This window comes from Trichoplax adhaerens, genomic scaffold (genome assembly GCF_000150275.1).
Source record: "Trichoplax adhaerens TRIADscaffold_1 genomic scaffold, whole genome shotgun sequence".
NCBI classification, from domain to species: domain Eukaryota; kingdom Metazoa; phylum Placozoa; class Uniplacotomia; order Trichoplacea; family Trichoplacidae; genus Trichoplax; species Trichoplax adhaerens.
In genome coordinates, this window is record NW_002060943.1 from 6,387,010 (window position 1) to 6,459,098 (window position 72,089).

General features: G+C 31.7%; 9 protein-coding genes across 9 annotated transcripts in view; 6 read left to right on the forward strand and 3 right to left on the reverse strand.

The window, feature by feature from the left end:
- The window catches only part of TRIADDRAFT_20045 (uncharacterized protein), a gene marked incomplete at both ends in the record, with an annotated part of 3,847 nt that extends 3,695 nt beyond the window's left edge, over positions 1 to 152 (forward strand). Inside the window, one exon of the mRNA XM_002107931.1 lies at positions 1 to 152. This exon is cut by the window's left edge and continues 747 nt beyond it. Within this exon, the coding sequence (XP_002107967.1) occupies positions 1 to 152 (152 nt within the window).
- A 6-nt stretch (positions 153 to 158) lies between these two features.
- On the forward strand, positions 159 to 872 carry TRIADDRAFT_19428 (uncharacterized protein; the record flags this gene model as incomplete). Its single annotated transcript, XM_002107932.1, has 1 exon — positions 159 to 872. A coding segment is annotated over one exon (714 nt), but the record flags the coding sequence as incomplete, so codon positions are not given.
- Positions 873 to 1,388: 516 nt separating this feature from the next.
- TRIADDRAFT_3589 (uncharacterized protein) lies at positions 1,389 to 3,544 on the forward strand (the record flags this gene model as incomplete). The annotated part of the gene is made up of 3 exons (XM_002107933.1): positions 1,389 to 1,578; positions 1,959 to 2,168; positions 3,243 to 3,544. Coding segments are annotated over 3 exons (702 nt in total), but the record flags the coding sequence as incomplete, so codon positions are not given.
- Positions 3,545 to 20,377: 16,833 nt separating this feature from the next.
- Positions 20,378 to 26,957, forward strand: TRIADDRAFT_51991 (uncharacterized protein; the record flags this gene model as incomplete). Its single annotated transcript, XM_002107934.1, has 14 exons — positions 20,378 to 20,760; positions 21,841 to 21,990; positions 22,772 to 22,862; positions 23,094 to 23,189; positions 23,464 to 23,579; positions 23,706 to 23,774; positions 23,940 to 23,994; positions 24,441 to 24,505; positions 24,892 to 25,129; positions 25,227 to 25,353; positions 25,588 to 25,784; positions 26,090 to 26,209; positions 26,569 to 26,645; positions 26,849 to 26,957. 14 exons carry the CDS (start codon positions 20,378 to 20,380, stop codon positions 26,955 to 26,957), a joined length of 1,893 nt encoding a protein of 630 aa, XP_002107970.1.
- Positions 26,958 to 34,853: 7,896 nt separating this feature from the next.
- Positions 34,854 to 39,165, forward strand: TRIADDRAFT_51992 (uncharacterized protein; the record flags this gene model as incomplete). Its single annotated transcript, XM_002107935.1, has 12 exons — positions 34,854 to 34,930; positions 35,045 to 35,168; positions 35,596 to 35,657; positions 35,871 to 35,948; positions 36,356 to 36,386; positions 36,869 to 36,964; positions 37,067 to 37,144; positions 37,344 to 37,457; positions 37,733 to 37,782; positions 37,935 to 38,035; positions 38,171 to 38,229; positions 39,019 to 39,165. 12 exons carry the CDS (start codon positions 34,854 to 34,856, stop codon positions 39,163 to 39,165), a joined length of 1,017 nt encoding a protein of 338 aa, XP_002107971.1.
- A 2,809-nt stretch (positions 39,166 to 41,974) lies between these two features.
- On the reverse strand, positions 41,975 to 42,520 carry TRIADDRAFT_19790 (uncharacterized protein; the record flags this gene model as incomplete). The annotated part of the gene is made up of 1 exon (XM_002108700.1): positions 41,975 to 42,520. A coding segment is annotated over one exon (546 nt), but the record flags the coding sequence as incomplete, so codon positions are not given.
- Positions 42,521 to 46,642: 4,122 nt separating this feature from the next.
- Positions 46,643 to 48,328, reverse strand: TRIADDRAFT_51994 (uncharacterized protein; the record flags this gene model as incomplete). The annotated part of the gene is made up of 2 exons (XM_002108701.1): positions 46,643 to 47,110; positions 48,014 to 48,328. The coding sequence occupies 2 exons, from the start codon at positions 48,326 to 48,328 to the stop codon at positions 46,643 to 46,645; spliced, it is 783 nt and encodes a 260-aa protein (XP_002108737.1).
- A 2,513-nt stretch (positions 48,329 to 50,841) lies between these two features.
- On the forward strand, positions 50,842 to 52,612 carry TRIADDRAFT_19365 (uncharacterized protein; the record flags this gene model as incomplete). Its single annotated transcript, XM_002107936.1, has 5 exons — positions 50,842 to 51,021; positions 51,180 to 51,350; positions 51,468 to 51,654; positions 51,980 to 52,336; positions 52,443 to 52,612. 5 exons carry the CDS (start codon positions 50,842 to 50,844, stop codon positions 52,610 to 52,612), a joined length of 1,065 nt encoding a protein of 354 aa, XP_002107972.1.
- Positions 52,613 to 55,883: 3,271 nt separating this feature from the next.
- On the reverse strand, positions 55,884 to 60,329 carry TRIADDRAFT_18842 (uncharacterized protein; the record flags this gene model as incomplete). The annotated part of the gene is made up of 2 exons (XM_002108702.1): positions 55,884 to 55,997; positions 60,090 to 60,329. 2 exons carry the CDS (start codon positions 60,327 to 60,329, stop codon positions 55,884 to 55,886), a joined length of 354 nt encoding a protein of 117 aa, XP_002108738.1.
- Positions 60,330 to 72,089: the final 11,760 nt, after the last annotated feature.

The following is a 72,089-nucleotide window of genomic DNA, read 5'->3' on the forward strand; positions in this document are numbered from 1 at the left end:
GATACTCTCAATTAGTTGCTTATTTCGCCATGCAGATACAGAATATCCCAGCTAACAAACCACTCGTAATCATATTGGATTCTTTGGATCAATTATTGCCTGTTGATGGAGCTCATCGTATGCAATGGATACCGAATCGATTACCATCTCATGTTGCTATGGTATTATCGACTTTACCTTATGAATACGATTGCTTGGCTGCATTAAAACAGGTATTACCTGAAGCAAGTTATATTGAAGTTAATCCTCTCCCGGTGGATGTGGGAATGCAAATTATTGATGACTGGTTATCATCTGCATCACGTACAGTTAGTCAACAACAGCGAGAAATTATGACTGTCGCAGCTAAACAATGTAGTTTACCGTTATACCTCAAACTAGTATTTGATCAAGCTCGGCGTTGGTATTCCTATCACACTATAACATCAGCAGATCTACCTGTTACTATACCAACAGTTATATCGCTATTATTTGATAAGTTAGAAAGACAGCATGGTAAAATGTTAGTTTCGCGTGCACTATCTTATATTACTGCATCGCCATCAGGTGTAGCTGAATCAGAGTTGGAAGATTTACTGTCATGCGATGATGTTGTCCTCCAAGACGTTTATCAATACTGGCTACCACCTGTTCGTCGTATACCTCCATTACTTTGGACAAGGATTCGAAGTGAAATTGATGAATATCTTGTTGAACGTGAAACTGATAATAATCGCGTTATATACTGGTATCATCGGCAGTTTATTGAAGTTGCTCGTGCACGTTACCTCCATAATGAAGGTGTGGTGCGAGAAATTCATAGCTTATGTGCTGATTACTATCTTGGAACATGGGCTAATCAAGAGAAACCTTTTAAATATACTGATAAACAAGTTAAAATGTTTAAATTAGATAGTGAAAATGGAAAAGCAGACAGGAAGGTACCTAGTCAACCGTTGATATTTGAATTGGATGGAGATATGGCCGGCCAAGGTGGCCGAGTTAGGTATAATTTGCGAAAAATGAATGAACTTCCGTATCATTTAATTAAAGCTGGGCGATTGGAAGAAAGTAAAGAATTTGTTTATTGTTCATTTAACTGGTTACTAACGAAATTAAATGCAACATCAATTCAAGAATTGTTAAATGATTTTACTATGGCACTGGATGCATTACCTGAAGAAGATAAAGAAATCAAATTAGTTTACCAAGCTATTCGTTTGTCAGCTTCAACTGTGATCACGGATCCACGCACCTTAGCCGCTGAATTAGTAGGCCAACTATCCGATCGAAGCTCGGGGGATGATTGCCAATACCTTGCTAAACTTGTTCAACAAGCAGCAGAATATGGCCAATATAATTACCCTCTCATGCCAATTCGATCATGTTTAAATATTTCGGGAGAGATTTTACAAGCTACCCTTGAAGGCCATACCGAAAAAGTCTGCTCCCTTGCTATTTCGCATAACGGATTATTTCTGGCGTCGGGCTCTGAAGATAATACAGTTAAAGTATGGAATATTGCATCTGGGAATCTAATGCATACTTTAACCGGTCATCATGAATATGTGTATGGATTAGCTATTACTGCAGACAATCGTATGATTGTTTCCTATACATATATTTGGGAATATGGAAAGAAAAGTCCTATTATCGTTTGGAGTTTAGAGTCTGGTGATCGACTAATGACTCTACGAGGGCATACCAAAGGTAAATGTCGGCTAGTGTTGACCAACAATTGCAAGTATGCTGTATCAGGTTGCAGAATCATGGGCAGATTACGAAAAGTTTTACCTCCTCGAAAGAAAGTAAAGTCCGATAGCGAAGAAGAAGATGAAGATGAAGATGATGAGATGATGATGATGATGATGATACCGAAGGAAACAAGAAAAGTAAAAACAATAAAGATGAAGACAGACCTACTCATGACTATGTTATACAAGACATAGATGACGGTGACGATTCTGCTGATGATGGAGAAGAAGTCGATAGCGATGACGAAGATGAAAATAGTAATTGGTATGCAGTACTTGTATGGAGCTTAGAAAGTGGAAAATTAATTAGATATATGGATGGCCATACCAAAGAAATCACTGCAGTAGCTGTGGATTCTTCTAGTACATTTGCTATATCAAGTTCCAGAGATAAAACAGCTCGTATTTGGGATTTAAATCATTACTATTGTCTGCGTGTATTAAAAGAAACTAATGGAGGCTGTCCTTTAGCTGAACTAGCTATATCTCCTGATAACTCCTTAGTTTTCATAGAAGGATTATGGCTTGGTCTCTACGATATCGCATCAGGGAAACATTTGCATAAAATGGAGGACCCAGAGTATTCCTCTTCAGTTTATATGGCTGAAATTAGTCCTGATGGCAAGTTAGTTGGGACTGCAACTTCTGGCAATGATGTTAAGTTCTTCAATGTGGCTAGTGGCGAATTCGTTTTCCGAATCAACGGCGATGATCGACAATATCGTCAAGGAATGGCATATTTTACAGCAGACAGCCAATACGTTATAGCCTCACTTGGCAATGATAAATTATCAGTTATTGATATTGCAAAAAGAGAAGTTCTTGCTGAATTTAAAGGGCATACTCGAGAAATTAACGATTTAAAAATTTTCCGCGGTCGCGGGCAGCCATTTGCTGTCACTGCTTCAACTGATGAAACGATAAAAGTTTGGAATTTATCCGACCTGAGTTCTCTCTCTAATAAAAGCAGCGGAGATGCTGAACAAGTTGAGTACCATACTGATTATATTACATCAGTCCAAGTTACGCATGATAATCGCTATTACATTACAAGTAGCAAGGATAATACTACTAAGAAGTGGGATATGGAAACTGGAAAATTAGTTAAATCACTATCGGTAAAGCATGGACCACTAGGCTATATTCATGAGACAAAGGCTAGCCAATATAGGCAAGGAATTGCATTTCCATCTCGGAAAACATTGCGTTATACCGTTGATATTGAAAAACTTGAGGTAATTGATGAAACTAGGATGCCATTTCGAGCGGTGGATTGTGCTGCTATATCGGATGATGGCCAATATATCATTACATTATTAAGTGACAGGACTTTAATAATTTACACATCTGATTTCAGTACAATTGCTCAACATAAGCATTGTTATGCTACTGATATTATCCTTTTAAAATCGAACTACTTCCTAACTATATTTCGAACCCAAATGTACGATCGATCCGGTTCTAATAAAGAAATTAAGGTGTGGAATGCTTGTAATGGTCAATGTATAGCAAAATTAAGTGGCCATGAACGTAATATTTGGTGTCTAGCAGTAACTGAGGATGAGAAATATGCTGTTTCTGGTGCTTGGGATAAAACTTTAATTGTGTGGGAATTAGCGACTTTCGAGATCTATGGTAAAATGGTTGGGCATACTGACATCGTAAAATCGCTACAGTTGTCGAAGAATAAATATTTGGCTGCTAGCGGCGCTAGTGATAATACTGTTCGATTATGGGATTTTTCTACACCACAATGTCAACTGATTTATACTTTGGAAGGCCATACAGCAACCATTGATCGCCTAGCCTTTCTGATGGAAGATCACTATTTGATGTCAATATCATCGGAAGAAAATCTTGTTAAAATTTGGAATCCTAAGCAAGGCCAACTTGTCGCCAATTTTTATTCACATGCCAAGATTGTTAATTTTGCTATAGCAGAAAAGAAAAATATGCTTATTGCAGCTACAGCAGATGGAAGAGTTATGCCATTGAAGATTAATAAGCTACTGCAACCCCAGTCTACTGAGAGTGTTACTCCACAAACACAAAATGTAAGCAAGAGAAAAAATTTCTTATAGTGTCCTTATTGTCGGTTTATTACGCTTTTTCTTAATTAGTAATTAATACAGAAAAAGTGTTTAGCATCTAAAAGTTATGTTATTTATTCCGAAATACGATGAATTGAGAGCTTTCGATCATCCGTTACCAATATAAAGTAGCTTACGATAAAGTACTAATTCCCCGATGTAACTTTAATAAATCCTTTGATAACATTATTATAACTCTGTTCAATTCAGTCCTTATTGAACATCAGAAAAAAGTCTAAGTTGAAAAGCATTTCTATCTGAGCAAATACTTCTGAAAAGGATTATTTGGTAGACTTTGTAACTATTATAAATATTTATCTGCAATTAATAGAGTAGTCTTTTGCCGTAAAATGCGCATAAAATTGAAATACGGATTTACTCGCTTCTTCGAGTAAAATCCACTATATAAATTATTAGCGATTACAGCTAACCAACTTATTGCTGTCATTAAAATTTCAGATCAAAGAGGAAAATTCTCCGCAGTATGAGCAACAAGCTGTGAATCAAAGTCAGCAAGAATCGCCTCAGCAGTCATATGAGCAAAATCCTCAGCAATATTCGAGTGTCGCAAGATTTGAAGGACGAAATGTTAATGCTGGTTCCACATGCTGCGTAGTAATGTAACAAATATCGAAACTAAAAATATTCAAATTGTGCAGAATCATTTATTGCGACGGGAAATGCTTATTGAAATTTAGAGTCACATTTGAACAATTGTCGATTCTTAAAAAATTAAGCTGCATAACACTACCGTTCAAGTTGAACTTCTTCTTGCTACCATAAGGGTATCTGTAATGAAGGAGATATTATTCCGTTTAGTAAAAGGATACTGATATCATGACAATAGTATGCTATCAGTTATGGTAATAAAGGCTATTATTTGCATTCGAAAGCGGATGGACCTATATACGTAGTACAATACGTTCTATTTAGTTAAAATCAAAAGTTATTACATAGTAAAATTTATCTTAATTACAATTTTGAAATTTAGTTCGCGAAAGAAATACCTTCATTGCTCTTTAATCGCTTTTAATCATTGACATAATCTATCCAACGGCTTGTTCCAAATATTGAGGAATGAAGAAATAGAAATACAAAATCTTTTATTCTTAATTCATCTAGCTAGAGAAATTAGCAACTTGCAATAAAGTCATATTTGCTAATAAAATAGATGTATTACCGGTTTTAAAATTTTTATCTAATCTTGCAAATAAAGCACTATTGGTAGTTACGAAATAGAAAGATTATCTCAGACCACTTTCTTCACAGATACCCCGTAAATCTAATCTCTCTCTATTTGAATGTAGACTAATTCTCACCATAATAGCTAGCCATATATTATTCGCTACTACTATAATACTGTTACGGAGCCATGCTCCGAAATATTAATTGCTATGTTAATTAAAATATCTCATTTAAATTATTGTTTGCTCCAGTAGCTTATTAGATATTAATGTTTATTAATAAGTTTTTGTTCAATATTGTTGACGTGTCGGAGCTAGCACGCTTAGTCTGTAAACCTTAATTAATAACACCTTAAGTGTAAGATCAATTACTTTGCAGAGCCTTGAGGCTCTAGTTGCTATACTAGGATATGTGTACTGAACACTGTACAGTGTACGCCGCTATTTCAAGAATATTCACAAGTGTACCATCGGCGAGACTATAAAAAGCGGAGCACTGGCTTAGCTTCTCAGTTCCAGTTAGTCATTTGCAGGATCTTTTGACTATTATTGCTAAGAATATTCTTACGTTTTTCTTTAGTACATTTTACGACTAAGGTTAACGAAAATAAAGTATAGTATTTAAACCTATTACTAAATAGTAGCTTTTTGTGTAGCTGAGAGTTAGTTCACCTACGATAGGTCCCTAAGTTAGTTGGGAACACAAGTACTAGTGAAGATAGTGTTTAAGACCCGGTTTCTTGTTACAAAGGAAAATTGTAACAAATACCTAAGAATTATAATACGCTGATAATTTCTAAGAACGCAGCAACATAGCTAAGGATCAAGTAGAAAGGCTAGTATGTTAGTAATGCTATTTGCTTAAAAATCGTGAGAGAAAACCCTATCATAAGTCAATTACAGCTTCATTTCTAACGGATAGCCTTGCAGTTTGTCTGATGCCTTGATTAATTGCCTAAGCTACATTAATAGTATAACCATTCATTAATATCGTACTCTTTATTCAAAAATCTTGAAATCGTTATTATTAAACACTCCAACAATAATTACGCGTATAGCTTTATCACCAGCTGATAGTCCACCAAATAATCATATACAGTCGATCATCAATGCTTCTATATTATTCCCTAGATAATTTCACGCTCGTTGTTCAAAAATATCACCATTTAAATGACTTTTAGATCAGAATTGGTCCTCGATATACGTTAGAAATGGTCATTATCAATCATCTAACGTAGTTAGCCACATAGTACAGTAATTTAGGCATTTATTTACTTAGGATATTCAAGAAATGGAAAAATTTACTGCTGGACATGTAATGTACAGTATTAAGATTGTAGTATGCTTGTGGCATCTACTTAATATAGACATTTTAATTCGTCCTTAAACAGAGATGCCTTTACAGTCTTATCGCACTGTAGACAAATTTTATTTGTCATGCTTCGTTATTTATAGCACTTACAGTCCTCGCCGTTTTCTATAATTATTTGCTATAGCATAGGCTATTATGGATATGTTGTATCCAATTCTATAATCTCGTTCTCTGCAAGCATCCTACCTCTAAAGCTATAAATGCTAGCAATTTCTGCCTCTGATTCAGTTAGTTGCAATATAGTCACATTGTAGACTATTCTCGCTAAACTGCACGTTAGCTTGCTTATAGGCTGCTCTACGACAAATGCCACACATTTGGAGTTTGTAATAATGAAGCTATTTTTACACATGGCGCATTTGTATAAATCTTCAAACGGCTACTAAATCTACTTACGCTGAATTATCGAACCACTTAGGAATACATTGCTACATTAAAATTTAAAGTAAAATCTAGACTCTACAGCTATCCAATAGATGTGTAGGTGGATTATAAGTTAAAGGTTGAGTACATACAATTGAGAGGTGTTCGGTAAATAATCAACAATTTCTTGAACTTTTTCAATAGTTTTCATTTTTCAGCATCATATTAGATCATCATTGCTCATCTATGGTTTATAACTTGCTTTCCCAGATGACAATATATGCAATAAGCTGTGCTTGTATATGGTCTTATCTATCTGTATTATTTGGCTACAAGTAGATAATTCATAAAACAACTCAATAAAGTTTGCTTTAGTTCAATAGTTCTTGCAACTAAGCTAACAGCTTGAACCCTAAAATTTCTAAGTTCTTTACCCTCTTTATTATATAATAACTATAATGTAACGGAATAACACTTTCTTAAATCCTATATAGGAAACTTCTCTAAATGGAATAATTTGCTTCTCAGCTTTGTAATGTTACTCTAGATTGTGTTGCTGAAGTAGATCGGCTCTCGAGGCAAAATCCGGGCAAAAATAAGTTCATGCAAATTTTATACTGAAGGAAGTCAAACTCCAAGATTTTTCAATAATGTACGGATTGATATCGCATTAATGTAACTAGCTTGCGACCTGAAGTATTCAATACGATTCTTACAAACTTTGGATATTTAATTAAAGCCTGTGATTGCTTCAATAGCTGACATTATATAACCGTATTTCATTCTAGTTCGATATTTTACCTACAAATGCATACGATAATTACCGAATTTTCGTATGAAAGTCCTTTTATTAGTATTACACTATAAAATATTGGAAATATAAGTTTAGATTATTATACGTATACTCCTCCGTTTACGGAGATAAAGTGTGAATTTAGTTAATCTTATAAATACATGTGAGCCAAGTTTCTGGAATTGGATCAATTTTAGTTATCGATCAACATCATCTACACTTTTACCGTGTTGGTCCTTATACAACTATATTGGAATAGTATCAGAACGCACAGTATGTAATCATTGCATTGTGATTATATAGTGACTATATAAGATTCAAGGATTGGCATTTCTTATGGATATTCATTATTTACTTTAGCGACTTCTACGTTCTCGTTGTTGTAATCTTGTGCGTTGCTGAAGGTAAACATTGACCATTACTTCAATATATATCGGCACATGTTGTTTTATAGCAACGGTACTTACTAATGAATTGTAAATAAATATGTCTTGCAATGCAAGTCTATACAGTATTATTATCAGTCTTACGATTCCATCGAATAGTTTTCATGCTATAGTTCAAGTTAGGGTACTGCTGATGAGTATGATAATCCCAACAGTGGTACTGTAAATATTTTTACGCTGGTTTATGTTTGATCTACTCGATATTTTGTTAGTAGACTGCTAATATTTTTATTGCCATCGATGCACTGAAGATAAAGTTAAAGAAAGACTTTGCTTGATTTATTGTGATTTTCTACTCGAGAATCCTGATCGTCGCGTTTCGACAGCTTTTCACATCGCTATTTTTACTGTTATATTAATACATGTAAAACAACCCAACCTTTAAAAAATTAGTAGATATGATGGACAATCTTTTACAATTTAAATTAGCTCCGATTATAATGCTACTACCCTTAGCGGGAGGGGAAATTAGCCAACGAGTCTGGAAAATTTTCTTAAATTTTATACTGAGTATATAGTGCCATTAGAAATTGACGGTAAATTTTAAGGATACTATCATATAAATTGCTCGCTAATCTATTAAATTAGCTAGCAATTTGTGCGTCTTAATACGTCAATAAAGCAAAATAATTCTCTTTACGATCTTAAATTTATCCTTTGGACGCTTGAGTTAACTATAGAAATTATAGATTTAAGTTCGGTTAGATGAAAATACTGTAAAATACCTATGTGATGGATCAAACGGTCGGAATATTCATAGATAATACATACATTAAGTACGATACTATATCATCGTATGCATCAAAATTGGGGTGACAAAACACAAGTCATCACTGGTTTTCTTTTTTTGTAAAAATAGAAACATATTAAATTGATTCATGATGATGCTAGATGGAAATTCAAGTGTACAGTATACTTACAGTATATGGGTAAAAATCAATTACATTGGGCAATAATATTGGTCAGAGCTGATTTCATACGACTAGATGGAAAAATTGAAATGATGAAATTTAGGTACAGGGGAAAATTCATCGGAGATCAGCTAAACTATGCGAAAGATATCCAGTTATGCTATATTATTATTTCTGTGAAGTAACCCAGCTCAGAGAGGAGGTAAGGGTGTTGAAAATTTGGATTATTTAAGTATGAAGGTCGTTTCACATCTGGTAAATAGACATAATGCGTCATACGACTTGAAGTTGGTAGATTTACCTTAGTCTGGATAATGATGATCCATTCGCATAATAGTCATGATTAAGTTAGTCAATTGCAAACATATGGTCCGAGGTGATTCATATGTTAAAAAAATTACACTGAGTCATGCACTAGGCTTTTTTCTAACGTCAGTTATTGTGGCAGACAATGCGACAAGACTGTCTAGTGCTAGTTTAATCAGTAATGTATGAAATTGGGAAGTATTCCTAAATGACGATGAATCAAATTTAGCTGCAGGAAAACGGTTACATCAACTCAATAAATTCTATTCTGGTTTATTAACTTACCATTGACGTCGATTTAAGTTATCTGGAGAACGCAAACTGTTAATCTTATGTTAATGAAATAGACAAAGTGGTTTATAACAAATTAAAAAAAGCAGACCGGTACTGTTATTATCAGAACATTTTGAAAATTGGCTTAGTGAATATCCATTCGAAGGGTGGAGTGGTGCTATTATAAGTAAGGAGAAATTACTTTCAAGAAGGCTATACCCAAGTCAGTGCGATATTTACGGTAAGTAAAATACTCTAAGTAGATCTTATTTTGTTGAAGGCATGGAAAGAAGATTTATTTAAATTGAAAGAGATAAACGACAAAATCAATAACCCCACAGTTATGCTTGTTGTAAATGTAATACATAAGAGTGAACGCATTTGGTTAACTAAATTCTCCTAACTACACTAGATCATCATTAATTTCTGACCATCGTAAAATACTGTTTAAGATATGATTTGTACTTTTAGTATCGAGCAATATCTGCTGCAACAAAGTTTAAAAATCATTCTTAATAAAATAGAATAAACTTGGCAGATTATGATTATCAAGGCCAATACTCTATTTGATATTGCAGTTACGTAAATAAGTACGTATTAGTGCGTGTTAAATTGAATGTAAATTAATAAGCTTTCTATGATCTAGTTTAAAAACCAGTGCTGAATCTAGTGTACTAAATCAAAGGCATGCAAGAATAAAAGTTAAATTAGAGTACGCTATCAGATTTTTGCATTTATCATTGAATTAAGAATAGCACTTTGTTAGAGGTTCGGATATATCAATTATCGGCTAGTAGACTATTTCTGAAATCAGTTTATCCATATCTAGTTCTTAAAAATTTACTCGATATTCAATTAAAAACATATACGCGTGAGTGATTCACTATTGAATGTTATAAAATTTATTCAACTCTTTCTTACCTTAAATATCGTACTTTACACTTTATGACTACCTTATTATGCGGACCTCTATACAAGTATTACTATAATGAATAAATCATTTAATTCTGTTGAAATAGATCGAATATTTATACCACTAGTATATTTAGTAATTTCAATTGGTGCACAGTATTGATAAAAGGATGTTCTATGTAATTATGATAACGTGAATTAAGCTTTTAGTCTTTCACTGTACTACAGATAGTGGCCAAATGTAAAATACGTATGAAAACACCAAAATCTAAACGCATAAGCGGATTTAAAGATTACTAAACTGGTCTGATTAATAGATTTTCTACAAACGAGTATCTTTCTACCACAAGCAATGAGGCGTTTTCTTAGTAAATATTAGCCGACGACATATTTGAAAATATTGTTCGAAACAGCCTTGTAAAATTGGCTGTTCTGAAAATGTTTACGTTGTTAAAAGACGCGTTAGGAGTAGAAAGAGAATTAAAAGCTGAAATAGTAGGTAGATTATTAATAGAAATACCTGCTCGTATAATTTTTAGTCGAGAAAAATAAGATTAACTAGAATAGAAGGCGAAATGTCGTACGTTTAAAATAAGTTAAGGTGTAGGCAATTATCCATTTGGCGATACAGATACTTCATCGTTAAGCCTAGTTTAAGTTTAGACTAGCTCAATATTGATCCAACTATTCGTACATAAAAAGGCTAACATATAACTCCGCATTCATTTCTAAAATTCTCTTAAACAGTTTTCCAATACGGAATAACTGATGTTGCATGACCGATTTGCAATGAACTTAGGTTACTTTTAATATCAGTAAACTCAAACGTTAGATGAAATCTACTATTAAAAAGAAAGTAATTAAATATAGCTAGTGAAATATCTGATAGTCAACATTTAATATATTTCTTTGATCATCCCTTTAAAATCGAATGACTACTGTTAAGCGCTAGATATTGAAATACATTTCATCGACTGTTCCTTCTTCACACCCTTTAAACCGTAATGATCAAATTAATCTATAGACTGCGATAATTTTGAATTTAATGGGTCTTTTATATTAGAATTGACTCTTTGAAAATTAGAAAATTTATATTAGTACATGAATTATGGGCATTTGCCATTTTTTATGATATCTTTCAAAGGTTTAGGACAAGTTTGAAGAACCTAAAGTAGGTTTACTTTTTTGCTAAGGACGCCCAATTTCAGGGAATGTACTATTAAAATTGAATAATTAAAAATTTGTAGTATTCGATAGTATAGACTACTGATATTTCCCTCTATCGTTTATTAATCTCGATGAGGAGCTCAGCTTTGCCTGAAATGACTTTCTGAGGTTAATAATTCTAATCATATGCGCATCTCATATTTGGAATACACTTCTGAAAATCGGACAAATGAAGGATTGGATAATAAAGATGTCGACTTATGTCATTCACCATTTTCTTTATGATATTCCCTTAAACGTTGTAATCTGTAGCTTTTGATCGAGATCACCTAATTTTACTAAGAATGATAAAAATCCCGAAGGTAGCTCCTGTTTAAATTAAATAACTGAACATTATATAATGAAATGCGTAACATTCAGTATTTCTTTCTATCGTTCACTAAAATTTTATGACTAATTTATAAAGTCTAACGGTCGCCTAATTTGCTGCTAAAGTTTCAATTCTTATGGGTACTTTGCGTTAAAATAACTTCGGTTCAGTTAGAATAACCAAATCCTCCTGACGTTTACAGAATATCTCCAATTGTTTTTAATAATTTCCGATCACCTTTTTGCTATCAGAAATCAAGACGATTAAACTTAGATACTACGTCCTTGACCTTAGTAATTCTGTCAATTCATTCATTTCCTATAAGAATAGAAGACGATACTTTATAATCAGCTCTGAAAGAAATGCAGCAATACTTATACGGTAACAGTAAACATTGATACTATGTCGCTAAGAAATGATTCAATCCCTGTTAAGGTCTTAGCGATGATATTATGTAAAAATTGACGATATTTGATTTCTGGTAAGACAAAGTGAAAAGTAGTGCCATTAGAAGGATACTTCCTTACAAAAATAAAATAAAACTATCGAAGATTAAATCTTCTGGTTCTTGATTGTGGCATTGTTGTATGAGACGAGAACATCTATAAATTTTACTATTTTCTGTTTGAAATAAATTAGCTTTACCATGAATTTTACCACTTCGTTGGTTTTATCAGAGTTGATTAGTAAATTTATCAGAGTAGAATTAGATTTTATTTTTCCATGTGCTTTAAATCAGAAATATATCGAAAACAATTACTCTATTTTATTTCTATTACTATCAAAACACTGATGAATTGACGATGATTGCAGACTTGCTAATTAGTCAAGGAGTCAACTCGTGTAGCAGAAATAATCAGTCATCGCTATAAGCACGAAAAATGAGCTGACATTTGTTGTATATTCTAAGCTTATTCTCACGTGTAGAACATTAGTTACTGGTCAGAAGGAGAACATGCTACTGATTCGGTCAAATAGAATATACTATGGAATATTAATTGCCTTTGCTTCTATTTCGGTCGTGATATTACTCAATGGTTAAACTTAATTCAATTAATTAATCTCTGAAGGAAAATAACTTGTATTTTATGCGCTCTTTATCGCGTTAAAATTAGAGTGGTACTAATAAGATTCATTGACATCTGTTCGTACGATGATTTTATTTGTCTTTAATATCTCTAGCTGAAAGATTTTCCAATGCAAAGGAAAGTCATTCCTTCAATACTGTAACGATAGGATGATTAATTGTAGCCATTTTAGATTTATTACCATGATGAATTCGGAATAATGACGTATTCTTTTATTAATTTTCAAAATTAAAGCCATGGTGAAATTTGATGATGGCTAATTGTCAGAGGCATAGTTTCGATAATTTAATTAACGGTAGCCAATCCATTCTAATGAACGAGTAAAAGAAGAGCATAATTCTATTTTGGCTTAATAGGAATACAAATTTAGAATTGGGCGTCCTTACATTCGTAATTTTATCGCTTAATTTCAGTCAGCAAGTTAATTTTAGCATTAGCTTTCATCGTTTATGAATATAAGTACCACGGAAATGCAGCTAGCATGGGAGGAAAATTAACCATCAATTTATTACAGCAGCAAATAATAGCCTAAAATTGGTAGTTTTGACAATGCCGATAAGTCGAAATATCAGTAGTAATTTCAGTTCTACCAAACCTTAATCGCATCTATTCATAGTTAAGCGACTTGTAATTGTACTGTGCTCTTTAATTCTAACAGACCAAAAAAGAAGGTATTTCCACTTTATCACATCTAATTTAGATAACGTCTATTTTATCTAAATAGATATCATTTATCTTCAATTCTCATAATAACTGTACGTCTTATTAATACTGTAGTATGAGACAGATACGCTGTAGTAGTGTTAACAATTTTAAGATAAGTGCAGCTTTAAGTAATCATTTGATTTTCTTCCTATCGCGTAATAAATTTCATGCTAAGTGTTATAGTTTTATAAATTTAACTTTACGTCTGATATAGTATTAACTCATCTACAGTATAGCGTTAGAAAAGTTGATGTTTGATTTGCTGCTATCAGTCCATCTTATTGATAGAAAGTTGCCTTTATTATCTATAAAATATTACCCTTTTAACTCTATATTTAATCAGTATTATTGTGAACGCAGTTTAAAGCTCTTATTGATATTGTTGCTATTTACGTCATTCTTAGCTTGAATAATCCACTATAAATATTGGTATTAACGTTTGCCAGTTCAATTCAATAAAAGTTCTATACTCTATAAGTGATGCTTGAACTCGTTCTTGTAAGATAGGTCTATACATACATTCTAGATACTACTACGATCGGATACGATAAATACTAGAATTAATGCTACCATTTAAGTTAGTAGCTCTGTGTACCTTATACGAGATGACTACAAAAGAATACGTTAAGTATGGATATGTGCAGCCTTTAAGCATTGCTATAACAGGAATAATCATACGCTACTATCTTATTTTATTATAAACTGTTATTTTACAGGGCAATATCGTAATCTAATTCCCTTAATCAATAAGCATGGCTGAGAGTGAAGAAGAAACCTTACAGCGATTTTTGGCAAGCCTTAGTAAAGAAGGGTAAGTCATTTCCTTCTTACTAACTTAATATATGAAAGTAATTTGCAGTATGGGAATCAAGTTACTAGAATAATCAAAAACAAAACTGAATAAAATTTTTGCGTTCGATCGCCAACTGTGTAGATAGAATTTTCGGTTAAAATGCTATTAGTTTTCGCTTTAATGCTCGGCATCACTTCCATATTTTAATCTTTGCTGATGTGCATATAAGAGGGAAACCGGCATTTCATAAGTATTTGTTAAAATACTCAAGTCTGCTATGCCAATCGTTAAGAATTGAGGTTAACCAATTTTCGATAGATTATTCTTATGATAGTAAAAATATCGAATTAAAATAGCCTAAACTGGAGTAATAATTCTATCAAAACGATCTTGCAATGAAATTTCAACTTTGTTATCGAAATTATAATTTCGCAATCGGTAGGTCCCCATTCACGAGATGCATTTAACATGAGCAAAGCTATTTTAGTACTAATGTCGTGATGGTTGTAGTAGCACATTAATATTGTTTGAATGATCCCAACAATTTCCATATCCATCGGATCTCAATACTATGAATTGCACTCTTGATCTAAATAATTTCAGGGTTGATATCTTGAAAATTAAAGTACTAATAGCGGGTTAAGTTCATAAATTTTTAAAGGATATTTTTTGCAAGTATTACAAGTGATTTATATGTATATCCTATCATCAATGTTAATTACATTAGGCTATGGGGTTTATTAAAGGTTGAAATTGAAATTTAGATTCTTAAGATGCTAGATTAACATTTACCTTACCAGATATTTATTTTTATTAAGAAAATAATTTGTCGCTTCTTTAAGTTATGGAAATATTCGTATGGATTATATAACATGGTATTTAAATGTTAACACCAATTTTTTGGAAATATGCTCATAAGTTTTTAAAAATAGTAACAATGTGAAGAACTATCCAAGCGGTATACTAATCTGTAGCAAGAATATCAAATTGGTACTACTGTACCATGCTATGGCACTCCTAAAAATAGCTTATATCTTAGGAATGCATTAGCACTGCTATGGACTACTAATAGCTCATAGTCTCGTTAAAAACAAATCGTGGACAGTATTGCATAGTAACCTAGAGTAGAACTAAACTTGCTATATTCGTATGCGTTTAGCACTTTATCACCGGGGAATTACTTAAATTGGCACTGATGAATCTAATTTCTTGGCATGAGTTAAGTAAAATCTGAATCGATACTATAGGCTTGATTTCATATCCTCATTTAGGACATCGTAACATACGCACAGCTTTGGTAATTTCAGCTTTGTAATAATCCATGTGTGACCATTATTTTAATCTGTACGAAATTGTAGTATCAAGAAATATCCATGAAAGGGGCCACAATTGCGAATGATAAACCCATAATTTATGATTACATATGTCACGATCATATTACTACTGCTTAATGATAAGATTAATCATGCTTTATCGCTTAGCCCTATAATAGCAAGCTCTACTGACGTACTCTGTATTATCACTCTTCACGAATTGAACAGCTGGTATAAATTGTGCTTCAACAGCGTTAACATAAAACTAATATCATGCCGAATTTTTAATTGAACTTCTTAATTCTCAACGGATTCAAGGGAACAATAATTGATCCTCTATTCAAATTCAAAGACATTCTATTATAAATGGACAGACATCATGCAAAGCTAGAGGAAAACAACTTTTGACAACTTGATACTGTATAGATTCTTTAGTGAGGCTTATAAAGTTACAACGTTACTGTTGAGGAAATACGCATTTATGCATTCATTTCCTTTCCATTGATTCAATCTAGCTCATTGCCTATTAAGTACTGTACAATATGATGTTTACTATATTGATTTTACAGAGTTACTGGGTACCATATGTAGCAATCATGTAAAGAACTAATAGACAAAGAGGAAATTGAATCTAAACGCCAGACATTTGATGGGTAATGACTTCAGAATAGCCTTATATCACTTTAGCATATTATTCCCTTGAATTAATATCATGTGTCTACTACTGTATATATAGGCTTTACTAATAGAAGTTAAAAATTAAGATAACTTTAATAGCAGTAGAACAAGACACAAGGGATAATTAATATAGCTTATACCCGTAGTATATAAAATTACATTAGATTTACACAATTTCTATGTAAATAAATTTCCGTTGCTTTTAGGGAGCAATATTTAATTTCAATTATATACGACTTTCGTTATAAAATAAATGCGGTAAGGCTGGGGATAGGTTATAATTGATTTCAAAATTATGCAATTCAGTAGCAAAACTTGAGTTATAGTACAGTATAAGCTATTCAGAGGTTAGAATATTGCAATGATGCTTCGTTGTAGATGAAAAAGTGTGCAAAATTGTCTGAAATCGATAAGAATCGCATACTTTTCGATGCTTATAGTTTGGGACCAGGGTCTATAATTCATTCACTTGCATACGTCAATGAATATTTAAAACCAAAATTTTTCGATGAAGCGTTGAATCTTCACGAATACAGCTGTTATTCCAACTATAATTTTGTATCGTCGTATCTTTCAGAAAACTTAAAATGGTCCAATTGTTGCTGTTAGATACGTTAATACAAAAATATCCTGTTCCGCTATGCCTTAACTTCAACGTTTATATTTACAAGATAAATAACTGATGAAGATCTAAGGAGTATTTTATTATCTAATGAAGTATAATGAACCGATATCCTTAGACTACTTGGAATTTAACGTAAATCTAGTAGCATAATACGTGTATCCTTAATGATGGTTACCTTTAAATGCGTCAAAGTATTGTGTATTCCGATACTTTTAGTTCTAATTTCACTATCTTTGTTGATGGTTACCATTTGACGCCGCAAAATTATTTAATATTTCGATAATTTTAGTTTTAATTTCCTTATCTACGTCCAAGGCAAAGTAAAGAAATGTAGGGCTTGATATTCATTTGGCTAAATCTGTTGTCGTGTTTAGCATTAAATTATTCTGTACCCAGCATTAGGGCACTACAATATCTACACCAGTATCTGCGGAAGCTTTCACATAGTTCAATGTTGATTGATTAGATAGTGATATCTCGAACTAAAGGTATCTAGGCATCATCCACGCAAAACAGAAAGGGTAAAAATAACCTATCCGTGTTTACAAATCAATACGAAAGTGGCAATAGGATAAAATATTTGATTTGCATTCGTTGTATTGATATTATAAATCCCATCAGTGAGAAAAAACAACCACTAACCCGTTCGATAAAAAATTGACTGTAAACTAATGAACTATTAAAATTGTCATATTAACAAAGCCACAGAAGTATCAGATGAAGATGATGATTAGAAAATAGTTTATTGATCGAATGACTAACTGCATATCAACGGTTATTAAAAATTCTTTTGTCATTGAGGATATTTGTTTAAAATTGTTATTACAATCTAAAGATGGAACAAGACCATCAGTTATTGTTCATCAAAGATGCTACTGATGGCTTTGTTATCAAGTTATTCTACTCATTTATGCAACAATGGATAAGGGAACGATAGTATTTTGTTTTGTTTTGTTATCTTATGAGACAAAAGATAATACCGTTAATGTTAGATTAGCAAGTCCTGCGTAATTGTAATATTGTTTCTTAGTTTCTATTGAAATAGCTAGTAGAAACACCGAGAAGGTTTAAATTAAAATGATCCATCATTACAACGCTAGTTAAAATACATTTATACCATTCGTTTCCTGACCTGCTGTATTTCAAATTGTTGGTCTTTATGATAAAAAAGAGTACTAGATCGATCAGTATCAGTTAGATTGATCGCCATTCCTTGTAGGGCATTGGTTTTATACGGAATTACCATACTTTTGCTTGCATTCAAGGGTATTATAGTTAGATCGAATTAATTGGATAGGGATAAAATAGAAAGACTAATATCAATCAACAGCTCTTAACCTAATATCCACCAAGACAATCTGAAATTTATATCATTGCCCTTATCAGTAACACATCTGGAATCATTTTAGAATCATGACCTTGGGCTATTAATCATTCTTAACGAATAGGCATTGGAAAAGTATTCCATCGTATTGCTATTGCCAATCGAATATTGTAGTTCTTAGTAATACGAGTCTCGCTGCTTGGCTTACAAATTGGGACTGGTGGATTGGTTTAAAACAGCCATTGAACAAGCCATACTGGAATTGACTAAACAAGAACACATTACTTATAAATTACATCAATTCCTTCTTTCAAGTATCTATCCAACGTTAACAGAAACAACGGATTATCATTTGCTATCATCTAAATTCTTTTAAATTCTATTAATAATTCTGGACAATTTGAGAAATATTCCTTCTTATAGGACAGCATCATCCAGCAATACAAGGCTGAACCTATTCTTTCGTTGTATTCCTTCCTTGTCCTAGCGTTTGCTTTATAACAGAGAAATTTCCAGGCCAATATTACAGCACTGGTTACTATAGACAATTAATTGATTCAAATTACAGGATTACTAGCGGTTAAGTTAAACGATTGTTGTCGCACTTTCAACTTTATTGATTAGTCAAAGGTTATGAAAGTTATCATTTCGATAGTATCAAGTAAGAGTGAAGAAGCAACTTTATAGCGATCAGCTCTTGCTTTCATTTCATCTTCCAGCATTAAACTGCTTTAATTTTAAGTTGAAGTTTCGCCTAATACCGCATCAATTATACTTAATCCAGAAAATAAGTTTATTATTGATAAGATCATGAAGACACTATTATGATCCAAGTTTTTGTCTATCATTTCGGCTGATGGCAATCAATTTCTATGCGACCATTGGCTTACGCAACTGAAAGTTATTCCTTCACCATTTCATACCACGGATTTCTTTCCCTCTCTCCACATTTAAAAAAGTTTCGTAATAGCGTCTTTGCAATTCATTACATGCTGAAATATCATTGAACTATCACATACAAGGCAATAAAATAAGATTCTAATTTACTTTATGTAACAATATCAAAATTAATTGATATCCACACAATCAATCAATTAATTAGTACACACTAGCGATAGACGTGGAACAGTTGTACTAGTAGTAATTCATACAACATCAACTATAATATTATCGTCATTTTGTTGTTTTATGTATAGAGATACTATTAGCAATATTGCTATCAGAAATTTCTTTATAATACGAGTAATTCTCTACTAAATGCCGTTGCATTTAAAAGCGCACTTTTAGAGCATAACCTTTTCAGCATTCAGTTTCAATTTATTGCTTACTCATGGTGAAAGTAGACTGAATAGGAAGGAAAATTTAGACCTTCACTTGGCTTCTTTCGCTGGCATTACCGAAACTAACCAATAAAATAGCGGAAGAAATCTTGAGTTAGCTGGTTAGGAATCTCAAAACGCTATTTCATTGAACTTTGTTTTAAATCTTACAATACTTTCATCCGAGTTACCTAGTAAATAAAGCAATTAATTACCTTCATGATCAAGATTCTTATTGATGTAATATCAATTGCAATATAGTAAGTTAGTGAATTAAAACTACTGGAGAGTGGTTAGAATCGAGACAATTGAGGAATTTAATCCAGCCTTATTTGTCAAAACTTGAATTCATGATCGCAGAGACAGTAAGCATTGACTGAAGCAACCTAAAATTGAAGACTTTTCAGCAGTTATTACCATAAATGGAACTACTTAAACTGTCTATGATTTATTATTAATAATTATTTATAACAGAAGCTAACTATCCTGCATCAATTACTGAATTATTTTGGGGGAAGAGTGTTACCGTCGAAAAAAATTAAAGTAATTTGTTCATCCATCATCTTATCCTTATCCTTGATTACTAGAATTTTGTAATTAATTGAGGTCAAAATGGAAGCTTATAGGAACTCAACGGATAAAGATCATTCTACCCAATTAGCTAGAAGTTTATTTGATGTTTGCGATGTTGCCCAGCAAGGTTATATTCAACGTTGCGATTTAGAAATTTTATGCCAAAAAAAGGTAATACCCATTTCAGTTGACGAAGCTCATCAATTATTTTATTTACTGGACGAAAATGGCGATGGGATTGTTACGATCGAAGAATTTATGAGTTGTTTTGAAGATGCTATTGGTATAGCAATGCCTAAAAACCGTAATCAAGAGACTTTAACCCCTCCATTATCATCCCCGGAATCGACGACCCATTATGAACATGAGAACACTTATACTAATGATTACCTGGAATTTTTTCATAATCAATTCTTTGAAGGGTGAGAATTGAAAAACAGAGTAACTATATTGCAATGGTACATGTTTACAGTGACCAATACAATTGATTTTTGACTTTTCCTTGAACAATCTACCTCGTTAGTTTTGATTACAACTCGAGATTGGATCATTTTTTGTACTTTTAGCCTGTCTATATCGTCAAGATCTTGATGATAGCTATCTAATGCTTATTTATTTCACAGTAGATGGATAGCTAGGTTAAAAGCCATATATAATTATAATTTTTCAACTATTTATTCGATTATCTTATGCAATGGAGTGATCCTTCTATACCCATTTCCACATTATCATGGGATTGACTTGGGATTGGCATGGGTTTAACGTTGACAAATTTCATAACTTTTTTTCATATCTGATCTTCTCGATATCGTTCATTTGCCTCAATAATCACCAGATTTGTTGATTTCACGATGACTTTCTCGATAATCGAGAATTACAGTGCATTAGCAATGATTCTGCTATAGCAATGTAACTGATTGAATTTCGTGATTTGGTAGCCATGTAGACTGCTAGCATCAGCAAAGGCAATTAAACCTTCTTTTAAAAAAATAGCAATCTTTTGGTCAATGTATTTCTACTTCGGAATGCACTATAAATTACCCTCAAAATCACTTAGTGCAGGAAGGAGGATATTGTAGAAAATACAAGCATTTTTAATCGGTCAGATGTCATAAATCAAAATTTAAGTTGATAAAATGGATGGAGCGCTAAGCGTATTCCATTTCTTCTTGATCTATTTATTATAAATGCAATTTAGTTTACAAAGCATAACTTTACGGTAGGAATTTTAAGTAGACAGTTTATTATGCTTCATTTTAGATCATACACTACGTAACATAGAAAAGATTAAAAAAAGTTATTTGAATAATTTGACAAATAACTAATTCTAGTTCATAATTAGTCTCTTTTTATAAATAATTCAGCAGATCATACTTGGAGTTTTATTAAACTGGTAGTAGTATAAAATTTTTAATCGATGAGAATGTTCCCATAATATTACTGCACAGATTTCAAGTTCTAGACTGATGCATTAACATTTATTTAATAATATTAATGTACAGGCAAGACCAACTTTGCGAACTATTTCAACAACTGAACGAGTCAGACTCACCACAACTACTCGTCAACCTGGAAAGTTTCCTACTATGCGTGGTTAAAGATATTAAGAGAAGACAGGAGAATACAGAGCAACTGGAACTCGCTTTAAAAAGGTACGGTAAAATTTGATTTAGAAATGAAAATTCATACCGAAAGTAGGTTAAAAATTCAGGCACAGCTGTCATAACTTGTCTGTAAGCTACAATATTGATTTATGTTGCAACAAATAAACCGAAAATTCCCTCCTATTAACAAAAACTTTTCTTTCAGTTACATGATATGCCTCATCAAATAGTAATGCGCTTAGTAATATGAAAGAACGGTGCAATTTTGACTAGGAATGATCATGCATTATAGAGAGAAAACATTTTGAACTATCCAACTATCCTACAGTGCTCTTCTAAAATTAATTCGAATTTTTATGATTTAAATTGACGATGAACATTTTCGTAGATCTCTTAAAAATCAGGTTTAAATATTATTTTTAAGACCAATATAAACGCGCTACATCATCAAAATTAGGTGCATAGCCATTATTCTTTAGTTGACTGAAAGAATTTTCGATTAATCTCCATCGTAAAATTGCCATCCGTTAAACTTATTCTTGAATGTATTAAATAATTCTTCAAACTGTATTGCATTAGCAAGAAAGCCAGTTTACGCTCTCCCTTTATCAAACTCCATTACTATACTACAGTCTATTTGGCCGAGAGACTATTACTAATCCTTCTCTATAGTAATTGTAGCCCCTTCTGTAATAAGATACGCGTATGCTAGACCATACGCTTAATTCAATTTTGAAATTGCATAACCATCTGAGACAACTATTTCCAGAAGAATTGAAAATTTTCATTGCAATCATAATTCTTACATTGAAGCTATTTTCGTCACCAGATCTACTGAGAAACAAGCTGAACATATCCATCAATTAGAAGAAGAATTTGATCTTCAATTAAGTAAAGCAGAAGCAAAAATTCGTGCTGAGGTACTCATTACAGTCTTCATAGGAATGGCTGCAGATAATATGAATCATTCGGAAATTTTTTCCTTTTACAACTCTAGATAGATTAATTTAGTGAAAGCTGTAGTGGAAAACATATTAATTAATTAATAACTAAACATAGCTAAAATAATGACAATCACGATCTGAAATTGTCAATTGCATACTTGTGAAATAAAAACGTCATTTGTTACCTGTAATTTTTGTGTCTTATAGGAAAGAAATAAAACAGAGAGAGTTATAAGTGGATTAAGATGTGATCTAGAGGGCAAGCAATCTGAATTGCAAGAAATCACTGTAAAAATTCAAGCGGTAACTAAGCTATTTTATTCGCAGCGTAAATAATTACGATTTGAAAGAATAAGATCAGAAATTAACTGTAATAAACTATGTTATAGCTTGAGTCAAAATTAAGAGATGAACATCCACTCTCTATGGACGAGTACCATGCTATTACTAAAGAAATGGATAACCTATTAGATGTAATGAAATTGAATTCTCATAAGCCGATCAAAAGTTATCATGATTTAGTTACTGATACTTCCTTTATAATTCTGTTTGAAATGTAACCAAATTCAATATTTAGGAAAATCGTGCTTTGAAAAGCCAGATTACTAGCGCACAAACTGAATTATCCATCGTTAGGAGCGATATGTCACAATTAAATAATGATTACGAAGAGCAGTCTTTAGCATTACAAAAGTGAGCCACTATTTTAAGTTCAACATTCTTAAAATTAATAGTCAAATGGTACTATTTTAAGAACTTAGTGACGATTTTACATGATAGAAATTTTACATTATATTCACGATTGATTTGGATTTACAGTGAATCGGAAACGGTTTTAGTTCATGTTCGTGAGCAAGAAAACTTAACGAGACAATTACAAACCCTTCGGTGAGTAAATAATTTATAAGGCTAACTTCTACATGACTTATTGGTGCCCCAGCTTTCTACAAAGTACTTTATAGGGATACTAGATGACTTGGTAATTTCAGAGAGTTATCGTTTTTTTAATTCTTGTATCGTTATTTTGGTAAAAAATCTTTGCATTTATATTAGAGAGGCAAATAGAAAGCTGCAAATGGTAAACATTGACTTGAAAGAAAGATTAGAAGTAAGTTTTATAGCGATCATAAAATTCAGTTTAAACTAAGATGAAGTCATCGAAGTACATTGTTAATAGAGCTTAGATTTCGTTTTATGTCACATTCTAAACAGCGTTAATAACATGACCATTTATCCTAGTTATTATTTTCAACAAATTACCATCATTAAATACCGTGATTGTTATAAAGGCGATAGGAACCCTGAAATAAGGATCGTAAAACTACAAATTTTTACTTTATGTAAATGGCATATTACATCAATAAAGTGCTTAGGGACTTTTATTAATATTCACGAGCGAATTATGATATAGTTCAATATACATAGAGTCCATCACCTGCTAGCTATATAACCTGACAGCAAACTAATTTCTACTTAATTTAATTTCTAATGCTATGGTTACATGTAAACATTCATTGAAGATATAACCCAAGCTGCGCGTATTTCATATCCTAGGTAGCAAAGGGATCCTCCAAGCCCAACGGAGCAATCAACGATGGGAAATTGCCAAATGGATCTAGGTAAAATAAAATAGAATGAATTTATAAAGTAACTAGTTTGATCACTTAATTACCCTGAATTATCCATTAAATTTAAATATTTTTAATCCATCGTGATTACCTCTTCTAGCTGTGTAAATAGGATAACTGCAATTTTTTTAGAAAATATTTTCTATATCGTAGTCGTTATAATAATGTTCTGGCTTTAAATAGACCAGTTTATCGCCTTCCCCATGTTGTTATTAATATCATAACCTACCTAAAAGGATCATACCTACATGAAGTCTCTCAACTTTAATATTTAATATTTTCGCCTAAAATGGATGAAAGTATTGTATTAACGATATTGCTTTAGTTATATTCTTACATTAATTTCATTTCTCTTTCTAAAATAATGCATTTTGTAGTAAAGAAACCATGTCATTTAAGGATGAATGTGCCAGCCAGGGAATTGATTCTGACTCTTACAGAAAGAATGCAACCCTATCGCAAATTAGCGTAGACTTGGACGATAGACCACTTACCGGTAATGGAGGCATTCGATCGAATACTGCGGATAGCAGTGATATTTTTCAAGCCAACGGAGACGCTAAGCCGGAGAAAAAACTTTTCAGAACCGATTCTCATTATAATATAGGCAAAATGGTAAATGTATTTGGGTCTACAATATCTACTGCAGAATAAAAAGTAATTTATAGTATAAATCTTCTATCATTTAATTTATATTTTTCTTGATGAACAGGAGGTGAATAAAACCGATACTAAAATGTTCAAATTGGTATTAGCCGGCGATGCTGCTGTCGGCAAATCAAGTTTTATTTTAAGATTATGCCAAAATCGATTCCACAATGCGTTGCATTCTACTTTAGGTTGGTACACTATTATGATGTTTTTACAGTAGAAGCTGAAATAGGGCGATATGGTTGTAAACAAGTTGTATATCTCAATATTTCGTATACGGTTACTTATTTGAAATATTGATTATTCTGATATTTCGGTATTTTCTGTTCGGTAGTATACAATATCAAAAAACTACAATTATAATTTTTATTGGAAAGTAATATAACCAAATTTAAAAAAATTTATAATATGGCCATAAATAGGTGTTGACTTTCAAATGAAAACATTAGAAGTAGACGGAATCATCGTTACATTACAATTATGGGATACTGCTGGGCAAGAACGATATCGCAGTATTGCAAAGTCCTACTTTCGTAAAGTTGATGGTGTCCTGCTGCTGTATGATGTAACTTCTGAAAGTTCATTTTTAAACGTCCGAGACTGGATGGATGCAATTGAAGTAATTATGTTATCAGTAAAGATATCATCTAATTTTTTATTTTTCTAACCGCATAGCTCTAAAGGTATTGCATGCTCAGATTACTTCTAAAAGAAGTAAACAATTTCTTCGTTAAATTTACTGTTGTGTAATTTGCACTAAGGAATAGGTTAAACAAATAAGATGTTGGTGATATGCTGTAGAATAAGCGAAGGAATTTATTTTTAGTTAAAACTAACCTTATTACAGTAACTTTACTAGTATATTTACTTCTTCGCTGTTGAAAATCGAATCATCATAAAAATTGATTACATTTTTATGTTTAGAATAGCACAAGTAAGCCGGTACCCATTATGCTACTAGGAAATAAAGTGGATTTGAGGGACACCGAAGAAGCTAAAGGAGAGGCAGTAATCAGTACTGAGAATGGGCAAAGATTGGCAAAAGTAAGTCAACGTATGGTTTGGTCATTATAATAATTGATCCTCAATTAAATGTATTAGGACTTCGAGTTTAAGAATATAACTCAAGTAATGCTATTTATTCACTTGTACGTGTTATAATCTTTTACTTAAAAGTATAGTATAGCAATAAAGCTAAAGTTTGCAGGAAATAACGGCATTTTCTAACGCTAATTGCTTAGAATACTGGTAGTTATCAGTAATACTCTATTTTTGGAAGTAAAATAATAACTTCATGCTTCTTCCTCTAGTATTTGTTACATGTTCGCAGTTAATTTACGAAAATCGGTATAGCATTTTTCAAGGTATGACATAATTGTATTTACTATCGATCTTTTTTGCAGGAATATCAAGCCATGTTCGTCGAATGTAGTGCTAAAAGTGGTGTTAATGTTAGTGATGCATGTCTGAAATTAACACGGTAAGTTTAGCTATACATGACCATATTATCTCGTACAAAAACAATCTTCAGTATTTTCAATGCCAAGAGCAATAAAATGCTGTTCATTTTATAGAGATTTCTGTGAAAATGATTGCACTGCTACTTTTATTATTAAGAATAAAGATTAGTTTATTCAGTAATTTCCCAAACTATAGCCTAGATATTCTTACGTTTAAATGCAGAATCTTAATGGAAAATGAAAGCAAATCAGAAGGAAGCTCTAATGGAATGAAACTTACTGAGAAAACCTTAGGCCAAGGGAAAAAATTTGGCTGTTGCCATCATCGCTAGGTAGTTTAATGTCATTAATCATTTTAAATATATATGTTTATCCGCGCTGATACCATAAGTGCTAAAAAATATTTAAAAATATTTAAAAATATTGACATTTCGAAGTAGAGAGAAATTATCTATTTATTGCAATTGCTCACGGTTAGAGACGCTGTCATCCTTCTTGATTTCCTGGTCATGTATAACTAATATATCGATTGCACATATAATGCGTAGATAATTAAAATCAACATTTTTAGATTTTGACTTTGTAAAAACGCTTTCAAAATAAGAAAGAACTAATGTATTTAGTCATCATTAACTGAATGCTGATAGTATTGCAAATTACTACACTATTTAGCCTTCTACGCGTTGTGTATGTTGCTGTAAAAAAGTATTTTATCAAAATGATTTTAAACGAACGTTATCAACCTTGGCTATTAAATACATATTCATGACCATTTTTGCAAGGATGATATTAATTTATATGTTCTTAGTAGATATTTCATTTTAACAGTAGCTTTCTCTAGTATTTGCGGTTGTTTATCTTGGAATAGATAACATAGTTAAAAATGATGCCTAGATTATGATATAGTATATTTAAAGAAAGTGAAATCAGTCAGATCAGCAGCATGATTTTATTTCATATCTAGATAGCATATGATGCATTTGCCATATATAATTTTGGTCACAGATTGAATTTAATGCTTACCTCAAAGCAACGTATTCATGTTTCATTAATTTATGCTTATTCTGTAAGTATAACTATCCAATGAATTTTAATTGTTGACTCTTCTATAATTGTGCAATTTTGTCTAATGAGGGAATAGTTTTAAAATTTCTTCATTGTTAATTATGTTTGCCAATGATGCAACTCAATGGCTTAAAATAAATGACTTTTAAATTATAGGTCATTGTATATGTTGATACCAGATATTGTATAGATCAGGTCAATGAGTGTGATGGAGGGTTCGATATCTCAGAGGATTGAGATTTAGTCGCCATTTACAATTATTACAACAAAGGGTTTATAAAAGTTATGCTTTATTGTAGGTTAGTAATGTGAAGTACAGTGAGGTAGTTACGGTAGATCAGCGTGCAAGCTGTCGTGAGTAACGAGTAGAAGTATTAGACTTTGAGAGACTAACTAGAAGACTAACTGAGAGGCTAATGAACTCTGAGGTAGAAATCGCCGGTATTTATAGCTTTAAAGATAGAGCACATGCAGAGAATAGGATTGTGGAATTAGATACAGCATATACCATAACAGATTACAAAATAGCAGATGATTGTAGAAAACAGCGAGTACCGTAATAACTAAATACAGTAGTCTATATATGAATGTAGAGTAAGAGGACTGTAGATCTGTCTAAATATAAGAGCAATACAACATGTCTATATTTAACAGTAGAATATAGTTACAGTATATTCTAAATACACTACAGTTTGAATGCATAGTTGTTTCTTGAATACTATTTAAATTGTCCCTTCATCAATTACAGTATACGAGAACAGTATATCGTATTTGAATATAAAATCTGCTATAGTTTTAGATTTTTTCTGTTTTGAATCACTTCTCGATGAAGCTACCACGTCATCTTCTTAAAATTACTACAACTTTAATCCAAACAATTGAGATCGATAAACGAAATTTTATGATTATTAATTAAAGTGATCATTTTAGTAAATAGTTGCATTGTACTGAAATTATTATTCAGCGATGTATTATTCAGATCATAGCAATTCGCCGTTATAATATGAAAGAATTTAATTTAAACTTTCTTTTGTCCTAATTTAAGAAACTAATAGCAGAGCAATTAAGTAACAGAATTTGTTGATAGACTCACAAATGCAAGCATTCTAGAGAAAAAATTAATATTGCGGTGACAATTAACTACCAATTTATAAGTTCCTTCAATGTTGATGTTTACAGCTGTAAAAGATGGATGTTATGCTATTTATTCATTCCCAAGCTATGAGACTATACAGTACTATCTAAAAGTAGATTGAGACAATACTAATTGAAGTATTTACTGTAAATCTACACAATCAAAGTAGTCATGTATTTAAGTTATTGATAATTACATAAATGACAGATAGTTGTTTTTATTTCACATTGGTATATTTTAGTTCAAATTTTTATGCGGTCTAAGTGTTCGTAATAATAGGGTAGAGGGTCGCAATTGCTTCTAGTTTGCAAGCTGCATGCAATTAATTCTAAAGGATGTTAATTAAGATAAAAAGAAATATTATAATTAGGTGATTATAATCCAAATAATAAAGTTAACTCTTTATCTGAACTGTAGCTAGTCATCGAAACACATTATCAACTAGGCATGTTGTACTGGCTTTTATTTCTATTTTCTGTTTCATTTTTATCGTAATTACTGAGCAAGCAATTGTATATTTATAATTATTTCCATGGATTCTTGAGATTAATAAATTTATGACCAATTAATGTAATGATTCTAAATGCGTTATCAACTGCTTTGCCTGTTGTATAGATTGATAGAAATGTTGCCATGGTTGTGTATAGTGATATCACTAAGGTAAACAAACAGGAATTATTACTATATTAAAGATCAAAATTCATTATATTAAAAGCGTGGATTATGTTCAGTTTAGTTCAAACAATAGATAAATTAAGTGGCAAAGTGCTAACATGGACGGACAATTGAATCCCGAATTCTATTTTTAATAGTATTTGACGTCTTTTACGGTATTAGTTGTTTTAAGAAATTGTATTGGAAACAGGTCAAATCACAACTTTTCATTCAAAAGTAGAATTTAAAATAATGAAAGTTGCCAAGGATAGAAAATTATAAGAAATTGGAACAGTAAATCATGTACTGACACCTTTGTTACAATTATGGAATTTAAATTATTAGAAACTTTTCCATTTCTCCCACTCAATTTCTTTACCTTTAAAATTCTATTCAGAGTGTTTCAATAGTTACTTTCATATTTATAGCAAGTTTATGACGGTTGCCCCTCAATTATGTACCTTTATGTATGCTTTGATATTAAAGAAAAATGTCACCAAATTCTAGATATACCGAGTAATTATCCAATATCGACACCTTATCCACCTTAGAATATCCTTATTGAGTATCATTTATCAGTAATCTTTATCGAATTTCTATTTAATCTCTGAGATGAAGAACATGAAATGATAACATTAATTATTAATTACTACAATTTAACTCAATTTTTGATATCATAATTACTCTAAAATGCTTTGATAGGAAAACTTAATTGATAATAGGGGTTAAGAATTCAAAGTTAGCACAGGTAGCTATCCATGAATCTATTCTCATAATTTGGCGTCAACACCAGAAATCTGATTTAATTAATGAAGTAATGTAGCCGGTGCCTACTGAAAAAGCTGTTCAACTTCGAATAGGCTGATAGTGGGTAATACTTTGTGATGACTGGTGCTACCTCTCATTTTATACTGGTTTCGCAGGATCCTTCTATTATCTGAATTCATGCGTAGCCTTTAAATCTTAACTAAGTTTTCCTCGATAATTGTCTAAGCTAAGCTTATACACAATATTACTTCGCAACTGCTATTTATAGGTCTATTTACCTGTAAAAATATTATAAAGACTCCATCTCTTTACCGTAAGAGATTCTCGATATCGTAACTTACAGTCATAATAAGACGGTAAGATGCTCATTTTTGCCACATTCAGTTTATCGAATGTTAATAACATCTTATAATTAGCATACAAGTCATTAGCTTTATTTGGTATTTTATGCATATAATTTTAAGAGAAAATTAATGATTATCACATAATAATCGCTAAAATTAAAATAACTTTAACGCCTTTCCCATTTAGAAGATTAATATAATAAAGATATAGAGATCAAGGAATTAATTTGGAATCTTATGGTAGTTCCCAGCCTCTAGGCTCTTAAACATTTAAAGACGATATAGTCTGGGATAGACATGGATACATATCCATCTAAGCAAGGCGAGATCTCTCACCAACATATATTAGCTGTAACATCTTATCCTAACAAAATAATATAATTGTTGCATTGTAATATCATTCATTTATTATTTTCAAATCAGATTATAATATTATTACCTGGAATTGATATATAATAATAATCGTATTATTGATTTCGTTGTTATGTTAGTCAATGTTTGGCTAGCAACGCATGACCATTTCATCGTGTGTTTAAGGAAAATAATATGGGTTACTACAGCGATATGAATGGGAAATTACAGACAATGTCTTGGATTGAATAGTATCATAATTAACTACGTTTTTTTGAAGTATTATATTCTTGAAGTGATTAGTTCGTTGATCGCAGTCATTGTACTAGCAGCATCTCATAGTTAACACCAGAATTTTAGCCAATGAATAACATCGGTATATTAAATGTTATTTTTGTATCACTTGGATATTTCACGCTTATGTAATTATTTTACTGACACAATAAATCAGTAACTAATAATCGTAATGATAAAACACTATTATGACGTAAACTAGATTTTAAATCCAGCCTTGCACCATCAGTATAAATAAGCATGGTTCCAATCATTCAGAGACAGAGTTCATTAATTTAACAACAAAGAGACGATTCGATGGGTTAGGATTACTGGCAAGTAGATTGCAACCATATCGAAAATTGACGTCTGGTAAGTGATTTTTAATGTTATCTCAGGTAATTTACTTCAATCTAATGAGCAAGATAGAGTAAATGTTGATCTGTTAAAGTATGCTTGATATTAGTTGGGTTTACATGTCCTAAAGCAAAATGGACTTAAGATTTGCTACTTATCAACGCGCAAATAAATAGCGAATACCAATGAATGAAATGAATGAATGTATTAACTGCATCCTTACTTTTTAAATGATTACTGATTGCTACAGCTATCAATCTTCAAATTACAAATCCGCTTTAGTTTCGCTGAATCAAAAATATTATTACTTTTCCCACTATGACGGTAGACTATTCTATTTACTAACATCAATGCTAATGATAAATTGCAAGCATAGCGATCCAAATAGGAAACTCTAGAATTGGATTTACGATTAGTCATTATTATTGCCAATGCTATGTACCGTTCTACTTCTAACTCCTTTTCTTTCACCCTTAAAAATGAGTCTATCTATTTCCAAATTATAACTTTCGATTTACTCCTTTTTCGTCGATACTTATTCCCATAGCAATCATTTCACGATCAGTTTCTTTAAGTTTATTTTTAGAGCTCTAATCTCGTTGTCGTCTTTATCGTTGCAGTAGCAATTTATGCTATTTTTAAAAATTGGAAGAAATTACAGCAATTAGCGAGTATTGCCTCTAATTGAAGTTGGCTGATGTATTTTTTATTTTGGAAAAGAAGATAATGATTAGTCTTAATCCGACTCTGATTATATGTAACTTTGCACTTTCACTTGTGCAGTTTGATATTTTCACAACCAATCATAATGCTTTCATTCATTAAAACACTAAACCAAAGTTTTAGTATTTAGGTCAAAGTACGTTAACATGAATTAAGTCAGTACTGGATAACAAAAAGTATCAGCCATATTTATTTTGATTCTAGTAAAGTAAATTTGACCTGTAGTCATACAGGCTACGCTATGCTTCGTCGTTAAACTTGTGCTCTTCTTCTTCTAATAATAGAAATAATAATAATAATAACATCATTATTATTAGATAAAGATTGCTTGTGTTATTTTGATCCTATTTTAAAATATGCAAACTGAATCTGGAAATATCTTATCACTAATGCAGTAATACATTTGATAGGTGTTATTATTTACCACATGCTTTCCCTACCCTGCACCAACTGAAGAATCATACTGCAGGTCTATCATTGATTGTTATACTTGAAGACATAGTTGGAAACATGTTTTAGTGCTAACGCTCCAATCGTTGTCATGATCTATTCTGTTTATAAGACAGGTTATTAATTGTATTAGCTTTGAATATAGTCGTAGTAATTCATCGACAATCTTGCTAAGGTTGTAAATGATTGGAGAAGAGTTTTTCTGCTATCCACTATTCAATTTTCTCACATATAATGATATTCTTTATAGAAATAGTCGATTTATAAATTTTCAAAATCATCTATTTTAATAATTACGGCATAACTTTAAAATTAATTTGAAGAGCTTGAAAAAAGGATCACAAATAGTCAGTCATCCATGCAAGAATTCATCTCTTGTTACGCGAGTACATCATTAGATATTAACATAATGTAGCTATTCACCTGTTTGAAAGTGTAATATAGATTTTTATGTTAAAATTTTCTCAATGACAAATCAATTTTATAATCTCAATTTAACAATCATCTGTAACTTGAAGTGACCAAATCAAGGCATTGGGTTAAATCATTTGAGTACATTTCATGCCATAAAAGTAGTTTCACTATAGCAAGAAAGGATAATCTTTCTAGATTACTAGGTGCTCTAAGTATTGTGTATTATTTCGTTTTATCTATAATAAAAACATGTCAAATTCTGCTATGCTCTTAGTTCCTATCAAGTATTATGGTTATCTTGATCATCCTTAGACTATTTTATTTTCTTTCTTAACTTGTCACTTAATCTTCTTTCTAACTTGCGTAATTAATATTACAGTACCAAAATATCTGTCATTTATACTACATTCATAATGTATTTCCAGTTCAGAAAGCTTCATAGGTATAGCAAACCTTCTTCATCCGAATGCTCTGGCCAATCTACTTATTGGTATTTTGAATGCTTCTTACATTTCTTATTCCTCAATCTAGAAAAATAATAAATTGATATTTATGCTCTCTCAAAGGTAAAATAAATCTAGCTGCAAGTCATCTTTTTCATATTCTATCTTTTGATTGCTGCTCATTGAAGTGAAAATGGGTAAATGAAAACCAACTCTTTATCTCTTAATTGCAAGCAGTTTATTAGACAGATACTTTGTCTGCTTTTAGTTTTATTTAATCTAAAATCGCACTGCCTTGCATGATACTATCAGTTCCTCTCGCTCTGTTTCTAAGCTCATTCTGTCAATTCTTTTAGATAAGAAATTTAATCATTCAACACCAGTTGTCCTTAAATGGTAAGAGAATTTGAAGTGCAATACCAGTATAACTAATTCGATGCCATTTAATGATGTAAAATTCACACATTGTGAATTGACTCTGTAAATTGATAGCTTCGCTGTGCATACTGAGAAGTAGTCAAAGTAAAAATGAATTTAAAACATTTATAGCTCTAATTTGAGACAAATCCTTCCTATGATGTATTAGTGCTATTATCTAACTATATGAATTTCTTAGGAAAAGTTATAATCGATGATTACGTAAAATCTTGATTAGATACTGAACACGCATGTATTAGTGCTGGTGTTATAAATACCAATGACAGCAACACGATCCAATGATTTAGAATACATTATACTAAAGAATTTTTATAAGGTATTGGTGATCGTAATCTAGGAGAAAACTACTAGTCAAAGCATGCAGTGGTATAAGTTGTATCTAATACTTAGTCTAAAATAAGCATTCGCTATCTTACTCAGGAAGCCATTGAAGGATTCTGCAAGTTTGCCGTATAATGGTGTTAACTTGAATTTTCTTATCAATTTCCTTTCGTAAAGTCTGTAATTTTACTGTAACTACTATATAAAGTTTAGTCTTTTTAGTTTGATAACAGGATGCATCTCTTGGTGCTTATGATTGCAGTATATTGGAGTCGATTTTACGAACAACTAAAATTTAACGTAATCTATATCTACAAAGCTCAATGGAGTTATAAATTCCCGTAAATTTCTTTGGATTGCATTAGATTGATTTGATTTCGCCAGTAATTCAAAGGTGTAGTTGCATCATCCTAAATTGAAAGTATGCTGAAAAACATATTTATTTCATTACCATAGTATTCGTACAGTTTTATTGAAAACTGATAATTTATAATGTCTTTCACTAACTTACATATTGGTAAAAGTGTAGCGATAAGAAATATTCGCTTGCACCACCTCCGATCGTGGGGGTAAATTTCAGACACATTCAAAGTATGACGAGGGACCACAATTTTTACTGTAGATCAAAAGGTTTAGTCCTTGTACCGTGCAAAGTAATGCAGAAATATGCTTATTTGATTTAGGCTCGAGATAAATTACGAAGAGGCAGAAGGCGTTTGTATACCACGTAGCTTTCTCTATAGCAATTATACCCAGTATTGTCAAGAAGCGAATATTCATGCCGTTAATGCTGCTAACTTTGGAAAGGTATTTTAATAATAACTACAACAGTTTGAATTTATTGCTGTAAATTATCTATAGATCATCATAAACCAATGATAAATTCATATCAATTATCTACACGTTTTAGATGATGCTAAAATTGTGCCATCATCATCCCTAATTAATACTCGTCTAATGCAGACTCAAATTTGATAATTATATCTTTAGATATGTGTATACTATACGCACATTAACAACATTAAGTGCTAAGTAATGATCCTTTTTTATCGTGGAGTATTTCCTTTCCAATGTGATTTCGGTTTATTACTTTAGATATAGCGAATAAAAAATCTTAATTTTATGCCATCAAGATGTCTGTATATCATGTATTATTATGACAGTAATAATTTTACTTTCTTTACGTTAGTATCCATCCTAATTTATTTCAATGATTTTGGCTTAAACTATGTAGATTCTTCGCCAAGAATTTCCGAAAGTTTTGACAAGGAGATTGGGTCATCGCGGAAGATCAAAGTATGGTACTCATTTAGGATCGCATTAAAATTTTACTATTGATGTCAAAAAATACCCTTCTATACTTATGTATCACTAGCCGTATATTTTAAATTTTGAAAAATTCGTTTAAATCTTTGATTGTTTACAACAGATATGCGCAAAATGAGTTGGATATTTATATTTGGAAGATAATTAAGTAATTAATTAGAATTTCTTTAAATCTTTCTTTAGGTATCACTATTACGGAATTTGTATTAAGGAGACTTCGGAATTCTATAAAGAAATATACGGAAGAAAGATGCTTATTCGGTAAGATCAGTATTCATATTACTATTATATATCATTACCACTACATTTCTAAATTAGGAAACAATGCTTAGTAACAGTCAAGTTAGATTCGAAAGTGTTGATGATATAATAGCATAATTTTTTTGCTGTAAACTCAAATTGAAGTAATACTTACTAGCAAGCTAAATTAGGGAGGCAAAATTGTCATATCCATGGTAATTATTATGGTTAAACTACAAAAATGGTGCGAAGATGTTACTCATATTTTTTTCAGTGAAAAGAAGCATCACAATAATAAAACTTACATAATTATCTTATAGACCCTTTTTTTTTATTGTACAAGTATTATACACCTATCATTACAATTCACGATTTGTTTCTAAATTACAATATCATTTCTTCCACACGGTGATTCTGCAATGAAACAGGGAAGAATTATCACGAAAGTCGGAGAAAAGGGTACATAGAAAATCCTGAATAGCTTGTATCTTCACTTATTGAAAAGAGCAATCGATATTTATCAGTTATACGAATGTAAACAGTTGTGACGTAGTAAAACTATTCTATTAAATTCCTATTAACATGAGCCAAGATTTATTCCTAAGATTTGTTACAGATCGGTATTAATAAATTGAGTTATAGCTTTAGGCGGAAATTTATTTAACAATCTTAATCAGATTATGCTGATGAAATAAGTGGTTCTATATTTGATATAATTTTAAAGGCTCAACAATTATAATAAGAGTGGTGCTAAAAGATACAGGAGTGTTCAAGTTTTAGTTAAAAATAATGATAACACTTTAAATAAGTTATAGAAACTTTGAGATATAGTTTTCTGATAGAAATATATATTTCTATCCTTTGAATTGCACCAGAAATAAATAAAATAGAATCTTTCCCGGTATATATCGCCTTAATGATTTTCTTGTCGAATTTTTTAGTTTGAAGGCGAGCATGGGATTTCACAAGTTCAAAATGCCTTAGATTTGCCTAATATTGATGACTGTTGTATTCCTTCTGACTTACCTCAAGACAAAGTTAGTTGCTTTGATTCTTTGATAGGAAATTTCTATGCGTTTAAGTACTTATTAAAACGCTTAAATAATGTATATATATTCTTTCGCTGGGTTTTATTACAGATTATCACCTTTACTTTAATGTATTCGACTCACTGCCAGCGTATCTTAAGCACCTCGAGTACTCACAACTTTACTGAAGTATGTATCACGTAAGATATAATTATTAGTAAGAAAATATATTGCTAGAAGGTACTGCATAATTATTTTACAGCAGTAGTCTTCATAATGGTAATGCTTGTCCGCTGTTAGACGTATTATCTTTATTATTTATTATTATTTGTATAATCGACCTAGTTAAAAATATTTTGATGTAATTTTTGTCTACAATTTTGTTTAGACATGTGATTTCTTAATTCATTTCTGGCAAATGCTACCACCTCATTTATATGATATCTTAAATACAGATATTGTAGTTAAGATTGTTGTCGTCTATGATTTATTGGTTTATAAGGTAAGTTAGAGGCGTAAGTCTAGATCCTGATTAAACTATTATATCTGATAATTATTTCTAAATGGAATTAAAAAAGAACTAATTGTGCTAGTCTGATTACAAGTATTAAGTAGCTCACTATAATAGGCCTTAGCTTAATTGCTAGTAAGGCTAGTATATAATTGATTTCGACAGATCTTTCAAAGTATTTAAATGCTGCATAATTAGTCAATTTTAAGCTGTAAACTTGGATTCTTAAATTTTAACCGACATAACTATCAACGTTTAATTTTTAGGCCCTTTGCCAATTTTTAAAGCCCAATCCTCAAGAGTTACTACCTGCAAAGTAAATATATCGGTCTAAGCGGAATCTTATTTGCTATTCACTGTCTCTAAACTTACAAACTGATAATTGATTTTTTTTATCTATTTTAAGCTATGATTGAAAGGAAGGCTATAAATTTGATCATACGTTTTTAAATCTTGAAACCTATCTAGGTTATCCGCAGGTGCTAGAACTTTTGGCAAGAATTTGCTATGTAAAATTAAAGAAGCGTTAAGTGATTCTATGCAACAGCTGAGGTCGGCAAAGCTTCGGGGTAGGTTCATATAGTTGACTCACAAATTCTTTCATTTTACCATAAATATGGGTATAATAACTAATGGAGTAAATTTATAATTATACAAAAAATTTAATACCGTAAAATTCACTTAATTTGTTTCTTTTGCAACAGTGGCAGAATACTTTTGTTTAATGCTTATGCGCTTAACAACTATAAATCACATATTCCAGGTATGATTAATTTCGGTAGGCCTTTTCCAATAACGTATATTGATGAATATATGCTTCCTCAGTCAATTCTATAATTAGATATATATTTACTCCATCGTCTATCAGAATTGACATTAAATATGATGATAGATATCTGATTTTTAATATATTGAGTTCATATCATGAATATAGAAATAGATAATGGTATTGTTATTAGTATCTTTATATCGAATTATCTCTTTATATACCTTATAGGAATCTCAATTAATACTTGGTAGTAGACTGTACATGGAGAAGATGCTACGTGATTGGCAGAATATAGATGTGAAGGAAATTTGTAACCAAAGCCTACAGTTGATAAATATCACCCCCATGAAGCATCGAATACTTGCCAAAAAGATTAGCAAGTGTAAGTTGTATTTCACGATAAAGATAAATGTGAAGCTTCCACTGGTCGCTAGTTATCATAAGTAAAAATATTTTTATGCTATTGATTTGTAATTGTAAAATATCGGTAAAAAATTTATGAACAATCTAATATTGATTTAATGGATTTGATAACGCAATGACCTTATAATGGCCTGTCTTACCAAAATAATTTATTATGAATCGGTAATTTTTTAGCTTGCAAAGAATTTGAAAAATTGCTTGAAAATAAGGGGAATCGTGCGACAATTATGAAATGGTTACATGTGATTGTGGATAGATTTATTCTTAAAGTTTGTAAAAGCCAGTTAATATTAGCAATTCATCTATATATAAATAGTGAGAATTAAAATTATTAATATTACCTCGTACATTTTCGACTAGAAAAAAATGAAGAGGTACAATCGATTGCAAAGATGTAAACAACTTATGATGATTTGGAATTATTTTACATCAAGAGTTATTCGCGAGTTAACACTGCACGGAGCCGATAGCTTTGGTAAAGAAGGAGATGATGTTAATTCTACTTAAATTCACTAAGCCACTAATTCACTATTTTGATGTACCAAATTGCCCTAGGTCATTTTCATTTAATTAACATGCTATGTAGCGAGTATTTAATGTATTTGTTGGAGGAAATCAGAAATGATGAAAGGCTAAAATTAAATTTAAATATGCTAAGGAAGGAACCAATTAAAGGTAAACATAAATAATAGGCATTAATGACGAGTCCAAGTTCAAAATTTTGTTCCCTAGCTTTAGTTTATATCTTTGATTGTTAATACTGTTCCTATAGGATAGATTCACTTAATCGATATCATAGCATATCAATATATTTGCATGCAATTATGATTCTGTGACTGGTTAATACAGCAGATAATTTCCTCATTTAATGAGAAAGTCAAATGTATAATGGATTGTTAATTTCATTTATACTTTATAACAGAGTATATTCATGTACTTCATATCAATTTTAGCCATAAAGTTTAGCACTTATTTTTCGTATCTTTAAACCACTAAATGATGTTGTAAAATTGAACAACTAGATTTATGCTAATAAATTTGAATTCAAACTATTTATCTAATGAATGATCTGTTATTTGTGTTATGTTGAATTGGCTAACTATATTTTTCATCTTGTTACTTCTTCAACTGAAATTTTGTAAAATAAGAAATTCATTAGGCGAAATTTGCGTTTTTACTGCTTTTAGACTGAAGATTAAGTAAAAATCAGTATACCTTCGTAGCATATTTTAAATTATTCTAACTGTTATATAGATATCAGATTGATGATAGAACTCTTTAAAAGCAATCCACGGATCAAAAATTCAAGTTTAAATTCCACAAAGATTTCAATGGACCAGTCAAAGCAGCAAATACTAGAAGATCAACCTACTTTTGATATTTTTGCAGATCCAACTGTCGACACCATTTCTCCTGATCGTAATACAATGAGGAAATCTGTGGATTGCTTATACTATGAAACATCAACTATTGAGTCTTTGAATGATTCTGGAGATTTGTAAGTGACAGTTTTGTGATCCTATAACTGGTTATTACTTATTTATTAAGAACATAGAACCTAATTATTAAAATTATCATATCTTTGGGTATGGTGCGCGGTTTTTAAGTGCGGCTATATTAATTTTTGAAAGTGTATCTTTATCAATAAATATTTATGAATTTGCTAACGGCATTTTTAATTTGTTGCATAAATTTAGTATTACTATTCTTTTTTTAATTTGTTATTGATGGGCGCTATTTGATATAATTTAATATGATTAGGTATTTACTTATTAAATCTACGTCTAATTACTTGATAGTGATTGGAGTGAAGACTGCAGTATCTTTGAATACGACATCGATCTGCTACAGAATGATCTTTATCAACAAGATCAACAACTAATCTATGGAAATGGTAATGGAACTTCACAGAATATAAATTTATTTCATCCCAATCAGTATGCATATGGAATAAATGACGGTCAAATTAATACACCAAATCCATATATTGAGATATAATGGACGTTCCTATTTTTTACATCAATATTTTGCAGCAGTATATTAGTACAATTATCTATTTTGATGTCTCTCTTTAAAACATGGGCGAGAATTTAATCTGGAAAAATCTATCTAATAAATCTAATATGATACAGCATCTGATCTTAAAGCCTTATTGGGAGAAATTTTTACTAACGTATTTAAGAATTATTCATCTGTATAAAGCGACTAATCATAACATTTCAATGATTAACATTAATCGTACATATACCATACATACAGTGTGTTATTTGTTAGTATTCCAGTTGTAGCCTAATCGTTGGGCTTCTTAAGTGGCAAATTTAATTATTCTCTTAGCCACATATCTCTTAACGCAGAATTTTATTTTAAATTTTGAATGTCACTCATAACTGATCATTAACGTAAAGTTTGCATTTACTGATGTGAATTTAATTCAAAGAACATGGTTAATGTGTTGCTTTCAATATCCTAGCGATTCGTTAAGCTAGATGGTAAAAGAACGATAAGTATACATTACCGGAAAGTAATCAATTATCAGCATAAAATAAGTACGAACAATGTATAGTTTAATATGTTGCTTGCAGTACTCTAGCTATCATTTAAAGCTAGATAATTAAAAAGTTATGAGTTTTCTTTAAGGAATTTGTATATGGCCAATTTTACATGACGCGTGTATTTACTGCCATGAACCTTAATAATTTGATCTTTCTGATCCAAACATGCCTTAATTTTCTGTTAAACTATCAGATCTAAATGATTACGGCTATTGCATAATATAACCATTGCAGTAGATAAAACAAAAATAGAATTAATTTTTTAATATAATAAAACTTATCTAATTTTAGCAATTTATATTCACAGTCTATAGCGGTAAAGCCTTTAACCTTATTTTCTACTTTCAGATGAAATTAATACAAATAAATTAATAGTCAGCCCAATATTCAACTTTTACTTTTATTTCAATAACTGTTTTGTTAATAACAAATTGTTTGTATGTTTAGAAATTATCTGCCACTAATAATTAAGTAAAATAATAATGTATTTTTTCCTCTATTGTGGGATACATATGATAATGAAGACCATCACGCTATCGCAAATAAAGATAATACCGTAATATTAACTCCAAAGCCATCTGAGAATAATAACGAGATGATCCTGCATGCTTCTATAATTACAATGATTGAGTTTTGTTTCAGGTTCAGTTTAGATGTTATTTTATTACGTTTCAGAAAGGGATAGACTGAGTCTATTATGTTACATATATCAGATATAAAATGACAACATACTTATAAAGTTCTGTCTAAGATATATTAATCAATTACATGCTTGTTTTAATACGGTTGTGAGGCTTTTTCTTTTGCAGGGATAATTCCCATTCTTTCTTAAAACGATTATACAATTGAATGCAGGCTCTTGCATCTTCAACTGATGAATGCTGACCAATTTGGATATCTAAACCTAGAATTTCTTTTGCTAATTTTCGTAATGATGGTGTATGGCCCTTGTTTACCTGACGAAAAAAACTAAAGGTTGACGTATCCCTGAGTCGCTTTTTTGGATGTCCTAACATTAATTGCTTTAGATCATTCTTGATAGCATGGCCAACCAAAGTACGTCCTTGAATAATTTCAAAGACTTCAGTTTGAACAGTAGCAAAATCAGGAGCATTGAGCAAGTTGTCAGCAATAATTCCGCTAACGGGTGTTCTATAATCGGTCACTTTCTCAATTGGCTTAACATACTTATCATAGATGGTTTCTCCATAACTATTAACAATTGAAACTCGCGCTAAAGCGCTTTCTTTTCCATCGTATCCAATTCCAACCATTTCACAATCCAAGGCAATAACTGCTGTTGTTTTTTTACTGTACAATGATAATATCGAGACGTAAATAAACTTGCCTACCGAAACTATTTAAACTACTTTAATCCATTACATTTAATGTCACAAGAGGTACCTTTCCTCCGCATTAACGGATTGTTCTGGCTGGGAAAGGACAGGAGTAACTGCCGATTGGCGTATTTGTTCACTTTTGGTCTGCATTTCAGCCATTTGGATGTCTTCATAATTGACATCGTCAAACCAGATCTGATTCTGGCTATTCTTGTTATCCTGTACACTATCATTTTTATGTTGATTTCCATGTGTATTTTTCTTCCAATTACCGCCCGATTTCTTACGATAGAATTTCTTAGGTATCTTCTCATCCTTTTTAGTTAGCTCCTGGAATATGAAAAAATATTCTTGAAAGATTTATTTCTTTATATTAGTAATCCAAGTGAACGCACTTGTCAATCTCAAGCTTGATAAGGAAAAACTTTTTGTCAGTATTGAATCTACTGTAAGCTAAATGTTTCAATCTACACCTTTAAATATATCATGCAGTTTAGAACTATCGAAGTTGTAATAATTTTGTATTACGCATTTCATACCCATTCAATCATTGACATGATTGTCTACAATAGTTTATTGAATTAAGAGAACATTTCGTACAAAATAACCTTGCCGTCTAAGAAGTAGGGTGATGAAACAGAATTTTAATATGATCTACGTAGTCAACGATGTATTCTTATTCATTTTTATCGTTTAATTCATTACACTAAGCCATTAAAATAAAAAATCGATTGGACTAGTCTCCTACGTCCATCTCATCGTCATCTAACTGCAGTGTATTACCGATGGTGGTTAGATAATGCATTCATCCTATCGTCTACTAACTTACACAATATACTGTACGGGATGACAGTTTCTGAAAAATCGGCTAAACAGCCAGTAAAGCAGCCAGTAGTTGACTAGTAAAGACAATTTGATGTACAGTACTCGACGAAGAAGTTGTTGTTGATTGATTTTACTTTGCTATACGAAACAAACAACATACAGTAGTACAGTGCGTGTTCTATAGCTACAACAGCCTGCGTACAGAAATGGTACTGCCTATTTTTACCAGCAATAGCGAATCTGCCTTGCACTGTACTTTGCTACTACCTTTTGTAATAGTTTCCAGTTATCCATTCCAGATTGTTTGTTCCTCTGCATGACTAACTGGATGCATTCTTGAGAAATTTTCTCTTTGGATGCCTCACTCTTCTTACTGTGAGTCCTTTTGCGACGATCTGGATTACGATGCTTGGATTTAGCCATTGCAATTTCTCAATGTCGACGAATGAAACTACTGTACTGTATATCCCAAAATAAGTCCACCAAAAAGTATCCACTCGATTATTTACAGCTAGCTAGGATGATCATCTGGATCAAGAATAGAGATAGAAACTACGTTAGTCAACCATGGCAAAATGCAGAACTGAGCATCAATATACTATGCAAGTTCTGCAATGCAAAGTTGCAGAATTGCAGCAAAAGTTGCAAAGGTATCGAATGGCCCAACAGCAAGGGCCAATTGGCCATGCGCGTATGCAGTACAGTACGCTACAGTGCACAGTGTACAGTACGACCCTACCTATCGAGTGCTAGTCTTATGTAGCGTTCGTGGATAACGTTCATAACAACTGTAGTGATATGATGAGAGAGTGCAGTACTACACGTTAAGTCTACAGTCTACAGTATTATAATTCATACTGTACAGTACGGTACAGTACGGAACGGTATAGTACGAAACGGTGCAGTACCATAAATCATCGTTCTTCGCATGAACAGTTACAGTACACTACACTACAGTACAGTACTGTACACTCTAGTTATTGTACTGTGGACAGGATGAGTACTTAACGTACTGCATTGCAGACTTTCGCTTCAAGAATCGACAAAGTCTTGGTGCCTCTTCCTGGCGAAAGATGGTAATTGACTTTTTGGTTGCTTAATTCTCATTCTCCAATAAACTTGAAAGTGTAAATTGGGAATCATAGTATGATTAATTGATAGACGTACATGTATAGCGTTGAGTAGTAACTAATACGGATGGAAGATACATTATGATAAGATCAAGTGTAAAGTTTGTACGCTCATCCTCTTTCCTCCTTTACCACGAATACACTAACTTATTTTGCTATATGAATTTTCTTATTCTCAAATATGTCCTTCAAAACTTCCTATTATGGCTTGGTCCAATCGGTAGTCTGCATTGTTTAATTTTCAAAGCTTACTAGTGGTGGTATTACTACTTATCTGCACGTGCGCCTACGTTCGCCTTCTGTGGCCACGATTACTACAAAGAGAACATACTGGGTAAATAACTATTCACTTAAAATGATAGTTCGTAAATGCTGTACGTAGATGCTTGAATCAGGTTGATCTTATAGTTCTGATGTAGGAAAGGAGACAATATTTCGTACTAGTATTGTAGCTATCGATAGACAGTTTATTTTTGCCATGATAAATTATAACATCCAGTCCGAATGGATATATAGAGTGTATTTAGGCTTACATACATACTCCGATCGTATGAATAGTCGTTTTACGCATATTTTCTCATGAACGAGCAAAACCCTAACATGATAGGAATGTACTGGACGTAGAGCGTAAAAGAGTTTAATTTACCTTCAATGCCTTTACTTGTAGTTAATATTACATCCTTAGCTTTTACCTTCTGCATTATACAAAAAATCAATCAAGTTATGTTGTAAGTGTATTATGTAGCTTATCAAAAATATAAATCATTACCACCGTTGATTTAGTACGTATTACATAAATTTAAAATGAATCTTTCTACTGTTCTCTTGCCAGTTCATAAGTTAATCTCTTGATAACGGTACATTACCATGCAAGCTGCCAATTGTATCTAAATCAGACATTCTTACTTTTTGTATGGCTGTCATTTGTTATTTTAGGTACCGAAATTTCTTTTGGAAAGCGGGGAGAATAGGTACATTGAATACTAACAACGAATGATAATGAAGTAGATATTCTTATGGGAATAAAGTTTCTGTGAATAACTATAGTGACTGATGCTCGTATGTCAGGGATTAATATAAAAATCGAATAGATAATCGACTTCCATTCTTGCTGCAATGTTATAACTATGTGTAACTTGATAATCAATATTTGCCTATACTGTACGAAAAATCGTTTGATAATGGACGAATCATTCAGCATGGATAGAATTCTTTATAATTAATTATTGAAATCAGCATTGATCAGTAATTACGAAGTATACAGCGTGCATACATTGTAAAATCGCACTGTTTATGTAGATTTCCATTTGATGAAGTTATTGCTATACGAACGTCAGTGTACTTGTATGATGATATGTAGCTGTAGTTTGTTAGGCATTTTGTACAACGATATGTTGTAGTTTAAATGAAGAGACTTTTAGAATGTTACTTTCTAATTGCAGGCGAGAGAAAAAGCCCTTATGTAGCTGTATTCTGTGTAGCAATGGCTGTTTCGATTCTCGTCCTATAGGTGGAATGACAAGGTTGATCATACGCAACTCGAGGGAATTAATGCTTGGACTCCGATAATGGGTTATAAATTTTGTAAACAGATCTTGTCCAAGAACGATTATAATCAACAATTTCACTGTTGCTTTTCGCATTATTAACAAATTCTGGCGCTAGCATTCAGATAGAATTATTTAAAATTTGTCAATTTAAAGGTATATAATTCTCGATCAATATTAATTCTAGCCACACCTTCATGCTATAAATATCGCATGATTTTTGTATCTGTCAATTCTGATGTTAATTGCAATGTCAAGTGTATATAATAAAGGAAAGATAGTTGGACTAGCCCTAAATCATCTCAAATCGTAGTTCACCGGAATTTGGATTGCAAGGAATTAGCTTGGACTTATAATATCGTACGCTGAAAACAGAAAATTAAAGTTTATTTACCGTAATGTTTAAATGAAATTACACGGCTCACAACGATATACCAGCAGTTGATAATTAATCGCAACCAGAACAATGCATCACTCATTTGGTATAAACTACATAAAAAAGTGAATTATACCTCTCTCTCAATATATAATTTATTAGCCCTTAACTATTAGCATAATTTTAATAAAAAGTAAAAAATTTATATACTGTACTATTGTGTATCCGTAAACATTAATATCCACAATTGAAACGATATGAAAATATTTCTCGACATCATATGATATTGAGGCCACCGCTGCATTTTGGTATGAGATCTCATCCAGTACTTTACATCTCCATCAACCAGTAAGGTTGTAAAGAATAATTGTAGGAAAAGGCATCTGTACATTTGAATCTTTTCAAATTCACTTATAATGCATAAACCGTAAAGTACATATGCAACAACGTATACCATTACTATAGAACCACCACCAGGCATATGAATAATAAGAGCTTTACGATCTTCCTCGCTATTCATCAGTAACCATGCACTGCTAATAGCGTAGACGCCGAGAGCAATACGGCCATAACGAAGAAGGTACTTGGTTTTGGGTTCTCCACTACGACGATCCGCATTAACGCCACCTGATATCATCACATATCCACCAATAAGACCAAGATTTCTTGCAAAGAGTCTGACCTTATGGTATGAAATGGGAAAGGCAATAAATGCGAGTTAAGGCGTAATTTCATCTGTAAGCTAAGCAGTGTCAATAACAATGTAGCACGTTGTTATGGAGTAATATTTGAATATTGTAACAGGCAGCTGAGGTAACTGCAGTATTATATAAAGATATATTTCCATTAAAAGTTGCGCTATAGCTCAAGAACTGGCAGTCTCAGTAGCTATGTAATCATACACTACATACGAGTAATACAGAGCGTTTCTCATAGCTTTACTCACACGCATATATATTAGAGTAACGCTGTATACTTGTATAGCTGGTAGGTAATTACTGCTACTTCAACCTTCTTAAATAGTATATTCTGCAATAACTACGTACTCATTACGTTGGCATTGGCTGATGCTATCAGAAGGTAGTAAAGTACAATAACCCAGTTGAAATACAACATTATGCACATCCGAAAGTATAATAGCTAGCATAGCCTAAAGCATTTATTTCATGATTCGGAATAATAATGATTTTTAGTTTTGTATCTTTCAACTATCTAAATTAAGCGTTTTATTTAATTCATACTCTAACGTATACTCTAACGTATAGGAATGTACTGCCTTGTACCACATGAAATAGCTGGTGTGATGACCTTGTCATCATGAAGATGACTCGATCTCAAAATGCAGCAATAATAAATTAATACACTGACCACATATCGTATACGTCTACTTATAAGGGCGTGTACTGTATACTCGTATACGCGTCCGTTTACTATACAAGTGTACATCAAGGTAGTTAAGGCATGCAAAAGACATTATTCAATACTTTTTGTACCATTCTATTTGCGTATTTTATTGCTAATATACGGTATTGCCCGGTTATAAGATATTAAGTATAACAATCCAGTTATTACGTCTATCAAGTACCTTCGTCCACTGGTGATATTCTGATCTTAATGGAGAGCTTTGAATAGTTAAGGATATCAAGAACAGTTGCGCTGCAAATATCAACGCACACATACGTTTTTGGATATCGAAGCACATTCCAGTACCAACAGCAACAGCTAAAAATAAATAACCGATCAGGACATGATGTGGCATGCCGTAATCTTTTTCTACATGAGGTTGGACTGAAAGAGTTAAGCAGATGAAAAAAGCTTCGAGGAAAGGATAACGTTCGACAAGAAAGTTGCCAACTCGCACCGCCTTTGCAGCAGGCACATCAAAGCCTAATATTAACATCTTCTCAGGTATTTTCAATCAATAAATATTATCTAACACAGAATACAATAAAGTGACGATAGAGGGAACAAACTTTACACTTTACAGTAGCACATATATATCTGTATATGTAATTGCTAGCTTCCAATATCTCAAAATACTGAAAACGGACAGTGTTGAAGTTGATTGTAATCCAGTCGACTCTTCGTATCAATTGAACTCCAGCACGAATCAAGAGCTCATACAGTGCGTCTTAAAGGCTGAGTACTGTATAGTGTGCAGTAGAATTTGGAAGGCTAAGTTTTCTGAATGACTGTCCGAAGTCCACACCTTCTGTAGACTCGAGACGCCGAGTCGCTGATTGTTTTGCCAAGGCCCAACAGGATGGGGAGGGGTATTTAGCCATAGAGTACAGTACAGTACAGTATAGAGGTTCATTAAAAAGAGAAAAATAACCGTCCGTCCATAGACTACTGGATGAAGCCTGGGCGTACAGTACTGTACAGTACAGTGTACAGTATCTAAAAAGGTCCATAAAACTGTGTGTACTGTACACTGTGCACTGTACCGCAAGTCCATAGCGATCGAGTGTTTGTTTAAAAATAGAACCCTGATCATCGCTATCACGCGTTTGCGCAGTGGTACGGAAAAAACATCAAGTCGAACCGTAGTGTAGTGGTAAAAGAAAACCTTCTATGAACTGTGGCGATCGGTGGGAGCGAACTAATTTCATAGCATTCGCTGATTAATTCGAGATTGAAGAAACGTTGATAGGTAAAGCTATTGAAGAAGAATGTCTTCGCCTTCAGATGAAGCTGTAGCCTGTACAAAGCGCCCTGCAGGTTGTAAATCAATCGAACAGTACTATAAAAAGTATCTAAAAATCTTCAATAGAGCACAGTCAACTCAGATAATTTTGTACTATCATTAGCACAGTGAACGTGCTGTAGCAGTATTTATTTATTTACTCTGACAACTTATCTTTCCTTCTTAGTATTAATTCCAGTTGAAACGTTAACTACATAAGGTCTTGCTTTCTTCTCAATTTATAAGATACTATGACTGTATAGTTGTCTCCAGAGTATGAGGATGATTGTATTTCGTATGGATGGTTGATAATTGTTATTAATAGGAAATGTACAGCAATAGTCATGCACACATACCACTTCATATTGTGGCGTTTTATGCTGTGATCCTGTTCACTACAGTAGTGGCAGATAGCCTGTAATGTTATGGATTATCGATTTAGGGTTATATGTTATGATACAGCGTTAGGGTGATATGCATGATGACATTTACTATATCCAATATGATCCAATGACTTTCATACAATCAATTTTACACTATACCATAGTCTATTGCCGGACACTTGAAATCATTCATAATGTACAAATGAGCACAGTGATAGCAAGGAATAAGGAAAGAATACATTAAGTATGACTGATAGTGTTGGTTGAAGTGGAAAAATACGAACTGCTTTTCTTATGCAGTAGTACAATTTTGCATTTACTAGAGAGTCATGCTGGTAGTTTTTAGTTCTTTTTGCGTACGCGGTACATATATATTGCATTCGGCTATGAAATAGGGCGGTGTTTTTCGAGTCTGTGTGCGCAGTAAACCCGTATGGTAAATCGAGTTTCAGCGAGTCCCCTGTAGCGCAAACTTTTAAAATTTAGTATGATGAAACATAGCGAAGCTTATAAGACTATGTTCGATAGATAGTACTTTTATACAAATTACTCCACTAAGAAAAAGACTAATACAGGATAGCAACCAATTTTACCGCTTGAAGTTTAGTTAATTTCAATAAGCGTTCTTTTACTGTACGTCTTGAATAACACAGTAGACTGACGAAAAACTCGAATCAGCCATTTTTTATATCTGTTCTAGTGTTTTTCTACTCATACAGTAGTGCTGTGTACATACAGATTTTACTCTACAAAGGCACGGTATCGGTACTATACCATGACTATACTACAGTATACGGTACTAGCGTAGTTTTTACCAGAATTTTCTGTCATTCCGTCTGTACAACGACGCCATAACAATTTACTGTCTGAGTAGCTAGCTGTACTGCGAGTGTGACCAAATTTTTCAAAATAGTCATTGATGATTATATATGTTAACTATAAACAGTCTCCAACTGCAAATTTTTTTACACTGCTTTTAGCTATTTTTATTTATTTCGCTGAAGATTTAAAAATAAAATAATTATATTGTATTGAACGTGTATACAGTACTGTACACTATCGCGATGCTTGAGTACCGGTTCATTCAGTGATGAGCATTCCAAAAAAATAAAATAGTTATATAATTCATATTAACGTATTTCTTACTTGTGATACGGGTGATGTGTTGATATTAAGACATACAATAGCCGATAGCGTCTTTTCTTGGTAACAGTTTATTTGCAGTTATATTCCTTTGCGGAGATGATTTGTAAATTTATTACTATCATACTCTACGTATCAACAGTAGGCGAATATTGCTTGTATGCCTTGCTACGTTGACTGCCTGCTGCATATTATTACCTCATGAGTATAAACGTTAACAAGTGTGCAATCTCATCCGAAATCATAGATACCGCTTTCAAGCAACAGCGTATGAGAGCTTGGAAGCCGATAATGACTACCGGTTCTGTTGTGCCTGCTTTCCTGATTGTCGGTGTAATATTTCTTCCTCTTGGTATACTATTCCTATTTACTTCAAATAACGTAAGTATGCTGGATAGATGGCAACGTAGAAATAAATATCGTTTTAGTTGTACTACTATTGATTGATGGCTGATTAATTAAAAAAATGGATAAAATTTATGTTACCATGCATTTCTTAGCATCCATATTTATGTGCGTTCTTTTAAATTTATGCCTAGGTCAACGAGGTCGTGGTTGACTATACACATTGTAATGCCTCATCTGTATCAAATTCATTGTATCTTACAAGTCCCGGAATGAGTTGTGCCGACTACATTCAAACGACTAATTTTACTGAAAATTGCTATTGTAATATAAGCTTTCAACTGTCATCAGCAATGACTGGCAAAGTTAGTATTAAAGCAACAATAGCGAAAAGCAGCGCTGATTTCTATAGTATAATTAATCTTCCCGGAATTCTAGAATTATTTATATTAAATAATCGGTATACAACTATATCTGAATAGGTATACATGTATTATGGACTAGAAAACTTTTATCAAAATCATCGAAGATATGTTCGAGCGCGTTCTGACTACCAACTTCTTGGGAATCCAACTTATACAGTTAGCGATTGTGAACCGTTTAGATATGCTAACGGAACAACCACTCCGATTGCGCCCTGTGGTGCAATTGCTAACAGCCTATTTAACGGTAATTGTTTTATTAGAGAATTGAATCTTAAGAAATGATAATATTTGGATGAAGTCTTTGATGCATTTCGCATCAATATATACGATAAATTGCCCTCGAAACAGTTTTAATTATCCAGAGCAGTGCATAGGTGCAAACTATATGCAGTCAATTATCGTAATAGTTCGCTCTAGTAACTTATCCACGTCTGTTTTGGATAAATTTGTCGGTTAGATAACTGCAAGTTCTTTTATATTTTTTTAAATTTTAAGCACATTAGGTGACCGTTAGATGCGTTAAATATGTAATTACTTTCTTATTTAAAAAATTCATCATACACTTTTAGATTCACTAACTTTGACGTTCCAGAACACTACTGGTAATGTCAATGTTGGATTAATTGACCGCGGTATCGCTTGGAGTGTTGATTTGAGTATTAAATATAACAATCCTACCGTACAGACCGGATTTCCATTAAGGTATGGATTTAATGGTACGGCAAAACCTCCTTATTGGCGTAAGCCTGTATACGAGTTAAGCTCTGACCCCAACAATAATGGCTTCAAAAATGAAGATCTCATCGTGTGGATGAGAACTGCTGCATTACCTCGCTTTCGTAAACTTTATCGTAAAGTAAATCACACTCAAGCAGGATTTGTAAATGGTTTACCAAGTGGAAATTATTTCTTCAATGTGGAATATAGTATCCTTTTCACTTTTTGCCATTTTGTACTGCATTAAATACTTCAAAATTAAGGTACATAATGTGGTAATGCCCTTGAATTATGTCCTCAACTGTAATATAATAGACTTTCCTGTGACGACTTTCAGTGGCAAAAAGCGATTGATACTATCTACGGCATCATGGCTGGGTGGTAAGAATCCCTTCCTTGGAATTGCTTACATTACTGTTGGATCAATGTGCATTGTCTTAGGCTTCCTGTGCCTATTCTATCATTATCAATATGCAAACAGGTAAATAGCATGCAATATTAACTTAATTTGCGGAGAATTTTGCAAAATCTCTTTTAGATCAATGTGCTTAGCAGCCAGCTTGCTAGACAATTAAACATATTATAGGCGCATCGGTATGAAAACCGCCCCTCGCAAAGAAAATAGTATAAGTTTTTTGCTACTGTAATAAATACTGCTGACATAAATGCAAAAAAGAATTTAGGCATACTAGTTTATAGTGATTAAGCATTAAAGTTAAGGGAAACTATGGCGAAATTAAGATAGCGGGATTATATGTACTTATAGCAGCCATAGAGAGCTATAATGCATTTAAGCTTAGTGCTTTTGGGATGTCTGGCGTTCGGAATTGTATCTTGAATTTGTATTTGTGGCTACCATGAAATTATATTTCCTTTCCATTTTATTTCAGACCTCGTCAACTGGATGTAAGCAGTCGCAATAGTTTCACTACTAGAAAGTCACAGACTTCTCACGATTTTTAGATAGCATAATAGGTTCAATTGTTGATCAGGCAACAATTCTCCGACATAACATTTGGATTAGTTTATAAAGCAAGAACTATAGTATATTAACAGTCAATTCTATTTTCTTTTGTTATCGGCCATAAGCTTGGCACAGGACATTACAGGCCCAGTATACTGTACTCTAATAGTTGTTTGCCAAATTACTGTAACGCCAACCATCAAATTTTAACATTGGACTAGATAGACTTAAAGTGGCTGTCCTTACGCATCGGCTTATTAACCTAACCTCCAGATCACTGCTAACAAATGATGAACCATTTACAAAGTGTGATAATCCTTAGTTTACAATTTCAGGCTTTGACATTATATGTGTAACTATTTAGTGTATACGTGATATCTTTCTCTTGCGATCGCCTTCGGGCGATGCAACTGTATGCATTATTGTATCCTTATCGATGCATATATGTAATAATGATTCAGCTAATATAGATTGTTGATGGTAGTTACAATTAATCATTTTGTTCATGAGTTCTCGTTGCGTTTTATCGGAATAATTGCAGATCTCGAACGGCGATCAGTCTATTAAATTGAAGACAATGTACTCATATAGCAACGAATTATGAAAATTTCTTGAACAATCAAACGCATCGCTTTAGTTAATTTACCAAAGTGTCTAGATAATTTTATTTTATGAAGAACATTTGACTGTATTTTCTACGTTTGTAAGCATTATAGCGTTTTGTATATGCTTATAACATTTCGGCGTCATATTTTCTGATTGTTTCTACACTACAAGTATGTTATAAATCGTATTAGTTAAAATTTAAATGCGTTCAACCATTTATAGACCAGTTAAAATGTGACGCTATCGAAACAATGATGCACACAGCCTTTCAACGTACATTTTACGCAGCATTATAAAAGGAGAAGTATCGCTAGCTTTATAGAATAGATCGAATACTTAATACTTAACTTGATGACTGTAATTAACCATGCAACAAGCTAGTGGATGACACATTTATGTTTCGGTTGTATTATATATATGCATATGCTATACAATATATAATAAATTTAAACATGTTTTGACATGACAAACCCAATAAAGGACATACATGTTATCGATTTGCGCAGAAGTCATTTTTGCGAGTCATTTCGTATTATCTTATAAGGTTAAGATCCATAATTTTATAGCTTGCTATCATCAGAAAATGCTTCACATAGGTAATTAAAATTTTAATCAGTAATGACGGCATAGCATAGCAGCCGATCAGATGATGAATTCTGTTTCGACTATGTAGTGATTTCAGCTAATCACAGTAGTTTTGTGTACAGACTTCTACTATTTCAAATCTTGAACTTTAGATTTCGAATTTTTAAATTTTTATATATTCATGCTGGATAGAGTTTTCAATGTGAAGTCGTTCATGTATTTCATGCTCGGAAACATTCCTACTGAAGGTTAATAACTTACTATAGTATTAAAAAGTGCATCCTTGTTACATAAGGACCTTTAGGAACTATAGTCTTGGCGGATTGATAACGGTTCGCAATCCTCGATATCAACTTAAAGTTGACAGCTTTATCCAACTAGGATGTTAGGCACTCTTTAACTCGTTAGAGCCGTCATTGAAATTCCTACTTTATTTTTGGTATTGTTGTATAAGTGATTAATCAGCGTTCTACTCGAGCCAATTCTTTAGTATTATTAGGTTAGGTTCTCGTTCACCTGTACAAGCTGTACAAACTCATATTTGTTAAAATGCAAAACTGCCGATTGATAAAAAAGCAGGCAGGCAAATTCTCACCGTTAAAATTATATTTATTTACGATTCAAGATAAAGTCAACTTGATCTCTTGATCTAGTGTAAAAGTTAGAATATAAAGTAAGATCAAGAAGCAGATTATGATTAAATAAATTTGTCGAGCAAGTATTAATAGGACCTTTAAAAAATGTTTTTATGTTTGGATTCAACTTGAATTGCAACTAAAGTAACAACTGATTTCCTTGCTCTGTGAGTGATTGCAGCTATAAACTCTCTGCTAGAATCTACCATAAAGAGTATTTAGCTATGCCAATACAGATATTTCCTAGAAATGCTAGCTATTTTAAAATGCGGATATGTAAGTTGATATTTTCAACATTACGATAAAATAGGTTAAGATATCATTTAAAAGTTTAAATTTTACATTAAATATCATTTAAAAGTTTAAATTTTACATTAAATATCATTTAAAAGTTTAAATTTTACATTAAATATTAGCCGGTCAGGTATCGTTAATCAAAAGCATTCAGTTTATGGATATAGCAGATTCTATTCTAGATTAATTCTTCAATAAATCAAGGTACAGTGTATCGCATTATGCTACACAGTATATACTCACCGAACGAATACCGCTGTATGTCTACATAGAGTCAGCGGCAACGTTGTTTAAAGTTATACCTATTACATGTATAACTGAAGTCGTTATTTACCGTAATGCTATCGAAAAAGTTAATTTATTCTATCCACCTTTTACCTATTATGGTAATCTTGACGGTGAAAAAATAGTTATTTATACTTTTCGTTCTTCAGCTATAATATTAATAAATCTCCACATAGCTGGAATAAAAGAACTCAAGATATGCCGTTATTTCATAGAAATAATTGCCAATTATAACCAATTTTATTCCTTATTAACTCTTTAGTCGTAGAAACTCCTATTTCATGTTTTTTTCTTACGTCTGCTCCCATGGCTATATGTAAATTCACAATATGATTATTAGACCAAAGAATATGAATATAGATTATGGATCCATGATTAATTATTATCTTACCGAGTAGCGCCAGCTTTAAGAAGTTTCTTTTTCAGTTCCCCTTTATTATGCATTGCTATCACATCACTAGCACCACCTAAGCATTCGCCATTTAAAAATACTCTAGGTACCTAATATTGTATGAGCACAACAAAATACATTCACTGCTTTTGCAAAATAATTGTGATCTTAATATTGGTAGGTAGCCATAACTAATCGGTAACTTTTCTTTCATTTTATTATACCGTAAAGTTATTATATGTAGCAATGATAACATTTACAACGCTACTATTACGAAACCAATTACTTGAGATAAAAAATTATTAAACATTTAAAAGCCAATCTAACGTTTGACTGTAATCGTAATCAAATTGTAATTTCATAACACTTTTAGCGACGTCACTATTTTCAAATTGAAGATCATGAACATGAATTGAAACACAAATGGTGCATCATTTTCCCTATTGTTAAAACTGCTTACTTTTATGACATTATAATTTTTTTTTGTTATAGGAATTAAATGTTATCCTGATTAATTATTTACCAATGAAACTATCTTTTTATTGCTAACGTCACTTCCATTAATCGACTGAAAAACAATACTCATTTACAGAAAAGCTCAACAACAACCACAAGATATTCTAGTCTTTAAATAATAGTAATTTTATATTGTCATGACAATAGTTCGTAAACATCTAAATTTCTCTGTACGGAAACCGAAATGCTGGAAATTGATCCATTTAAAATTAATTAACTGTAATCGTGTATAACTTATGCTTGAATGAAAGCCAACGAAAAATATTTAATCACTAATTTTTCTGTCGATACAAATTCGTATAAGATAGTTATACATGAAATGCAGTTGAAAGAGAGTCATTAAGGTACGGTAGCCAATAAGAAATGATGAATGAATAATATTCTTGCATGATACAGTATTCAAACACTAGGCATCAAGTCTTCCACGAAAAATTTTATCCACTTGCAAATAATATCCTCGTATCGACTTGTAATATGTTGAAATCTACGATATAAGTTTTTCAAAAGTGCAAATATGACTGTCATGGTACGCCGTTACTAATTAAGTAACTATAAATTAATGAATGCTTATGAATAGATAAGATAAGGTTATGTGCTATGTTTTAATGCGCTTGTAGCTGATAATAGGATGGTAGAAATGAGATAAAAATAGAAGTTGTTAGCAGTTAATTTACTGTAGGTTTATAAGTTGTGTTAATCTCTAAAAATTGAGCTGTATATGGACGAAGGTTAAGCGTCTTAACACCTGATAGCTTGTAGCTATCTAAGTCTGAGGATATCGACATGTATATTTAGTAATGGTATTATACTAATTAATGTAACTTGTAAAGCATGAATTCTCACTCGTTAATATTGGAATTCACTGTAGAAACCTATTTAAGCGCGTGTGTTTGTAGAATAAAGAAAGTAATTGCTCAAGAAACGGCAAGACTCATATCGTGAAGAATAGTGTAATAATTAGTCAGTTGTCTGTGGAGATCAGCCGAGAAATCGAGTTCTCAAATACTTCTCTCATAGAAACTGAAAGTACTGGGAGAAATAGCCCAAGTTTTAAGTAACTACACTAGAGTTCTTTACTTTCCTTTGCCACAAGTGAGGGTTGTGACAATGACATTATAAATATAGAAAATGACCAAATTCATACTAGGTACGGTATCTAGCCTTTATTTCCTACAACTAATTGAATGTCATATATCATCGTTATCGACACATTAAAATAGATTGATGTTTAGAGGAGAATGCCGGTACATTGTGGCAGAATAACAACGCTTATAGTGCTGAATCAAGAATTTAGGTAATATTACTGTCATTTCTGTACTTGTGGGCTGCTAAAGCTAAGAAATCATATTGGTGCTGATCCTACATTGTAGTGATAAAGAGTTAAAAGGCCAAAAGTTTCTACGCGAAGTGTTTTAGCGAGTTTAGTAATTCATATGCCTTCAAAAGCCATAACTATAGATATTGTTGAGCATGAAATTTATAGGATTTCACTATCTCTCCTGCTAGCGCCGTAAAGCAATAAAAACCGAAGAAAAATCGATATTATACGAGTACTTTACATCAAATAAATACTTGTATCATAGAAATATCGATTAGAACCGTTAAGAAGTAGTGTTTGGATAGCACTTGAGTCCGGATGTCTCTAGCTAGCAAAACAAGGACGAGCACACCACTGATCCTATTGTTATATGAGCAAAAGCTGAAGAGTTGTAGCATAGTTGCCTAGAGAAGTTAGATTAAATATCTTCTACAACGGCGGTATATGATTATGATGGTTATAGAACTATGACATGCCGTATAGTACTGTAGACGAAGGAAACAAACTAGGTCTCAGATCTATGGTTCCTTCATAAGGCTGTCATAAAGATAAAAATGGCATTCAAAATTGGGATATGTTACTTACTTAGTGCTGAAGAATTTCATCTGAGTACTATAAATTTAGCAATGATACTCTTACAAATATTATAATCGTATTAGATAGAGTGGGCATTTAGTCAGATTTTTTCTGTATAAATTGGAAATGTGAATCTTTAATTTGTCAATTTAATGCTATTTTCAGCACAAATAATTAGCCTTAGCGACTGTAAAACTGTTTCATATTCAATTTCAGCTTCGAAAATAAGTACAGATGCCTCAGATTAAGCATATCCATAAAAGATTATTCGAATTATAGATGATGATAGCACGTGATGTCAATAGTACTTTAAGTTCATATAAAATTCCTTAACAGTTCATACATCTTATAAAATCAAGATTTTTCAATAACTACTCGTTTTACTCCATAAACAGCTTTTTCTTACTGTTAATACTGACAGCATAGCCATATGAATAAATGCCTAAGCAAAATATTAAAGAGTGAAAAGGTCGCACTGGAGTAATAGATGTGAAGAAAAGCGGCGTTAATTTTTAATGGGCCCTAGCGCCTAATTTCTAGTATCCTCAGTTACTGGTTGAAAATTAATATTAAACTATTTTGTTTTCCTGGTGTATCGAATTAATTTCATCATAAACTTCTATATTGGGATACGTATTGATTCCACTATATATATTTTAGTCCCTTGATAGTTAATTTACCATAGCAGTCGATTCTCTTGCAAATTAGTCTCAGTGTGCGTTCTCTGATATTATCATTTACAGAGTACTCATGGTTATTATTCTACGTTTTCTACCTTAGCCAATCAGAAGGTTTTCTAAATTTTAACTTTCTTTAAACGAATGCTTGAATAAGTATTGCGATAGTAATAGCGAGTAGTTTTAATGAAATATTTCGTATGTGCACAACATTAAAATTGCCGTCTTGAAATCGATTACGGCAGAAACCTTCGCTAATACAAGTAATTTCGGTTAAATTTACTCATCAACTTGCATTCCATTTTTCTGTCAATTTTACTAGAATCTAGTTATCAACGATTATAAGGTAATTTATAAGCATTTTTGACTCAGCCAGCTTGAATTTAATTACGTCATGTTTGGAAATAATATTGATTGTAGAATTACGATGATTTATTAAAGTTACTTTCTACCAAATGTTATTGCAACAACTTGGTCGAAAAGACTAGAGCAAAAAATTATTTATACTAATTATAATTACTATATTTAAATGGATACATTCCATCCGAGGAGATACGGCTTGATTCTCTTTCTGGTCATTTTCAAATAATATGCTTATTGAAATCATGTCATGAAGGAAACTATATTTTTTTTAAGAGAATTCCAGGCAAATATTAATTCTCCTTTAGAAATAGCCTGCCGTTGTTATGATTACATAGACACTTCTTATGGTATATCCTTTAAATTGCCCATCTTCACCGTGGTAGACTGATGAGTATAAAGAACGATAACAATTTATACAATACTATTTCTATTTCTAACTTGTTTCGGTGGCGATAAGTATTTCTTCAGTAAAAATTAATACATTGTTATTACTAATAGCCCAATATAAAATGTAAAGCCATAAATGATATCGTTAAGACTATGCACATTAAGTTATTGAAAATGAAGATATTTCATTAAGATAAAATACTGCAGTTCTGAATTTTAATCCAAATTATAATACAAGGAAAACAGAAAAGTACTACTCAACAAAAAAACTTTAGATAATTAATAATTGTGTCATGTTATGTTTCTGATAAATTTAGTTTTGCAAAAATGAAAAAACTGCTCTTAGGTTGGTAATTGTAACTTACCGTAGAAGCTCCAGTTTTTTGTTGTAAAATATTTTGTATCCTCCTTCCATCGCCACGTAAATCTAATTCGATATATTGACTTCTAACCGATAATTTCTTGAATAACGCTTTAACGTCATCACAGTATGGGCAATAAGTTTTTGAAAAAACTACTACCTTATGCTTTGCTATGGCATTCTCCACAAAGACTTCCTCAGTTGACTTTGGATGGATTGATTTTTTCGATGAAAAGCATCCCATAATTTGAAATATTAATAACTAACTATTTAATGATAATGGTTTCTCTTTCGTATGATAGTTTTACGTCCAAAAAAATGATCAAAAACTATACTTTAATATTTCTATTTTCTGCTTTAATTCAGGAATTCTGTACGATAATTTTAAGAAATTGCGGCTTACGTTTAGTGTGACTATGTGCTTTAGAATGGGAAGTTTTAATGGGCACAACATTAAAAATAAAGCAACAGACCTAAATCAATTTACTGAATACAATTACCAAGGTTACATTAAATCGTTCTATTAATTGTTATTAAAAAGAAAAGAACATGACAAAAATTAATAGAATTCATAAGTCAAGATTAATGAGCATATTAGTCAATAGTAATAATAAAATTTATTGGATGATGAACTACTGTTTATCTTAATGTGTAACATCTGTTTGTATAAAAGTATTTCGGATAGGATGCTTAACCTTTAATTTATCATTGCATTCAAAACAACTTCTATTGCCTGCTTTTTTACTACAGTATAAAGTTATATTAAATAATTATTATTAATTCCTTTTATCTATTCCTTACCGAAAACTAGTCTCGAATATCGCGTTGGATGATTGTAGATTGGCTGACAAAATGACTCTAATTAAGCAAAAATGTTATTTCTATAACATAATACATTAGCTATTGTAATGATGATGATATCGGAACCATGGAAAATCTAATCAATTTAATAATTAATCTATTGAATAGGTACGATAACAAATAACTATTTTTTAAATTTTCAAAATTGAAAGATTGTTATTCTCATCAGGGGCAAACTAACAAGCAAAGTATAAATTGGCTTTTATTCTAAAATCAGCCAAGACAATTGCATTTCTCGTCTGTTAGAAATGGATTGGATTTTCATATTCATAATAATTTGTAACATAATAATATTAAATATCCTATAGAATATCAAGATTTAACCTAAAGGCCATTTCATTGATGCTTTGGAAGTAAAAACAACTCGTACTGTAGTGTTACAATCTCTAACGTCTAATTAAGATTGAGGGTGTGGGTATGTTTAGTTCATGATCTATTTAAACTATTTCAATTAAGCACATTTAAATATAATAAACACGCGAGAGTGATGCGAGTTATAAGGAAAACTATGATAAAAATAAGGCTTATTATGGAAGATTTATGGCATCTACATTGGAGCCGTATATCAAATATTGAATCCTTAGTAAACAGTGCTAAAGCCAGGTATCATTGACTAGGTATCTAAATTTACTTTTCCCATAGACTGCTAAATTAATTGTAACCGATAAATAACATACCAGATTTACATAGATGAAAGTATTTAATAAATCTCATATAGTGATTTACTTCCGATCGATTAGCTCGATATCTTCACTCTTATTGTATACTGTTAGATCAAGCTCTCGAAAAATCTAGACTTACTTTCTGGCATAGTTACCCTATTTAGCTTATCCTTGTCATCAATTTTTTACTTACTTTCCATCGCTAGTCAAACAATCGATAGATAAGCTTACATACAGGTACTTTGTTAGTGTTGCCATAGAATAAATTCGGAGTAAAATACAAATTTTAAATCGTCCATACTGTGTACAGAGGTATGAAGCAAAATATATTATTCGCGCCTATATGAGCACGAGTAATTGAAAGTTACTCTAGCAATGTAAGATTGGTATTAGTGTGCGTATAGAGCTAATTGAAAGCACTCTCCCAATTAAGACTTGATTATATGGATTAAATTACTCCCTCATTAAAAATTGGAAGAAGTAACTTCACATAACGAATACGTAGAATAGTTAATAATAGCTTGTGTAGTTTCCATATTATGATAAAGTCTTTGCATTAAACTTTTTTAGCATGAAAATTCTGCCATTAGTATTTATATGGTAGCAACTTATTTCTAATAGCCAGTCTTGTACATTTCATACTGACCTATCGAAAAAGTCTTTCAACCTGAAAGAAAACATAATACAAGCGATTACAAATTAGGAATAAATAAAATAGATTGTGTCGTGACAATAATCATGTTGTGATTTCCTATTTTTAATATTTAGATTACTAAAAAGAACAAGACAATCAGAAAATAACACAAATAATTACCGATGGTAGTTATGGATATATTTATACACAGATACAACATGTAACTAATTAGTCTATGTTACACTACCATGAAACTAATTATTGCTTACTGTATTCATGTATCCGGTATCAAATATAATTATAGGTTGCATGTCACATCCGTTATTTATCTACTTTTAGAGTATGCTGCTATTTTAAGGCTATTGCCTTGGTACTACAGCAATATTGGTTCGCTATCCGATTTGAGGGATGCTATATCTCAAATGAACAGAATTAAGAAACTATAAGCATACACGCGTTTAATAAATGGATATTCACTGCAAATGACGAATTCACATTATAATTGAATTTTGATATTAATTTGAATATAATTCCCCGCAAAATATAGCAAGGAGACTTGGCTGAGTGAACTTTTTTTAATATTAATCACTCATGCTGTTGTTCATTAAGTGATTTCATATAAAAGACCACTCTATAGATAATATGTTAACTTCTATTTGTGCAAACGAACAGAAATAATATACGTGCACTATCATACTAGAATAGTTTTGAATTGCATAAGGATACTGGTAGTTAATGATAAGTTAAAGAAAAGACTTTAACCAGTAAATAAAGTCATTTCTTTCGATTATTTACTAAATTAAAAAGTAAAATTTGTTCGATTGAACTGCTTGCTATTTGACGTGTAATGCTAGCGTCTTCTTAATCTTCTTAATCAATAAAAATTATAAAATTAAGGAGTGCCAATTGCAACTGTAGATTGAGAGTTATGAGTTTGGCAGATGCAAACACTTAGTAATAAATATAGGATGACTCATTATGGTGTTCTTTTATAAATTAAATGATGTACATTAACCTCGTGACTTATGGACTAAATGTTGCTATTACAGAATTATGTAAATGTTTATCTACCTTAAAGCAATTAATAATAAGGAAAATTCTTCAGCGGTAGCATACCAATTTAACGTCAATAACACAGATTTTATAGAGCGAAACTTCCTCGAAATAATTTCTCATCAGCGATACAGCAATATCATGCCATTCTCTTCCGAGAAAATAAAATATAAATGGAAATATTATTGTGTTATCTACTTAATCTTGACCCTTAAGTGAAAGATCAGCTGATCTACGTGATAAATAATCAGATATTTTGCAGCAAAACTATGCGGTCTGTATACTATACTGTACTCATAGTTAAGGTTAATTTTACTCACTGAAGCTGGTTAAAATTATCTTATCATGTTCAACTTTATATACTATGTTAGCTATTTAAAAGCTTGGTAATTTACGCTATTTGTTGATCTGTTGTCTTAACTATGTCTAGTAATAAATTATGTGCTGTTACTGCAGTTTATTTCTCTTTCTCATAAATAATTCCAGTAAGAGCATCACATTCATTTCTAGGGACTGAAATTCTTGCTATATTGATAGTGAACGTATAAACATCAAAACTGAGTTTTATGATAACATACTTTAAAGAGCTTTATGGTAAAGTAGCAACTAATAAAATATTTAACGTAGCCATTTTTAATTCGAAATTGCAAATTATAATTTCCAACCATACAAGATACGGTACTGTATCCAGTACCGTATCTGTTAGGGTGGTTAATGACCAATGATTTAGTGTGTCAAGAAAGGATGTTCAAAATTGAAGTAGTAGATATTCTCCGTTACATGCATGGAAAAATTATGTAGGCATATGAGAACGCGAACAAAGTACCAGGTTGCAGGTATACGATCTCGAAAATTCATACTAACCCCAAATCGTTCTAATTAAGATACAGTTTACTTGCAGCTCGTGCAAACTTCGCTTATAATCTGGGAATATGGCTTCGCGATTAATAGCAAATATGATTCAATTGCTTTATTAGCGATTATCAAGAGTGTAGTTTTAAATCCACTAGTTTGGGTTTATAATTTGTAATTTATGAACTGTTTCAGCTGGCAAGAAGGATATTAATGTGAAGCTATTACAGCTATTTCAAATCTGAATTAATCAAATAATGTTTTTTTTTTAATCTGTTAGCATTAGCTATATTATCGTATGAAGCTACTACTCTTACCTCAAATCTGAATCAATTTAACTGAAGTTTTTTAAATCTGATAGCATTGGCTATGCAGCTACTATCATTTAATACGATGGGATACAACACATAAACTCTCAAGATCTAGTATTATTTTCTGAAGTCACTTTAGTAAAGTATTACAACTTATTTTTAATACTTGAAGACGTTTGAATGCCAAAGAGTGAAATCACTATCATATAATTGAGGCGAATATTTTCAATTGAAAAAGTATCCGTACGGCATGTTTTAGGAGTTTACAAAATCTCGTTAACACAGGACATATTATCGAAGAGATTAAGGACATTTAACTATCCTTTCATTTAATGACACTTTTAAAATCTTATAATTTAACAATCGTGAGTTAGACTATTCTTGTAGGATCTTACAATTTTGACCTTAGCTTTACATGGGGCTACATCGTATTCGTCAATAAAATTTGAAATCGAAATAGATTCTATTTTATATGCCACCTCTACATTTATCCAGGTGCGAAGTAAATGTAACGGATAGTGGCGTGTTTAAAGTAGAAAAAATGCTCCATTTTGACTATCAATAAATAATGACTGCTGAACAGAAATCTGTAAGTCATAATCAATGCATTAGTATTCCATTTTGATGCTTACTTTTGATTGCAGCAATATCCCTCGCCAACTATGCTACAATCAATTCTTGATCAGCTCGCTCTGTAAATACTAAAATTAGATTTTACAAGTTTGCCTGTAGATAGAATTCCAGCTCACCTTCCTTCCTACAGATGCCTAAGAGAAATTATAATACAATAATGCACGTATAAATCAACCTTTTAAAAATTTGCTCTGGAATACTCTTTATATCTTTCTCGCATTTGAGATCACTCGCTCCGTAGTACTTCAGCATAAGATCCATTCCCGGTATGCTATACTGTATACTTGTGTCACGTTCTGTAATAGTTACATAATTAGTATGTTACCTTCTTTCTATATATGGTTAAATATCACGATGTTATCACGTCAGGCGTATATAGATGTAGTTATGGTACTATATTAAGGTTATCTATATATGTATTCTCATGTTGCCATACTTGGCATGATAGTCTATTTGTAATGACTAAACTAGGGAAACCTTTCTGTTAGTGATGATCTTGTGATCTACGTTAGTAGATCGAAGGTCACAATAAAGAAAGTATATAAACTCTTCATTTTAACAATAAAGTTAGTTCTTCAACTTAATTACTGGGTCTCCTTGCTGATTGCAGATCTAGTACTTGTTACAAAATTTGGAAGTTGTAACAACTTCCTGGTTATATCGGCAAACTTTCGCAATGTCGACATATAAATTCGATCTGCAATGCAAGTTCAGATATTCATCTTACAATCGATTAGGCTGCTGAGAAAGTCATTCATGTTTAAGAGCAATATTTATGATCCCGCTACACCGAGTAGGCCTCCAATATAATTACTTACCTTATAGCATCGAAATTAGCTTTGGTTTATCATTTCGTGTTGAGAAAAAACTCTGAACACGACTAAGAAGCGATTAAAATATAGACTTAGCTATTGCCTTCGTTCTTGTTGTGCAATAATAGTAGTTTCATAGCAAAAGCTTACTTCGGATAGTAAGTATAATCATTATTTCTGAATTCCTAGATTAGCCTTGCCTAGCAATTTCCTATCTCGATATTCTACATTGAATTGAATGAACGTACGGTAATTTATATCTTCAATTTGGAAAGAAATTGGCTCATGCATCACTTTGTTCTTTCACTGAAATCTCTGTATATAATGCCTTTGGCCATTGTCACATATAGCAATATAGCATATTTTTGTATATGTAATCTGTATAAGTGTCAATCATTGCATAGCAGGTAACTAATTACGATTTGTTCTGAATACATGTTATAGAAGTTGTAGTGCTTTTGGGTTCGCATTTGACCCCTTATTTGTCTCAGTTTCATTTGTATATTGTACCTTATTGCAACCCATATTTCCTACAAATGTCAAGCGAGACTGTAGGTATTCTTACTTTAATACACGGAAAGTTGATTGATAAGCCTATGACTTGCGTGAACAGCTTAGGAATAAGAAAATTATAAAAAATACCATGGAAACTCTTAGCTTTCAACAATAAAATTATTCTCACATCATTCCCCTCAATAACTTTTGTCTCATAATAGGCATATAAATCTAGTCTCCAAGGTATAAAAGATCCTATGATCAATTCTATAACAGTATTCAATTTACGGTTTTCACATGATTTAGAGAGAACGTTTATTTGCTGTTCCAATCGATAATCGAGGTTCGAAAGTTAATTAAAAATAAATGGCTAATGCATTGCCTTTGATCCAAATAAATACCGGTACATTGAACCACCCTCAGCTAGAACTTTAATTCTATGTTCTCAAAAATTTCGAATACTGACAACCAATTTACTGAATCTGGTAAAAGGTAAAAAAATTTCATCTTTTTACTAGAACTGATGCCCCCTGCACTTGCCTGATTAAAAGAAACATGAATTAATTAGTACCCTAGTTATAGTATCCGAAGGATTAGAATAAGGAAATGGTATTAGTGATGTATCTGCTATATGTATTGCTATTTATTTCTGGATCTATTGAAAACTCTTGTAAATTATCTTGTAGCTTTAGAATTAGTTTGCAGTTAACGCAAAGAATTATAGTTAAATATTCGACATCTCACTTTACCAATTGAAAAGCTAGGATTAGGTATTACGAAAATATTTACTTTTCCTTATGATATACTATCGCTACTATGTCTTAACACTGAATAATTAGGTAAAGAAAAATTCTTAAAAAGTACTTTCTCATTTGTACAGAAATTTCACGTATAAAATTCCATCATAATCGTCATTTGACATCGAGATCTACCAAACTATTCAATCCTCTGAGTTATATTACTATTCTCAGTAAAAGAATCGCATAGTAACACACTCTAACTAATAACATTACCTAATATAAGCTGTAAGCATAGTATCATTAAAGACTCAAATTATGGAAAAAGAAGCTATACTATCAAGGCGAGATATCATAGTTTGTCGCTAAAAGCAAGAAATTCAATTATTATTGTGAAAATAGGTAATACAATTGTAGTAAAGTCAATTATTAAATATAAAGTTCGGCCTAATATTGAAAGCTGCTTCAATTTTGGAATCATGATCAAAATTTTGCATTAAATGATAAATCATTAACAGTTACAGAAAGAAAGCCAATACTTCAACTAACATAGCTTCATTTTACAAGTATTTCTTGAATCTTTGGGAGTATGGCAATAAAGAGTTTCACTGAAATTTTATTAGTAACGCAGCCTCTAATTGATCAAACATTATTATAGTATTACAGAAGGGGTCAGTACGTTCCCACCTATATAATCTGCCAGTAAAATCTATTTTCTGAGCAAAGAGTCTCAATTTTGAAGTTCAATATAATAGAATCAAGGATTAGTTATAATCTTAAACCTCATTAAAAGTTATTTACACTACCGCTGGCCATAAGGTTGAAAAGCTGGTGAATTTATCTTATATCCTAATTGAAGAATTGCGTGAACTATTCTCTAAAGCAGTCATAAAGTCTTTCACGAAATGGCTATGTTTTATATCATTCTTTACCTTTTTATAATTAACGCCAATATGTCTATGTATGATGTTGCTCTATGATGAAACCAGGGGTTTGTGTCCAGGTAAATTTGTCCATTTAGCCAATATATTTTAATTATCAAACTTTCTTTAACAGTAAATAATTCTACCATAATAACTCAATGCTTTTCTCAGACAAGAATATTAAAGTCAGTGGTGAATACGTCAGCCTAAAAAATAAAAAATATAATGTTGTAACTTTTGACGTAACTTGATGTCTAATTAGTTGATTTAGGGATAGTTATTATTAGCCTGCCTTTAAAACTTAAACTACGAAATAATCACACATATTTAATGATTTTTCTTAGACTAGAATATTAAAGGTAGTGGTAAACACGTCAGACTAAAGTATAATAGTTTTCTTGTTGCAGCTTTTGACGTAATTCAATGTCTAAATAGTTGATTTAGGGGCAGTTATTATGAGCCTGCCTTTGAAAATTAAGCTATAAAATAATCAAATACGTTTAATGTTTTTCCTGGGTAAGAATATTAATGCTAGAAGGAAACACGTGAGACCATAGTATAATAATTTAATGTCGCAACTTTTAACGTAATTTGATATCTAATAGGTTGATTTAGGGATAATTACTATTAACCTGCCGTTGAAAACTAAGCTAAGAAATAATCAAGCATATTTTTAATTACGCATCAGGATAAAAGCCGTGCTAAATAACCGAGTATAATTTGTTAAGGATAACACCTTCGGTAACTCCTTTGGTTGAAATCACACTTAATAGCCCCATCAAATAGTTTAAAATGAAACAGCTTTGAAGCGAAGACGATCATGAACGATATTGGATGTATCTAGAGTTTACCCATCCAAAATATTTCCAAATGAGCGAAATTACTAAAGGTATACAGTTCCTTGGTTACAAGGCCTGGCAAAATTGCCATAATGGCTTTCTATGTTATTAATTCATATTTTTAGACGAAAAATATTTCCGACATAAGCCGTCAACGCCTACTATTATTATAAATTATTACAATGTTTAATACCCTTGTTAGTTTTCAATCATAAAAATTTTCATTATTGGCATTTATTGGTTTACCAGCAATTATTCATTTTATGGTATGATTTTATTGTGTAAGTAAAAAATGTCCGGAAAAATCATTGAGAATATTAATTAGCCATTATTGCACCTTATGAATAGTATCACTATTCTAGCCTGATTGTCTTTGCTAATGAAAGTATGCTAATTGATCTATTTTATTGAAACTTGCATAGAATTTCGAATAATATGTCAGTTTTATGCATTTAATTTTAGCACCATGAGTTCGTGATGGAATCATTATCATAGAAATTGGTCAGATTCCAGAGATAGAAAAATACATAAAATGTTGTATTGGTATTCAATCTGACTCATGAATTTTTCATCCTTAAGTAAATATTTTAATAGAGATAAAAGCATTCCTTGATTAACACCTGTAACTAGCCGCACTAGAGCAGATGGAACTGTGATATTAGGCACTACTAGGAAATAGAAGGGTTATGTTACTAATAAGGTAACAACCTACCAATCTTTCTAATTGGAGAATAAATATGTTGAAAATTTTTACATCTGGGTGAAACTCTTTGTACCTTAAGATGAAACATTTAATCTTGAATAAACAAGTTATTTTAAAACATTCCACACGATTATAAATCTAGGCGTTTCAAAGTTATTCCAGAATATAGATTCTTTAATCTTGGGGCCAACTACTTTAACCTTATGATTAAGGCTTGCATATGGCTAACAAGAATCATGCAATAATTGTACCTTAAGAATCATGTATCGTTTCATGGCCAAGTAGAGAGCTACAGTAAAGCTATAAATGAAAACAAACTGCCATATTCTGTAATATCGTAGGGTAACTGCGTCATTATTAGTTGTATCTTATTTCGCCGTTGGAATAGCTATCTAAACAAGAATAAATTTCGCAGGAAACAATCGGAGTTTATATCCTTCGACGTATAGAAGTGAGCATCTATCCATCTATCTACACCATCAGACTAATAAGATATTAATAGAATACTGTACAATAAACTATAGGAGGTCAATAAAAGAAAGGTTACAGTACTTTAATAATCAATCTCTATCATAAATTTTTATGATTTATGTGGTTAAGACTTTATGAAAAATAGATCAACATGGATTAGAATAATTGTAAAACTTAAACTGTTTCTGCTACAACCTACGCAGTAGAAAACATATCAGCGGTACAAAAAATTTACTGAATGAAATGTTTGAATTAAACTTCAATAGTAGCTCCTCAAAATGATCCCAGTTGAAGTTTTTAAGCTACAGCAGCAAAGAGACTTTGCGTTTAATTACTGAATCGTAGCCATTGTCTTTCATTATTACGATTGTCAAATGTAAGTACAAATACGCAGACATCAAGTCAAAATTAAATATAATAGTCAACTAGAAATTTTACTTTCTATTGCAACTTCGATCAAATATAGTTTTTGAGTAGCTAACTGATCGCTAATAATTTAGATTGCTGGAAAGTAATTAAATCGAGGCAATTGAAATCGAATACAATCAATTTTAGCCTCGCTGTAAAATTGCTATAAGCTAGCTATCAAGGATAGAAGTTTATAAATGGCAGCAGTAAAATGGAAAAAATTGGTTACAGTTGACATTAAATCTATTTACATAAGTAATGTTTTTAGTTCAATTAAATATCGTTTTTAGAATATGTCAAGAATTTTCAAGTGATATCTAATCACTATTATGCTTCTATGCCGTTGTTGATTCCCTAGTCATTTATTCTATTCTAATAAAGAAAATAATTTCTAAAGTTTTGTAAAAGTATTTAAAATATTTTTGAATATTCCAGCCCCTTTTTCCTCTTGTAATAGGCTTGCAGCCTAACTTGAAACATACCACTTTGTTTACCAGCTTTTCATACTATTTCTAAAATACCATTTCATGATCGACTTCCGTTCCATACTTTTACATTCTACTCAATATAATAAAAAGAAGTGCTATTTCCCAGCTCAATTTTGTCGTCATCAATAAAGACGCTATTATATATTACTTGGATAGAATTGTTTTTGTTCATTACAGTATCAACTTTCAATAACTGTCTACGACAATAATCATCATTGCTAATATGAATGTAAAATCAGTCAAAATGTATTTTCTATTGATTACAGCTGCATGCCAACCTAACAGCTGTATTTACAAATTGGTGTGTTGTCTCTATTGATAATTTCTTTCGCACTCATTATAACTAAAGGATTAGCGATCAATGGATGATATAATGTGTATGAATTTACAGCAAACATTAGATCATAGTCTATCCTATTTGAACATTTGATAAAAAAAGCTGTTATCATGAACAATGCCAATTGTTGCTAACATTATTTAATCTATTATTTCACGGTCATCGACCTAAAGGAAATTATACACTATATCAAATTCATTTTGACCATAGTTGTGAATTGATAAAGGACAAATGACCATTGATAGCATTTTTCTCTATTATACGAGTAAGATGTTTGCCAAAAAAGAATTGAATAGATACTTTACTACTAATATAATTTAATTTTAACGGTGGTACAGATAAGATGAATAACAAGATACACTTATATCACCATCTTATTAGCTTAAATGAAGAACCTGATCCTTTCTGTTTATTCCTGATATGATTTCTAATGTTATTCGTTAACAGAAGCTGATGAATAAGAAGTCGTTGTAGTCGGTAATAAAACTTTTAAAATTAGGACATAAAATACGATGATTCACTGAAAGTTCTGAGTATCTGTCCATTTTATTAAAATGGATTCTAATTTACTAATGTAAATATCAATCATATTACGTGACATTAGTGAAGTAAATAATTGTTTGTATTGTAATAAAGATATAGTGTGGATCTTTATTTCGCTTTTGTCGTTTGATTAGTAGTATAACAAAGAGTTCATGAAAAAATATAGCTCTATAATAAACATAGCAAAAATGCTACAGATTTATCAGTGAGATGAAACTTTGAACATTTCTTCTATCCTTAGA